This window comes from Chrysemys picta, chromosome 15 (genome assembly GCF_011386835.1).
Source record: "Chrysemys picta bellii isolate R12L10 chromosome 15, ASM1138683v2, whole genome shotgun sequence".
Taxonomy (NCBI): domain Eukaryota; kingdom Metazoa; phylum Chordata; order Testudines; family Emydidae; genus Chrysemys; species Chrysemys picta.
Window position 1 is genome coordinate 3140944 of NC_088805.1, and position 70962 is coordinate 3211905.

The 70962-nt window shown below is 49.3% G+C and overlaps 2 protein-coding genes across 4 annotated transcripts in view; both read right to left on the reverse strand.

Moving 5' to 3' along the window:
• Positions 1 to 21540: 21540 nt before the first annotated feature.
• LOC112061535 (fish-egg lectin-like) lies at positions 21541 to 36167 on the reverse strand. Of its 2 annotated transcripts, none has more exons than XM_065568243.1 (5): positions 36007 to 36167; positions 32305 to 32532; positions 30737 to 31076; positions 27933 to 28105; positions 21541 to 21741 (listed from the first exon to the last, which is right to left on the reverse strand). In XM_065568243.1, the coding sequence occupies exons 1-4, from the start codon at positions 36056 to 36058 to the stop codon at positions 27961 to 27963; spliced, it is 765 nt and encodes a 254-aa protein (XP_065424315.1). In that variant the 5' UTR covers positions 36059 to 36167; the 3' UTR covers positions 21541 to 21741; positions 27933 to 27960. The 2 variants fall into 2 exon arrangements, with proteins under 2 accessions (XP_065424315.1, XP_065424314.1); XM_065568242.1 differs by having other exon boundaries at positions 21541 to 21746.
• Positions 36168 to 62954: 26787 nt separating this feature from the next.
• LOC135975784 (fish-egg lectin-like) overlaps positions 62955 to 70962 on the reverse strand; it is an 11606-nt gene continuing 3598 nt past the window's right edge. The window contains exons 2-4 of one of the 2 annotated variants that reach the window (XM_065568240.1): positions 68812 to 69051; positions 66806 to 67145; positions 62955 to 64391 (exon numbers count right to left, since the gene is read on the reverse strand). In XM_065568240.1, coding sequence (XP_065424312.1) covers positions 64247 to 64391; positions 66806 to 67145; positions 68812 to 69051 — 725 coding nt within the window. In that variant the 3' untranslated portion in view covers positions 62955 to 64246. The remainder of the gene's footprint in view (positions 64392 to 66805; positions 67146 to 68811; positions 69052 to 70962) is intronic. The other variant, XM_065568241.1, reaches the window with a different exon arrangement.

The following is a 70962-nucleotide window of genomic DNA, read 5'->3' on the forward strand; positions in this document are numbered from 1 at the left end:
TCTCATCCTGGTATTCTGGCGCTTCAGGGCAGGGGAAAGCAAGTCACAAAGTTCCATGAAAGTGCCCTTACACATGCGAAAGTTTCGCAGCCACTGGGAATCGTCCCACACCTGCAGCACGATGCAGTCCCACCAGTCTGTGCTTGTTTCCCGGGCCCAGAATCGGCGTTCCACGGCATGAACCTGCCCCAGTAACACCATGATTTCCACATTGCTGGGGCTTGTGCCTTGTGAGAGGTCTATGTCCATGTCAATTTCCTCATCACTCTCGTCGCCGCGCTGCAATCGCCTCCTCGGCTGGTCCTGGTTTTGCTTTGGCATGTCCTGGCTCTGCATATACTCCAGGACAATGCGCGTGGAGGTCATAGTGCTCATAATTGCCACGGTGATCTGAGCGGGCTCCATGATCCCAGTGCTATGGCGTCTGGTCTGAAAAAAGTCGCGAAACTAGTGGACCGGGGGAGGGAGGGAGGGGCGAGTGACGACATGGCGTACAGGTACAGGGAATTAAAATCAACAAAGGTGGCTGTGCATCAGGGAGAAACACAAACAACTGTCACACAGAATGGCCCCCCCAAAGATTGAACTCAAAACCCTGGGTTTAGCAGGCCGTTGATTTCACGGAGGGAGGGGGAAGCAAATGAATACAGAACAAATCTATTTTTTACATCTTAAGCTGGCAGCGGACGGTGCAGCATGACTGATAGCCCTCGGCATTTTCTGGGTGCTTGGCAGAACATAATGTGCGCTTGGCAGAAAATAGCATACTACAATTGATAGCCATCATCATCGTCAAGACTGTCTGCCCAGGTGCCCATGATTGACAGCCACTGCAGTACAATGACGATGGATACCAGTCGTAATATACCTTCTTCTACCAAAAGGCAAGGGGCTGCTGCTGTGTAGCAATGCAGCCCCACGTCTGCCAGCACCCAGATCGCCCTCGGCCTCTTCTGGGTGCTTAGCAGAAAATGGCATACTACGACTGATAGCCATCATCGTCATTGTGAAGGCAGCAGAATATGACTGGCAGGGTGGGGGACATACAGAGTTCCAGCCACTGCTGTACAACGATGACGGTTACCAGTCGTAATACACCATCTACTGCCAAAAGGCTGGTGCAATGCAGCCCTACAGCTGCCAGCACCCAGATCGCCGATGAAGGCTACCAGTCATGCTGAACCATCTACCACCAAAAGGCAGTTAGCTGCTGCTGCTGTGTAGCAATGCAGTACCATCTCTGCCGGCACCCAGAGGACATATGGTGACGGTGAGCTGAGTTGAGCTGAGCGGGCTCCATGCTTGCCATGGTATGTTGTCTGCACAGGTAACCCAGGTAAAAAGACGCGAATCTATTGTCTGCTGTTGCTCTGACGGAGGGGGAGGGGCCTGATGACATGTACCCAGAACCCCCCGCGACACTGTTTTGCATCATTCAGGCATTGGGATCTCAACCCAGAATTCCAATGGGCGGCAGAGATTGCGGGAACTGTCGGATAGCTACCCATAGTGCAACGCTCCAGAAGTCGACGCTAGCCTCGGTACTGTGGACGCGGTCCACCGACTAGAGCACTTAGAGCATTTTATGTGGGGACACATACAATCGGCTGTAAACAACCGATTTCTATAAAACCGGCTTCTATAAATTCGACCTAATTTCGTAGTGTAGACATACCCAAAGAAGCACTTCTTCACAAAACGCACAGTCAACCTGTGCAACTCATTGCTAGGGGATGTTGTGAAAGCCAAAAGTATAACTAACTTGAAAAAAGAATTAGATAAGTTCATGGAGGATTGAGCAGGGGGTTGGACTAGATGACCTCCTGAGGTCTCTTCCAACCCTAATCTTCTATGATTCTATGATAGGTCCATCAATGGCTATTTACCAGGATGCTCAGGGATGCAACCCTATGCTTCCTAAATCACTGATTGCTGGAAGGTGGGGCTGGATGACAGGGGATGGAGCACTCAATAAATTGCCCTGTTCTGTTCATTCCCTCTGAAGCATCTGGCACAGGCCACTATAGGAAGGCAGGACACGGGGCGAGATGGATCATTGGTCTGACTGAGCATGGCCATTCTTATGTTCTTATGTACATAGATTTGGAGAATCATAGCTTTTAAATAAGGCTGCGAGTCGGTCACAGAAGTTACGGATTCTGTGACCTCCATGACTTCTGCAGCAACAAGCCTTGTTGTTTAACACACAGCGCTCACATGTTGGAGGTGCTTTACTGAGCAAATCAAGGCATGACATGGTCCCTGCTCCCGTGAGTTGACACCTGATTCTAGATGTGATGCAATCCAGCCATAGTAGCCAACTGTAAAACCTGCCTGATGTGATGCTGAGCCGGGTTAGGCAGCTGTTGTGCTGAGACCAAATTCTTTCATGTTCCTTTCACTGTTTCCTTTGTATCCTCCCTCTGTTGATTGGTACCTGTCATAACTATAAAGGGAAGGATAACAGCCCTCTTGTGTACAATACTATAAAATCCCTCCTGGCCAGAGACTCCAAAATCCTTTTACCTGTAAGGGGATAAGAAGCTCAGGTAACCTGGCTGACACCTGACCCAAAGGACCAATAAGGGGACAAGATACTTTCAAATCTTGGTGGGGGGAAGGCTTTTGTTTGTGCTCTTTGTTTTGGGGGTTGTTCGCTCTTGGAACTAAGAGGGACCAGACATCAATCCATGCGCTCCAAATCTTTCTGAACAAGTCTCTCATATTTCAAACTTGTAAGTAACAGCCAGGCAAGGCGTGTTAGGTTTATCTTTGTTTTCTCAACTTGTAAATGTACCATTTGCTAAAGGGTTTACCTCTGTTTGCTGTAACTTTGAACTTAAGGCTAGAAGGGGTTCCTCTGGGCTCTTTGAATCTGATTACCCTGTAAAGTTATTTTCCATACTGATTTTACAGAGATGATTTTTACCTTTCTTTCTTTAATTAAAAGCCTTCTTTTTAAGAACCTGATTGATTTTTCCTTGTTTTAAGATCCAAGGGTTTGGATCGGTGTTCACCAGGAAATTGGTGAAGTCGTCTCTCAAGGCTACCCAGGGAAGGGAGTTAGTACTCGGGAGTGGTGGCAGCAAAACCAGATCTAAGCTGGTAATTCAGTTTAGAGGTTCACATGCAGGTCCCCATATCTGTACTCTAAAGTTCAGAGTGGGGAAGGAACCTTGACAGTACCCACAGGCTGTTTCCTCTTCCACTTGTATTGCATATTTTTGATTATTTCTTCCCTCTGCCTGCTTTAATGCAGACTTTCCTCTGGTTTTAAAATGATGTTTAATGTCACAAATGGACTACGGGTCCCTTCCAGAACTACCATGTTTATGGGCTAAATCCTCAGCTAGTGTGGAGTGTTGCAGATCCGTTGTCTCTACCATGCAGGCATGTGTATTTAAACCAGTTTAAGCCATTCCCTAATTTTATTTAAAGTGTGTGTGGGGGTGGGGGGCGGGGTTATGACCTTAAACATCATTTTAAAAACCAGAGAAAAGCCTGCATTAAAGCAGACATGGGAGAAATAATAAAAAATATCAGAGTAGCAGCCGTGTTAGTCTGTATCCGCAAAAAGAAGAACAGGAGGACTTGTGGCACCTTAGAGACTAACAAATTTATTAGAGCATAAGCTTTCGTGGACTACAGCCCACTTCTTCGGATGCATATGCTGTAGTCCACGAAAGCTTATGCTCTAATAAATTTGTTAGTCTCTAAGGTGCCACAAGTCCTCCTGTTCTTCTTTTTAATAAAAAATATGCAATACAAGGATTTATATTTAATATATATATTTAATATACTGTACCATATCCCCAAAAGGTGCAGTACTTATATACCACAATGAAGTCAAGTTATGAAAATATAACATGTTTTTTTCCCCCCAAAGACAGAAGTCTTGGACTTTCTGTGCTTCAGTGGATTTTTGTTCAGCTCCCCTGCTGGTTGCAATCCCTGTGTCTCTGACGGCACAGTAATAGACCTCAGAGTCGTTCATTTCACTGGAGCTTTTCTTCGAATGGAAGGATTTCTTGTCTTGGATATGGTCAGCAAAAAAACCCTGCTTGTCCCCTTCATCTTGGCCACCCCCTGATGTTTTATCTCTCAGCCAAAACTTCTCTGGTATCGTCAACACCCCAATAAAGCACTGGAGATAAGGGAATAGGGTAGACTCATTGGTACACTCAATAACCAAAGGTGCTCCTTCTTTGACAATAGCTGTGCCTTCAGTTTGTGTGACCGAGTCTCCAAAGGTCCCTTATGGGGGGAAAAAAGAACAGATATTTATTCTAAACACTATAATCTTAGGGTGAGAATATTTAAAGGTGCCTAAGTGATTTAGATGCCTGTGTGGGTGCTAACAGCCTCCTGAGTGAGTGGTTCCTTCAGATCTGACCTTTTCCTTGAGCTGCAATGACAGTATTTTAAACAGGGTTCGAACAGAAAGAGGAGGAGTTGGACTGCAAGAGGCTGGGTTCATGAGACACCAAAGGATAGAAGAAAGGGTGGGTCATGCAGAAATGAAATCTTATTGTGAAGATGAAACAGATACTCCTTGTGGTTGAAGGCATCCACTGAACAGGGGTGTCATGATGGAATAGGCTTATTGATGGGAATGGGATATATTGATCATAAATAGGAGATATTTGGGGGAATGGAGTCTATCGCTAGGAAAATAGGGAATTTTGTTGGGGGAAAAATGCATTGATGAGAAATGCAGAGACCGGCTGCTTGATATCAGTTCTGCCCAGGGCACGTAGGAAAGGAGACAAGGCAGAGAATGCATTTCATGGACATGTAATGTCTAAGGGACCTTAGTGTGAACACCCCAGACCCTTCTCCTAATCCTTTAGGTAACTCTCATTAACCATACAAAGATCCCTACTAAGCAGCTTAACAGAGAGAGGAATAATTTCAGAGAGCTCATTCCATAGTCATTGGGTCCTGCTTCCAGTTTCACACTGTGGCATGGGAACACTGGAGATTCTAATATAGGACTGGAGGGGACCTCGTGAGGTCTTCTAGTCCAGTCCCCTGTACTGATGACTGGACTAAGTATCATCTTGACCACCCCTGACCGGGTTTGTCTGACCTGCTCTGTTACGGGGTCTGACTCACCACCGCTGGCGCCCCCTGCCAGTCGCTCCGGGAATTAGCTCTTGATTGCTCCGGGGCGTCCTCGCCGCGTGGTAGTTCACCCGTTGTCTCCATTCTGCTGCCCTGGGACCTGTGTTGCTCCCTGCTCAGCGGTGTCCTCTTCAGGACAATCTTCATCCGCTTCAGGACTTTGCCCTCCGGCAGTGCCCACTACTCTGGTCTCACCCCCTTCCGGGGGGCCGTTGTTAACAGCAGTCCCTCTGTTTATCCCAGCCTCGGTGGCCAACCACAACCCTAGAGTCTAGCCCAGGGGTCGACAACCTATCAGAAGTGGTGTGCCGAGTCTTCATTTATTCACTCTAATTTAAGGTTTCGTGTGCCAGTAATATATTTTAACGTTTTTAGAAGGTCTCTTTCTATAAGTCGATAATATAGAACTAAACTATTGTTGTATGTAAAGTAAATAAGGTTTTAAAATGTTTAAGAAGCTTCATTTAAAATTAAATTAAAATGCAGAGCCCCCTGGACCAGTGGCCAGGACCCGGGCAGTGTGAGTGCCACTGAAAATCAACTCGCATGCCGCTTTCGGCACGCGTGCCATAGGTTGCCTACCCCTGGCCTAGCCCCTCGTCTCAGGGGCCGGTTGTGGCCTGTCTCGGCCTCTCTCCTTCGTGGCCAGTGGCAATGCAAGGGGGAAAAGGGGGGACCCAGGCCCACCCCCTATTCTGGGTCCGAACCCAGGGACCCTCTAGTGGCAGCCTCCCTCTGTCCTCCTTCTCTCCCCTCTCATCTGCCTAGTTTCCCTGGGTCACATCCCCTTTGGCCCTATGCACCTTCTTGACCCCTTCTAGCAAGTGCTGCAGCCTGGCAGGTATCTGGGCCGGAGCTCTGCTCTGCTCTCCTAAGCCTGCCCAGCACTGCTCTGTCCAAGGTGCTGCTCCTTAGCTCAAGAACCAGTCCTTCTCCCTCCTAGTCAGGGAGTGACTGACTACTCCTCTGCTAGACAGCCTTTATATAGGACCTAGCCCGGCCCTGATTGGCTGCCTCTTTCCCTGCCCTGATTGGCTCTCCCCAGGCCTTGGCTGATTGCCTGCTGGTCTGCGCAGCCTCTCGGGCCTAGTTCAGCCCTTTTCCTCAGGGGGTGGGGCACCGCCCCACCATATGCTCTTAAAAACCTTCAGTGGTGGAGATTCCACAACCTCTCTCTCCGTCTATCTATGTGTATGTCTCCATTGGATGTGGAAGGTGTGATGTCCACTTACAGCAAAGCTACCCTGGCTAGCTTTGATTGGAGCTTGCTAGCTAGCAACCTTATCTTTAGGGTTTTTTTACAACACTCACCCATCCTCAGCGTGTCTGAGTATCACATTCCACTAACAGCAAACATAAATCTCTCCCTCTGGCCCAGCACAGAGTACACAACCCAACTGAGTGAGGTAAGAGGCAAACCACCAGGGTCTGGTCTCACCATCTCTCTTCCAGATTCCTAAATAGTTCGAATACGGAAACTCACATAATGTCAGCAGCAAAGTCACTCCCCTCATGAGAGACATTTTCTGGGGAAGAGACTGGGACCCCACTCTCAAGGAGTTTAGTACCAGCTCAGTGAGCATTGACAGAGGAAGCCTGAGAGGTTGAAATCACAAGAGAAAAGCCCATGAATGAAAAGCGAGAACAGGCGCCCAGTTGGAGGTCTGAGGTTTTTCTGAGAGTCGATTGGGCCACACCTTCAGTTATTGTATATTATTATACCCTACTGTATATTGGCAAAGCTCCATTGAAGTCATTCTGGTACATTGTGTTCATTGTCGTGCCAAAGGGGATGGAGAGAAACATAGGATATCCTCAATATTTTCCTCTCCCTTTTTAAAATTAAAAGCAAGGAGAAGGGTGATCTTGTGCTTACGACCCTGGTCTGAAACTCATGAGACCTAAGAGGTAAGTTCCTGGCTTTACCACAGTCTCTCTGTGTGACCTTGGACAAATCACTTAGTCTGGGAATCAAATTGACCTAAGAGTAAAATTTTCAGAAGCCACCTTAGTTACTGAAGAACCTAGGTCCCATTTGAAAGAGTGATTGAGTGCTGGATGGCACTTAATCCACTGGAAAATAAGAAAAGGAAAATTTTAAAATACATGTAGATCTGGCTGGGTATCCTGCTAGTTCCTAATGGCAGAATTGGATGTCCAAGCCTCATTAAACAGTATATCAGGAGTAGGCATCCAAATCCCTCAGGCAGCTTGAAAAATCTCAGCCTTGATGTGAGATTAGTATCTGGAGAAGGGGTGTGCGTGTGTCTTTTTCTCTTCCATACAGGCTCCTCTATCGCACTCATCACTGTAGACTGTCAGGCATAGCTGGGCACCCTCAGCAATTAAGGGGGTTTGACTTCTTTCCAACTTGGTGTTTTCAGGCTCTCCAGAAACAGTTTAGCTCTGTGAGGGAAGGGACAAAATACCTCTCTCTATGAAAGGGAATATCCCTGACGGCTTTGTCATTTGTTAATGTTGGGTATATCCCTGATGACTTCCTTCTATGAACCTGTATATCTTGATCTAAAAACAATATCTTCAAGCTTTCTAGCATTCCGTCCCCCACTCTTGGGAGGAGCTCCCCACAAATATTTCCACAAACAGCCTCATTGTTCTCCTTCGAATCCCTCCTTAAAACTCTCCTGTGTTGTGCTGCCCACACAAAACTTGGCAAGGGGTAGGCTACTGCTGAGGCCACTGATGATCATGTCTCTATTTCGTTGTACTCCCGCTCTGTCTATCTGTATCCACTTGTCTCTTGGATTGTAAACTCTATTTTTGTTCTGTCTGTAGAAAGCCTGGCACAATGGGGTTATAGTCCATGACTTGGGCTCCAAGGTGCTCTGGTCATTCAAATAACACATTATTATTATTAATAATAACAATACCACCTTCCCCAAATGAGTCTAAATAGAATATATCTGCTACAAGGATTTCTGCTGGTCAACCCATCTTACTGGAAAGATTGTCTCTCTCACCAGCAGAACTTGGTCCAATAAAAGATACAACCTCACCCACCATGGCTCCAAAATATCCTGGACCCAACACTGCGTGTATCAGTTGATACATCTGCGCCCCCTTGTGGGCAAAGAAACAAACTGAATGGGGAAATGTTTTATAGGTGATTCAGAGAGGTCTTTCCTTCTTATAGATTTTCCAATCTCTTCTGATTTTAGCTACAGAACCTTGTGTGTTTGTTTGGAATTCGGAGTTAACTAATATGGGAGTTAAAAGACTTTACATGGTTTGCCGGAATCATTTAGAAGCTCTGATAATAGGATGGGAGGGTTTTTAAAAAAACCCTTCAGACAAAGTTGGCTGTGTGTGAACGAGAGAAATTGCAGAGAGATGGTGTTTCGCTTTGTTCACCGGACAAGAAAAGAAGTTTTAACCCCCGCCCCATTAGTTTTTTTAGACTCTGAAAGGGACAGATCTTTTTTCTTGTCTCACGAGATGAAAGAAACTCTCTCTCCTTAGTTCGCCCAGCCAAGAGATGCTGCTGCCCCCCTGCTTGGGGCTGCGGTGGGATATTGCACGGGGGCAGCCCCTGGCTGTCACGCCGTGTTGCTCAGAGCACAGGAATACACAGCTGCCTCCACCAGCCTTACTCCGCGGAACTCAAACACGCCACCTCCTGGCTATGAATGGGCACTGGTGGAGAGGGCTTGTACTAGGTGCTTATAACTTAGCTCAGTAATTCTCAACCAAGGGCACGCAGAGTCTTCCAGGGGGTACGTCAACTCATCTGGATAGCTGTCTAGTTTTACAACAGGCCACGTATGAAGCACTAGCGAAGTCAGTACAAACTAAAATTTCACACAGACAACAACTTGTTTATACTGCTCAATATACTATACACGGAAATGTAAGTACAATATTTATATTCCAATGGATTGATTGTCGTTCGCCCAGGCTCAGTTCGGTGTAGGTCTCTCTTGAGGGAAAAGTGTTGAGAGCCGTGTGTTCTTGTGAGTCACACTCGCTCATCTGACTCCGTCCCCAGGCCAGCTGCTTTCACTACACAGTCAGGCAGCAGTCATGTTTGTGCATCCACATGTGCCACCTGCCAAAGGGTCAGTGCTTTTATCAGGGCCTGCTGAGCAAATCTGTGCCTCGTCCCAGAATGCCTCAGTCAAGGACAGCCTGGCCAGAGTACACGCAGACAGAGCCACACCAGCAGCACATGGGGCCAGGCACTGCAGGATGTCAGTGTCACAGGCAGACGGGAGGAAGAGGGACCAGTTACACTGGTTCTGTGGGCGGAGTTGGGGGATTCCATCTACATGGGAAAAACAGAGCGCCAGAAGACACCGCAGCTGGTGTAAACTGGCATAGTTTTCCTTGCTTACACCAACTAAGGATCTGGCCCACATGCCTGCTTGAGACCTGTTACCTGCCAAAGTAAAGAATCACGTATTTAACCATATTGAGTGATGACTCCAACCATCTTAAGAAGCTACAGTGTCACTAACTGGTTACAAACTCAATTAAACTGTAATGTAGACAGGGCCGATTGGGCAGGGAAGCACCATATCACATCACACTGGACCTATCCTCGGGGACGCTAGCTACTGCTGACCATGCTGTGTGTCCCAGGGCTTGTGCAGATTTGCCATGCTTGGGGCTGATCTCGTTTCCTGACACTGGTATGTTTTTGTCTTTAGCACGTCAGTGGAGGCTGTGAAGACTCTTTTTTCCATGCCCGGATACTGGAAGGAATTTACCAGCATCCAGTTTCAGCAGGGTTGGGACATGATACCCTCCCGATATTACTACTCGCAGGGTGTTGGCCTGATTGCAAGTTAGGAACCCAAAGTTTCCTCTTCATTGGGCCTCTCTTGGGACTGGGATTTCTGTGTGAAATATTCCTCTGTTCCAGCTGCCATCTCAGCCCAGCAACTAGAGAGGAACTCTCTCTCCCCCTTGATAACCACAAGGGACTTTCTGTTCCATGTTCCAGAGCCATGATCGAGTTTGAGACCCCTCAGCTCCCTGCAGTTCTCAGAGAGGGAATCACCATCGTCCAGAGTGAGGAGGATGAGCAGAGAAATCTCACCATGACTATCTGCACTGAGGTGAGATTCATTAGTTGAGAGGCACAAGTGGGCTTGTGGAGAGCAGCTCAGGCCAGTAGGCGATGGGGCACCTCGTCAGCAGCCTTACAGCCAGTTAGCTCCTCTCTGCACGTGGAGCATTGTGGGGAATGGCAAAGAGAGGGAGGGAGGGACAGGGTGAGATCGCTCCTGGCTGGATGTGCCTAGATGGGATTATGTGACAAGAGGAGATGTTTCTCCAGCGCCTCAAGGCCATGCTTCTCTCCTCACCTTTCCTGGGGTTCTGCTTTTCTTCTACCCCAGGGGTCGCTCCCTGGCACTCAATGAGGCCTGGAGATTCCCCTTTCCCTGGGGCTTTATTTGTGACTTGTGCATTGTCTAACTTCTGGGAATGAACCAACTAAAGCAGCAGCAACTGGCTCCCTACAAACCAGAGACTTTGGCCATTTGGTTAAGATGACTGTCCAGGGAACAGACCCCACAGGAAGACCTCTGCTCCTCAACCTGATGTTGATTTGGCTCTTTCCAGTTTCTCCAGAGTCCTTCCATTACCACGACACTGACTAAATCAGACCTCTGGGTGCAGCTCATGGAATGGACCCAAGACACAAATCCCATTATACGTAGGCTCAGTCTGCGAAGCCTTGGCAGTGTTGTGCTCCAGCAGGAAAAGGTGAGAGATGTGGATTGCCCAGGGGGTCAAGGAAGCCGATGTCTATCAAATAGCTGAGAAATTAGAGCGAGATCCCCACACAAGCCTTGTTGTTTAACACACAGCGCTCACATGTTGGAGGTGCTTTACTGAGCAAATCAAGGCATGACATGGTCCCTGCTCCTGATTGCTGACCCCTGATTGCAGATGTGATGCAATGGGGGAGGGGGAAATTGGGGTGAGCAAAGACAAAGGTTCCAGTGAGCAGCTGGCACAGGTGCTCAGTTTTAGCAACTGCCCATCTCGATGGCCCCATTCCATATAACTGGGAATTGTTTGGAATGGGGTGAATTTATTCACTGCTTGTAGGTGCCCTGCAGAAGTGGGTTTATAGGAGGAGACGATGTTAGATGAGGATCGGGAAGACATTCCGTGCAGAGGGACCAGCATGGACATGTCAGAGCTGGGAGCAGGAATGGAACAAAGGTGTCAAGGCCAGTCTGGATGGTTGAGTGGAGCTGGAAGGGCCAAAGTGTCAGGAGCCAAAGACAGAGATGTAGGATGGGCAGAGGGCTGCAGGGCCTGAAGGGAGGAGAAAGGGACTGAAGTTGTTGCTCAGGGCAATGGGGAGACAGTGGAGGCAGGGAGACAAGCCCAGGCTTGGCAAGAGCAGAAGAGTCAGCGTGGATCAGAGCTCGGTTCATGGAGCCTGGAGCTGCTCCAAGCAGGTGTCAGTGAAGCCTCTGGTCGAGGAGCCTGGGTGCAAAACTCCCGCAAGAGTGACAGGAGAGTGACTTTCTCTCCATTGGGGGGCTGTGCCAGCCGTGGTTTGCTGCAGTATATGCCCCAGGCTGTCACCCAGGATAGTGATGAGCTGCCGTCTTCATTCCTGCAGGTGCAATTGTTGTGGGCCCAGCTGCCAGCGATCATGGGCATGTTCTGTGACAGGGATGGAGGGAGTGTCATGGGGGCCATGCATAAAGCTGCAGACATCATCTACCTCCTCGATGGGGAGGGGCTTGGCTCCATCGCCCAGGACATTGCAGTCAGCCGTCGCCCCTTCATCGCCCCTGGAACCCCAGGATAAGCACATTCCCCCTCTTCTCCTGTCTCTGATGCCCTTGTCTCTCTCTCCCCCCATCCCCTTGCCTCCCACCCCTCAGGCCTTACATGGGGCCTCCAAGGAGTGCCCCCACCGTGTGTGTGTGTGTGGGGGGAGATCTCCTGCTCAGCCACCAGCCCTTCTCGGCAAGCCTCAGCGCCATGCTCCCCGGCCCTGCTGCAGCCTGGGCTGGGGAAGAGGGGGCCTGGCACTGGGCAGATGACCAGTTGTCTGGAGGGCAGAGTCCCCAAACGAGGGGGAGATTCCCAGCAGGAAAGAGGTGGGTCGGGAATGGCCCGGCTCTCAGGGGCACCGAAGAGCAAAAGAACTGCTGTGTTTTGTAGCAGCACGTCCCTGCAAGGCTCCAGCAGCTGCTTCTCCCCTTCCCCAGACCAGTCGCCAGCAGCCTTCCCTCCCTCTCCCCTCTCCTTTCCCCAGCACCTCCCACCGTGCCTCATGGCAGCAGCTCCTCCCCCTTTCCTGCTCCTGATCACCAGGGAGCAGAGGTGAGCTCCAGGCCCCACTGCCCATGGGAGGGGAGCCCAGAGAAGCATCTGCAGCCAGTGACCTGGGTCGTCACTCAGCCATCACCTCAAGCCGGGGCTGGGGAAGGAAGAGCCAGAGGAGTGGTGGGGAAAGCAGAAGGGAAGGGGCAATGGAGAGGGGGTGTGGAGAGAAAGGGGGAGACTGAGAAAGGAGGGACCCAGGTAGATGGTAAAATGCAGCAGGAATGGGGTGTTCCAGGCAGAGGAGAGGAAGAAAGGACATGAGAGACAGTTGGAATCACGGGCAGCTCCAGACACCAGCGCACGAAGCGCCTGCCTGGGGCGGGAAGCCACAGGGGGTGGCCTGCCGGTTGCTGTGAGGGCGGCAGTCAAGCTGCCTTCAGCGACGGTGGCATGCCTGCAGGAGGTCCGCCAGTCCCGCGGCTTCAGCGTCAATTCGGCGGTGGGTACGCCGAAGCCGCGGGACTGGCAGACCTCCCGCAGTTGCACCGCCGAAAGCCGCCTGACTGCTATGCTTGGGGCGGCAAAATACATAGAGCCGCCCCTGGTTGGAATTGAAAGAAATGGAAACTGATGAGCAGAAAGCAGCCCATGAGAGGGTCATGGAGATCCAGAAGCAAGCCATGGAACTGAGAGACAAAGAAATGAAGCATGAATTGGCCGTAATGGAGTGGAGGAGACTGAACCCCCCCCCAATCAGGGGGCTCAACCTCTCCAAAAATCCACAAGTGGGAACGATTGTGTCCAGCATATAGTGAATCTGGGGACATTGCTGAATACCTCATCATCGTTGAGAGGCTGTGTATACTCCATGTGATTCCTGATGATCAAAAGACGACCACTTTGGTTGCAAAGTTGACTGGGAGAGCTCTGGACATATTCAATAAGATGCCAATTGGTGATGCTTCCAATTATGGTAAATTTAAAGACTTGGTTTTAAAACAGTTTCATTACACCTGAAACTTATAGAGTAAAATTTAGAAGCCTTAAGAGCAGGACTGTCCCTAGACATTGTGGTTCCCTATGCAGTCCCCCCGTTGGGGGTGAAGGGGCTGGCCCCAGGCCTCTTTGCGGGGGGGGCATTCCCAGGCCTCCACGGGGCAGTGCTGCCCCCAAGGTCTGTGGGGAGCAGGAGCAGGCTTGGTGGGTGGGGAGCAGGGGAGAAACCGCCCCGCACCACAAGCCAGTGGAGCGGAGCAGGATGGGGCCTGGTTGCTCCATTTCCTGCTGCCCAGTGATTACAGGGAGGGCCCGACCCCACAGGGACGGGGCGTTGGGAAGTGGAGTCACCTGGCCCCAGCCTGCTCTGCTCTGCTCCCCTGGGAAGAGGCAGGGTGGGGGCGGGGCAGCTTCCCTGGCCAGTGCAGCCGGCCAGGGGATCAGGCTGGCCTCTGGAGCAGCACGCAGCTGTGTAGGGCACCAGGAAATTTGGGGAAACACCTGGTGCCCTATGCAGCTGCGTAGTTTGCATATGGGTAGGGACTGCCCTGCTTAAGAGAGGGGCTGGATTAAGTAACGTGGCTTATGTGAACCAAATGAGAGATCTACTGGATAAGTGGGTGAGGGGAAAAGGTATTACAAGCTCTGAAGGAATGTGTGATTTGGTCGCTCAGGAACAGTTCCTGAATATGTCTAGTGATGATGTGAAAAGGTGTTTATGGGATAAAAAGGTGGAAACGGTCGATGAACTTGCTGCTTTTGCAGATAATTTTGAACAATCCCAAGCAGCTAGTAGGAATAAATCACAGGCAGAGGGGCTTAAGTTTGGCGGGAAGCCAGGTCACCGCTTTGCCCCTGGGAAAAGGGAGGAGGCCGGGAGGGGGGTGCTCACCCTCCCAGATTCCTGCCTCCCATACTCATCCCAAACTGCCCTTAAAAACAGGAGACCCTAGAAGGTGCTTCCATTGTAATTCTACAGAGCACCTGAAGTATAACTGCCTCAAGTTGTCCTCAGCCCCAAGGCATTTGATAGTACCCCCATAACCTATCACACCAGCTTGGTGCACACTAGCCTGATGAACCAGACAAGGAACACATTAAGGTTGTCAAAATTGATGGCACAGAGTGCCTGGGTTGAAGGGATACTGGGGCCCAGTTCTCTCTGGTACGACCAAGTGTGGTCCCAGAGGCTAGTATTTTACTGGGGCAAACAGCCAACATTAAGGGGGTGGGGCCAGAAAGGTTCCCCGTGCCCCTAGTGAAGGTTCGGGTGGAGTGGGAAGGTTTGGAAGGTGATTTACTTGTGGGGATGCGAGAGGACATCCCAGTAGACATGTTGGTAGGGAAGGATTTTTTCCACAAGGCCAGGACTGTTGGTGTGGTAACTCGCAGCAGGAAGGACTCCCCAAAGGGGGAGGAGAGTGTGTTGCCAGCCAGTGACAGGGCTGTTCCAGCGGGTAGCTGCAGGTCTGACGCAGCGGAACCAGTCACAGGTCCTGCTCTAGGGAGCACAGAGGTGAGTGTCTCAGAGAGGAGCCCCAGGAAGGGGGTTGGAACCTTAGAATCCAGGGGAGGTGGGTGGGGGTTCCATTGGCACTGCAGTGCAGGGTGGCAGCTTGCTTCCAGGTGCGGGAGAGGCGGAGTCAGGCCTCTGCCCGACTGAAAGCCACAGGTCCCCAGGGCCGGGGGCAGGAGAGATGTTGTCAGTGTTTGAGGACATTATCCCAAGTATTAGCTGTCAGGGATTTGCAGATAAGCGAAAGATTAAACCTCCTTAGAGAGCATACGGAACTGTGTCCTAGAGGGAACTCCAGGAAGGGACGGGGGGGAGAAGTTTTTTGAAGAGGACGGGAAACTGTATAGGGAGGCTCCCGTGGGAGGAACAGAGGCCCCGGGAACCCTATAAGCAGTTGGTTGTACCCAGCCAGCACCGGGGAAATTAATGCTGATAGCGCATGATGGTCCCTTTGCGGGTCACTTGGGGGTACAGAGAACTTATGACAGGCTAAGGAGGAATTTCTACTGGCCAGGAATACAGAACAATATGAGAGATTATGGCAGGTCTTGTGCGGTGTGTCAGGAGAGGAAAACACCCGTAGGACCCCAGAGGGCCCCTGCGTCCCTTACCTGTCATACATTCCTGAGGGTGGCAATGGACATTGTGGGTCCAATGCCGCGCCCCGCTGGGAGGGGGAACAAGTATATCTTAGTGGTGGTGGATTTTGCCACTAGATACCCTGAGGCGGCTGCTCTATCCAGTATAGAAGCTGAGACAGCGGCAAGAGCCCTGCTCACTATATTCAGCAGAGTTGGCTCCCTAAGGAGGTTTTGTCAGATCGGGGGGGCAGCTTTATGTCGCAGTTGTTCAACGAGCTATGGAAGGTGTGTGGCATGAAACATGTTAAGATTTCCCCTATCGCCCCAGCCAATGGGTTGGTGGGAAGGTTCAATGGGACCCTAAAATCCATGCTGGGAATGGATGCCAAGAAAAGAGGCCAAAGTTGGGACGAGTTATTGCCATTCCTGCTGTATGCTTACAGGGAGGTACCCCAAGAGTCCATGGGATTTTCTCTGTTTGACCTGTATGGAAGAAAAGTGAGGGGACCGCTGGATCTCATTAAAGACACATGGGAAGGGTGCAATGAGGTGAGGGAAGAGCCAGTAACTGAGTATGTTTCAAGGTTCAGGAGGGAGTTAAAGGACATGATGGAAGTTGTCCAAAACAACCTCCAACAGTAACAGCCAAGCCAAACAAAAGGCGTGGTATGATAAAAATACTTGTAAATGCATTTTGACGTGGGGGACTTGGTGATGGTACTCAACCCTACGAAAACCCAGCTCAAAGCCTATCACCGTAGAGAGGCCGGAGTAAACATGATCTGTTGTGTCGAAGGGGAAATTGAGGCACACCCACTCATTGATGTGATGGCTGAATGCCAAGATGGGTCAACTCTGGAAAATATGGAAATCTGTAATGAATTAACACTAGTTGAAAGGGGGAGGTGTTGTCAGTGCTGCAAGGGCACAGCGCAGATTTGATTTAACTAGAGGTTACTGGCAAATCCCTCTGGAAGAAGAGGCACAACAAAAGTCTGCTTTTATCACTGACATAGGACTCTATGAATTCACGCTGTTACCTTCTGGTTTGGAAAATACTGGTGCAACATTCCAGAGACTGGTCAACAAAGTGTTAAATGGTTTTCAGAACTGTGCCAGGGCATATGTAGATGACTAGCTGAACGTTGCTTTATTCAGCAACACCTGGAATGACCACCAGGAGCACCTGGGGGTTGTGCTATCAAAACTCAAGGGGTCTAACCATAAAAGCATCTAAGTGCCAGTCCCCTACCTAGACACTGGTTTGGGGGGGAGGCAAATAATCCCTGACCTTAAATAATAATAATGGAGATATCCTATCTCCTAGAACTGGAAGGGACCTTGAAAGGTCATCAAGTCCAGCCCCCTGCCTTCACTAGCAGGACCAAGTACTGATTTTGCCCCAGATCCCTATGTGGCCCCCTCAAGGATTGAACTCACAACCCTGGGTTTAGGAGGCCAATGCTCAAACCACTGAGTTTTCCCTCACCACCCCCCCCCCCAAGGGGGAGGGATAGCTCAGCTTAAGGTGGAAGCCAGTGTCAAGTGGCCTGTGCCCCAAACTGAAAGGCAGGTCCAATCCTTCATAGGCGTGGTGAACTATTACAGGAGGTTTGTGGGGGGGGGGCGGGGTTCAGTCACATTGTGGCCCCAATCACAGACTTATGTGATAAGCACCAACCTACTCAGGTGATTTGGTCAGAGGTGCGCCAGAAGGGGTTTGATGAGGTAAAGTATCAGAGGGGTAGCCGTGTTAGTCTGAATCTGTAAAAAGCAACAGAGGGTCCTGTGGCACCTTTAAGACTAACAGAAGTATTGGAGCATAAGCTTTCGTGGGTGAATGCCCACTTCATCAGACACAAGTAATGGAAATCTCCAGAGGCAGGTATAAATCAGTATGGAGATAACGAGGTTAGTTCAATCAGGGAGGGTGAGGTGCTCTGCTAGCAGTTGAGGTGTGAACACCAAGGGAGGAGAAACTGCTTCTGTAGTTGGATAGCCATTCACAGTCTTTGTTTAATCCTGATCTGATGGTGTCAAATTTGCAAATGAACTGAAGCTCAGCAGTTTCTCTTTGGAGTCTGGTCCTGAAGTTTTTTTTGTTGTAAGATGGCTACCTTAACATCTGCTATTGTGTGGCCAGGGAGGTTGAAGTGTTCTCCTACAGGTTTTTGTATATTGCCATTCCTGATATCTGACTTGTGTCCATTTATCCTCTTGCGTAATGACTGTCCAGTTTGGCCAATGTACATAGCAGAGGGGCATTGCTGGCACATGATGGCATATATAACATTGGTGGACGTGCAGGTGAATGAGCCAGTGATGTTGTAGCTGATCTGGTTAGGTCCTGTGATGGTATTGCTGGTGTAGATATGTGGGCAGAGTTGGCATTGAGGTTTGTTGCATGGGTTGGTTCCTGAGTTAGAGTTGTTATGGTGCGGTGCGTGGTTGCTGGTGAGAATATGCTTAAAGTTGGCGGGTTGTCTGTGGGCGAGGACTGGCCTGCCTCCCAAGGTCTGTGAAAGTGAGGGATCATTGTCCAGGATAGGTTGTAGATCACTGATGATGCATTGGAGAGGTTTAAGCTGAGGACTGTAGGTGATGGCCAGTGGAGTTCTGTTGGTTTCTTTTTTGGGCCTGTCTTGTAGCAGGAGTCTGGCTCTGTTGATTTGTTTCTTTATTTCCTTGTGTGGGTATCGTAGTTTTGAGAATGCTTCGTGAAGATCTTATAGGTGTTGGTCTCTGTCTGAGGGGTTGGAGCAGATGCGGTTGTACCTCAGCGCTTGGCTGTAGATGATGGATCGTGTGGAATGTCCGGGGTGGAAGCTGGAGGCATGAAGGTAGCCGTAGCGGTCGGTGGGTTTTCGGTACAGGGTGGTGTTAACGTGGCCATCGCTTATTTGTACTGTGGTGTCTAGGAAGTGGATGTCCCATGTAGATTGGTCCAGGTTGAGGTTGATGGTGGGGTGGAAGCTATTGAAATTGTGGTGGAATTCTTCCAGGGTCTCCTTCCCATGGGTCCAGATGATGAAGATGTCATCAATGTAGCATAGGTAGAGAAGGGGCGTGAGTGGACGAGAGCTGAGGAAGCATTGTTCCAGGTCAGCCATAAAAATCTTCCTGAGGTGATGAGAAAACTACAATGCATTGGTGACCTCCCAGAAAACACCATCCTAGCCACCATGGATGTAGAGGCTCTCTACACAAACATCCCACACACAGATGGAATACAAGCTGTCAGGAACAGTATCCCTGATGATGACACAGCACAACTTGTTGCTGAGCTCTGTGACTTTATCCTCACGCACAATTATTTCAAATTTGGTGACAATATGTACCTCCAGACCAGTGGCACCGCCATGGGCACCGCATGGCCCCACAATATGCCAACATTTTTATGGCTGACCTGGAACAACACTTCCTCAGCTCTCGTCCACTCAGGCCCCTTCTCTACCTACGCTACATTGATGACATCTTCATCATCTGGACCCATGGGAAGGAGACCCTGGAAGAATTCCACCACGATTTCAATAGCTTCCACCCCACCATCAACCTCAACCTGGACCAATCTACATGGGACATCCACTTCCTAGACACCACAGTACAAATAAGCAATCCTTCATAGGCGTGGTGAACTATTACGGGGGGGGGGGGGGGGGGGGGTTCAGCAACATTGTGGCCCCAATCACAGACTTATGTGCAAAGCACCAACCTACTCAGGTGATTTGGTCAGAGGTGCGCCAGAAGGGGTTTGATGAGGTAAAGGTGCTCTTGTCTGCAGAGCCTGTGTTGGCCAGCCCAGACCTTGATAAGACTTTTGAATTGTGCACCGATGCATCCGACACTGGCTTGGGTGCTGTGCTGATGCAAACAGGGGAGGACAGCATCCCACTGCCGTCCTAAGCAAACTGCTGTCCCCTGCTGAACAGAATGACTCTGTCATAGAGAAGGAGTGCTATGCCGTAGTGGGGGCTGTTAAACAATGGAGGCCTTATCTCTTTAATAGGAGGTTCAAGATTCTAACCAACCAATCACCCTTAATATGGCTGAACAGAACCAAGGGCACAAACCCCAAACTGCTACGCGGGAGCCCAATCCTGCAGGAATTTGACATGGAGATTGTGCACATTAAAGGGAAGGAGAACATGGTACCAGATGCCCTGTCTAGAAAAGAGGAAGCTGGGCACACTGCATCCGCATTGGTCAGTGACCAGTCCTCTGGCAGTAATCTAAGGGGAGAGGTGTGACGTTACACCCCCTATTCTTCCTAGAAATATGGTTATGATATGAATATGGTATAACTAAGATATACTTTATGCAAGATGGGTCTTGTAAGTTATCATTGGAAAGGTTATAATTTACTGAATGTGTTTATCCAATTTCTATGCATGTATAATTTATGTATCTGAAGCTGGGAATATTGACCATGTCTCTGTATTTCCAATGTGGAACGTTGGATGAGGCCAAACAGTATTAGTGGCTTATTGAAGAAATGCAGACAACCATAAGGATCACCCAAGGAACTGTGTGCAATAGAAACCTCTCAGAGATAGCGCTACACGATGGGAACTGTTCGACCCAGGTCACAACAAAAATGCTTTCCAGCAAGTGGGGGGAAGATATAAAAGAGGGACAACGACAACCTGATGGGGCCTCACTCTTCCTACAACAACACACCTGAAAACACCTGAGGAACAAAGACTGAACTGTGAGAAGTGATGGTACCAGGCTAAGAATTTTAGTCTGTGTATGAAAACCTGGGAAAGCCAAGGCAGCTTGTGCCTTAAGAATCTGCCTGCCTGTTTATCACTCAGGGTGAGAATTTGCTAATTTGTATCCCACCTATCTAGTGTGTCGAGCTTAGTTTGTGTGTTCTGTTTCATTTGCCTAGTAATCTGCTTTGTTCTGTTTGCTATCCCTTGAACAACTTAAAATCTACCTTTTGTAGTTAATAATTTTTTTTATTATTAAACCTAATTTCTAACTGGGGGGGGGGGGCAAGAAGTCATACACATCTCTCTTCACATTATAATAATAACAAAATCATAATAATATAGGAGACATACCTATCTCCTAGAGCTGGAAGGGACCCTGAAAGGTCACTGAGTCCAGCCCCCTGCCTTCACTAGCAGGACCAAGTACTGATTTTGCCCCAGATCCTTAAGTGGCCCCCTCAAGATTTAAACTCACAACCCAGCATTTAGTAAGCCAATGTGCAAACCACTGAGCTATCCCTCCTCCCAGGATAGGGAGGGTAAAACGTATTTATTTGAGTTTAGACCCCATTGGGAGTTGGGCAGCTGAGTGTTAAAGACAGGAACACTTCTGTTAGCTGCATTCAAGTAAACCTGCAGCTTTGGGGCAAGTAATTCAGACCCTGGGTCTTTGTTGGAGCAGACGGAAGTGTCTGGCCCAGCAAGACAAGGTGCTGGGGCCCCGAGCTGGCAGGGAAAGCAGGAGCAGAGGTAGTCTTGGCACGTCAGTTGGTGGTTCCCAAGGGGGTTTCTGTGACCCAACCTGTGACAATCAGGACATCTGGTCACCCTAGCTGCAAGAGGCCAGGGAGCCTAACAAAACAGGGAGTGGAAACCCAGGCTTGTGGAGCAGGAGAGGCTCAGTGAAATCCCGATATATCAGGTGGCATCCCAGAAGCGGGGTCCAACCCGTCACACTCATGTTTTTAGAATTCTTGTGGTTGTCAAGCTATCTTGGGGTTGTAGCTGTGTGTTCATTATGTTCTGAAGGCCAAAACTATAAATGGGTTCAACAATTAGATCAGTTCCTCAGGATAGGTGCATCAGCTAGTAGTCGAGATAATCAGGGATGCATCCCCATGCTCTGGGTGACCCTAAACCTCTGACTGCCGGATGCTGGGAGTGGACAATGGGGTGGTTCACTCAGTGATTGCTTGTTCTGTTCATTCCCTCTGAAACACTTGGCACAGGCCACTGTCAGAAGACAGGATACTGGACTAGACGGACTATTGGTCTGATCCATTACGGCAGTTCTAATGTTCAGCAAAAATTACAATCGATTTTTGCCTTTGAGAAAGACGTTACAGGAGATAGTGTACTGCCTTTACTGAATATCTGAGAATCAAGTTCTACACAATGGCATGTGGGAAAACAGTAAGGGTTGGATTGAGAGGCAAAATAACAGGTGCAAAAGGCAGTCACCCTTGGTGGATTGAATGAAAACAAAGTTTTGATTCCAGGCCAGAAATTCAGTCAGGCTGGAAGTCAGATGATCCAACAGAATAAACTTCTGCTCTACAAATAAGAAGAAAAAGTTACAATTAAAAATTCCAAATTAGAAATCACAGGAAAAAACATAGCAAGTGCAATACTAGAAACACAGATGTCCTTGCTAAAACTACTAGCAAGTACTTACTTATACATATTTTCAATGAGTGTTTGCGGTTAAAATATAAATTAAATAGCACAATGACATGCATCTGCATGACAACAGAGCAAATGAAGAAGTGCTAAGAGTAATTCAGGGAATCCCAGCACAGATGAGACAAATTGGTGAACTGCTGTGAGACTCTCTGCGGTCAGCTACACGGATAAGGGATGTAGATAAATCTCTGATAATTTTTATATGACTTCACATTGCGCCCCTTTATATAACCTTGTGGTGGGTCTACCCACGTGTGACCTCTGTTTTTATGGGACTTTGTATTAAAGCCTCATTTAGAAACTTTGCATTGCCCTTGGTATAATATTATAGCCCCTAAGGATAGAATAAGATAGAAGAAAAAAATTTTTTTTGCTAGCAGTAGAACAAGAGCTCTCCCCCACCACTCTTAATCAATTGCCCTGTTGAATGAATGAGGTGTGGATGAGCAAGGCATGGAAGGCAGCACCTCCAGACAGCCTCAACTGTTGGAGAGGGGCTGGGAGCCAGACCCAAGAACAATAAAACGTGTCAAGTGGGCTCATTAAAGACAAGCAGACATACCAACGGCCTCGGGGTTTAGAAGCAAGCACCTTCTTTTGGAAACACCCTCTTTGCAGCATTGGGACAACACTCAAAAGAAAGCAGCACAAAGGACCAATGGACACAGACACAGAGTTTGAATCTGGTATAGATTTGCATAAGAGAAAAGCTGCTATAAAAGTGAGGTGTCTTGCAGAGGACCCCGGGTCTCGTCTTGTCAACATGGGAGCATTGATCCGGATCGGCAGAAGCCCAGCTCCACCCCCTCCCCCATCTAACTCACCTGGCCAGTGAAGTTAAGGGGAGCAACTAATTGGTAACAACAAGACGGAGTGTGTTTGTGTGTGTGTGTGAGTGTAAGTGTAATATATTATATGCATATGATACAGTGTTAATGAATACACGTATTACTAATAAATGTGGCGTTTTGTCTTATTCCCCCTGAAAAGATCCTGTGCAGTACTTTAAGTACAACATTTTGGTGGAGAATGCGAAAGGGGGAGCAAGCATAGAATCCACAGTTATTATAAAACTGGTGTGCACACCGCCAGCTTTAGCAAGCCTGGCACTATAGGAAAAAGAGTGTAAACTTTCAGTTAATTAACCAAACTCTGAAGGATATAGGAGTTTAGGTTTAAATTGTGTTGTAGAGGTACATACACCCTCAGCCGTAGCAAGACTGAGCTAAAGAGGAGAACTTAGTGTTTCTCACTCTGATCCGGGGAAGGATTTGTATAATTGGTGTATGAACCCTTGGTGGTAGCAGGCCGAGCAATACAGAGGGAAGCTTAGCGTCTCTCCCTGTGGCCCAGAGTGGGTTAAAAACATAAGATGCAGATCTTGTTCTGTTAAACCAAACTCTGAAGGATATAGGAGTTTGGGCAGTGTAGAGTGGTTTATGTTTCTTTGTTTTGTTTTGGTTTTTTTTGTAAGTAATATTGTGGTAATTTCACAATTTAAAAAAAAATGTTTAAAAAACAGGACCAGGAAGGGTGGGGGCTAGTTGGAAAGCCCACCCTCCTTGCTAAATTAGTAGTGAAACAAGGCTTGTGCCCATGGAAAAAAACTGTTTATTGAAAAAAGCAGAATCGGGCCCAGGCAAGCAATAGATAAAGAAACTGGAAAACAGGTTGGGTACAGAGAGTTAATACAGCACTCTCAAATCCTACAGCAGCAGTAACATCAGAAGAAGAAACATTTAAGACCCCAGAAGGGGGCAGACCTTTGGGACCCCTCTGAAGATTGGGAAGGGGGATATTTGGGATATTTGGGTAAATTCCTCCTCCCAGGGCCAAAATGCCATTGAAACAGTTAACAACAGTGCCTGCTTCTGCCTCAGATCTCCAGGCCATGGCAAAATGGCTGGAGATTTTAAAACAGAATTTTTTTTTTCTAGATGGAGTGTTAATGCCCTTTTACTGAGAGAAAGGGAGGATTTACACTCACAAAAAATGCACCACTTAATTAGCATTTGTGCAGCCCCAAGTACCAAACACACTGTGGCAGAGACCAAGCAGGTTCTGCCAGGGTGAAAGCACTGTGCTAATTTGTTTCCAAGCTTCTATCTTTCAGGCTCTGGACCAAAACATCAGGAGAGCTGGTATCAGCTGAAGAGTTATAAAATACCATGGTTATAGTGTCATGACAAAGTCTGTGTTCAGTGTTCTGTGTTGCATGTTCTGTGTCTGTCTCTAGTGGTGTCCTGTGCTAGCATTGGGTCTAGAAAAAGAGGGGATACTACACTAGACAGGGTAAATGTCTTTTCCTCTCTCTACTTCCCCCATGTCCATCCAATTTATCAATCACCACTTGTGTCCAAAAAACTTTGGTCCCCAATGCATCAGGTTTATTTTTTGTTAGGTTCTCTAATAGTCATTTTGTTGTTAATTTTTGTTATTAATACATTTGTATTGTTAGTTACATTTGCTTGTATTATTATTAATTCCACACTTTCCTCTATGCACTCTGGTTCTATTTCCCCAAGCCCTAAAGGGTAGTTCTTGGGCCCCCATAACCTGTAAAACCTTGGCCCATGATTGTAGGGCAACATCTTTCAGGTCCCCAGAAACCTCTTGAAAACAACTGTTAAAAATAGGAAATTCTGCAACATTTTGGCAACTAAATGTTAGTTTAAGTCCAAATCAGCTTAACCTTGCATGACAACTGTGGTACTCCTACAAAATCTTATTTGTTGTGTGTGCTTAAGAAGGTCCTGACCTCTGTGACTTTTATTGTTTGATGGCTATTGCAGCATCAAACTTGGGCCTCATTTTGTTTGTCAATGTACCCAATTATTGTAATGGTGATGGTTTTGTTGTATTTCCAATTATTATAATTATAATTGTTTGCATTTGTGTTTATGTTATATCTGGTGTTAAGTCAGTTGTAATGGTTTTACTTATATTCACCTGGTTATAATTGTTTGGTTTGTTTGCAACAAATACAAAAGATTTATATGGTGACCACTCAAGAATTGTTCTTGAGAGGTCAAAAGGGGGACAATGTAGATAAATCTCTGATAATTTTCATATGACTTTACATTGTGCCTCTTCATATAACCTTGTGGTGGGTCTACCCACGTGTGACCTCTGTTTTCATGGGACTTTGTATCAAAGCCTCATTTAGAAACTTTGCATTGCCCTTGGTATAATATTATAGCCCCTAAGAATAGAATAAGATAGAAGAAAAAATTTTTTTTGCTAGCAGTAGAACAAGAGCTCTCCCCACCCACTCTTAATCAATTCCCCTCTTGAATGAATGAGGTGTGGATGAGCAAGGCATGGAAGGCAGCACCTCCAGACAGCCTCAACTGTTGGAGAGGGGCTGGGAGCCAGACCCAAGAACAATAAAACGTGTCAAGTGGGCTCATTAAAGACAAGCAGACATACCGATGGCCTCGGGGGGTTAGAAGCGAGCACCTTCTTTTGGAAACACCCTCTTTGCAGCATTGGGACAACACTCAAAAGAAAGCAGCACAAAGGACCAATGGACACAGACACAGAGTTTGAATCTGGTATAGATTTGCATAAGAGAAAAGCTGCTATAAAAGTGAGGTGTCTTGCAGAGGACCCCGGGTCTCGTCTTGTCAACATGGGAGCATCGATCCGGATCGGCAGAAGCCCGGCTCCACCATCTAACTCACCTGGCCAGTAAAGTTAAGGGAAGCAACTAATTGGTAACAACAAGAGGGAGTGTGTTTGTGTGTGTGTGTGAGTGTAAGTGTAATATATTATATGCATATGATACAGTGTTAGTGAATACATGTATTACTAATAAATGTGGCGTTTTGCCTTATTCCCCCTGAAAAGATCCTGTGCAGTACTTTAAGTACAACACATGATAACAGAGCAAATGATGAAGTGCTAAGAGTAATTCAGGGAATCCCAGCACAGATGAGACAAATTGGTGAACTGCTGTGAGACTCTCTGCGGTCAGCTACATGGATAAGGGATTTCTTTGTTTCTGAGGGGGCATGTATAAAATGTTTCACTGAATTGAGTCTCCTACAGCACCTCAGTAGGTTACATCAGACAGAGAGGAGCTGCAGTGACTAGGCATTGGGGTGTCTGTGCCTTTAAGAACCCAGCCCTGGGAAGCCCATGCTGAAAGGTGCTGTCTGTGAGAGGGGAAATAAAAAATCTTCTCTGAAGTCACCCTAGTTCTGCAAACATGGGTGTCTCAGCCCACCGGGGTAACTGTTACCCCTCTGCCCCGCCTGTGCCAGGGTTTTGCCCTCTGCCATCCTCCAGCAGCGCCTCACCCCTGGGCTTAATTCCGCCTCCTTTCCCCCCCACCATCCCTGGTTTTCCCCTTCAGCCCCGATCTTAACCCTGCCTCCAGCTGCTTGACCCCCCTGACCAGTCAATTTCTGCCCCCTGCTCATACCCTGGCCACCCCCTCCTCTGATTTCCCCCTTTGCCACCCCTGTAAAAGGCAGTCCTCAGAATCTTATGCCAAGAAAGGGCAGGGTGAAGGGCAGTGGCTTCAGCTGATGTTATTGAGCATGCTCAGTTTGTGTGGGCATGTTCAGTGCATCCTAGGTAGCAAATTCCTACATGTAGCAGTTTTTTGTACTACAATCTATCAGCATCTTTCTTGAACTGCGGACCCCAGAACTGGACACAGGATTCCAGCTGTGGCTGCACCAGTGCCAAATGCAGAGGTAAAATAGCCTCTCTGCTCCTACTCGAGATTCTCCTGATTCTATTTTTCTTTCCTTAGAGGTTTTTAAGGTCAGGCTTGACAAAGCCCTGGCTGGGAAGAATTAGTTGGGGATTGGTCCTGCTTTGAGCAGGGGGTTGGACTAGATGACCTCCTGAGGTCCCTTCCAAGCATGGAGAAAAGAAGGAAGTAAATGATATTCTGTGATTCTATGTATCCCAGGATCGCATTAGCCCTTTTGGCCACAGCATCAACCTGGGAGCTCATGTTCAGCTGATTATCATAGGGTGACCAGACAGCAAATGTGAAAAATCGGTACAGGGGGTGGGGGGTAATAGGAACCTATATAAGAAAAAGACCCCAAAATCGAGACTGTCCCTATAAAATCGGGACATCTGGTCACCCTAATTATCCACCATGATCTCCAGGTCGCTTTCAGAGTCACTGCTTCCCAGGAAAGAGTTCCCCATCCTGTAAGTCTGGCCTGTGTTCTTTGTTCCTAAATATATACATTTACATGCAGCTAGATTAAAACGTCTGTTGTTTGCTTGCGCCCAGGTGACTCAGCGATCCAGTTTGCTCTGTAGCAGTGACCTGTCCTCTTCATTATTTACCACCCCCCCAATTTGTGTCATCTGCAGACTTTCTCAGTGATGATTTTATGTTTTCTTCCAGGTCATTGATAAAAATGTTAAATAGTGTCGGGCGAAAACCCAGTCCCTGCGGAGTACCAAGTGACTTTTGCATCATACCCAACAGCATGCAGTTGATACAGAGTATATCAGGGCTTTTATAAAGACATCCAGTCTTGATTGAAAGACTCCAAGTGATGGAGAATTTACCCATCCCTTGTGGATCTGTTCGTATGGTTGACCTCCCTCATAGCTAAAAACACTGCCCTTTGTTTTCAGCTTGGTCCTTGCTCTGTTCAGTTTCCAGCCATTGAATTTTATCAGAGGAGAAGTATGTGTGTCCAGGGCCGGGGGCAGGGCCAGAGGCACGGCGGGGGCAGCAGAGGCAGAGAAGGAGCAGGTAACGATGAACCTTCGTGGCTCTATTTTGTGGGACTTGATTTTACCCTTGGAACAAAAGCTTCATACCACTGGCTGGAGAAGGAATGTAGAAAACCTGGACAAAGCAGTGGAGCAGGGCTTAATTTGTAATGAAAGAGGTTCTGGGGCTCAAGCAATTTGTGACTTTCATAACTGACACGGCAAACCCAGAGGTGCCGTTGCTATGAACTGCCAAGCCCAGAGGTGCCGGGTCTCAGCTGAGGCTGGTACAAATTAAGCACTGCGGGGCGGGGGGGGGGAAAGAGGGAGAGAGAGAGAGATTAAATGGACACTGTTACTCACTGTGAGGCTGAGATGGCGGGAGTCTCATTTAGATCCGGCATTTCACAATCTTGTCCTGGTCAATGATAAGCCACAGCAGGCCCTGGTCATAGGACACATGTTTGCATTTGCAGATGAAACTGGCCACCTGGGTCCAGCTGGTGCCGACGGGGTTGCTTTTAGTGATTCCATCCCTGAAAGGAAGTTGACAGGACTGGTGTTAATACGGATCTGCTAAGAGAAGGACTCTGCCTCTATCCCAGCCTGTGGAGAGCAGCTTCTCAGTGCAGCCCAGAGGGTAGCCCCAGCACATGTTTCTCCTTGCTGTCCGCTCACAGCCCTGCATTGCAGCACCCATCCTCCTACACGAGTGTCTGGCTAGACCCTATTAAGATGGCAGGATCCGAGCTGAGCAAGCTTCATCTCCCTGCGGTGTGGGCTGAGGGCAGAAGGGCAGGGAACATCCTCTCCAGGGAAACATTCCCACTTCAAAACTACAAGGGGCCTTTCCTCGGTCTTGGCAGGTGACATGGAATGAAAGCCAACGACAGAGCGGTATAGAGAACACCAAGAGAATCCCACAGCGCTGCAGGGGGAAATGCCAGAGCTCCCCCCGGGAATGGCAGTTCTCTTCCCTCCCCTCCTCCCACTCCATTCTAGTCTGGGAGTGTCTTCCTCCCCCTGCCTGGGCCCAGCAGGGGGAACATTGAGTTCCTGTGCTTGGCTCCACAGGAACCCCTGCTGCCAGGTGGAGCAATTGCAAATTACACAGTAATAAGTCACCAGGACCAGATGGTATCACCCAACAGTTCTGAAGGAACTCAAATGTGAATTTGAAGATCTACTAACTGTAGTCTGTAACCTATCATTTAAATCAGCTTCTGTACCATTTGACTGGAGGATAGCTAATGTGATGCCAATTTTTAAAAGGGCTCCAGAGGTGATCTTGGCAATTACAAGCCTGACTTCAGTACCGAAGAAACTTGTTGAAGTTATAGTAAAGAACAAAATTTACATAGATGAACATAATTTGTTGAGGAAGACTCAACATGGTTTTTGTAAAGGGAAATCATGCCTCACCAATCTACTAGAATTCTTTGAGGGGGTCAAAAAGCATGTGGACAAGGGGGATCCAGGGGATATAGTGTACTTAGATTTTCAGAAAGCCTTTGACAAGCTCCCTCAACAAAGGCTCTTAAGCAAAGTAAGCTGTCATGGGATAAGAAGGAAGGTCCTCATGGATCGGTAATTGGTTAAAATATAGGAAACGGAGGGTAGGAATAAATGGTCAGTTTTTCAATATGGAGAGAGCTAAATAGTCATGTCCCCCAGGGGTCTGTGCTAGGATGAGCCCTATTCAACATATTCATAAACAATGTGGAAAAAAGGGTAAACAGTGGGTGGCAAAATTTGCAGATGATACAAAACTACTCAAGGTAGTTAAGTCCCAGGAAGACTGTGAAGAGCTACAAAAGGATCTTTCAGAATTGGGTGACTGGACAACAAAATGGCAGATGAAATTCAATGTTGATAAATGCAAAGTAAGGCACAATGGAAAACATAATCCCAATGATACATATAAAATGATGGGGTCTAAATTAGCAGTTACCAGTCAAGAAAGGGATCTTGGAGTCACAGGGGATAGTTCTCTGAAAACATCCACTCAATGTGCAGCGGCAGTCAAAAAAGCGAACAGACTGTTGGGCATCATTAAAAAAGGGTTAGATAATAAGACAGAAAATATCATATTGCTGCTATATAAATCCATGGTACACCCATGTCTTGAATACTGTGTGCAGATCTGGTTGCCCCATCTCAAAAAATATATTTTAATTGGAAAAGGTTCAGAAAAGAGCAACACAAATTATTAGGAGTGTGGAACGGTTTCCGTATGGGGAAAGATTAATAAGACCGGGACTTTTCAGCTTGGAAAAGAGACAACTAAGGGGGAATATGATTGAGGTCTATAAAATCATGACTGGTGTAGAGAAAGTAAATAAGGAAGTGTTATTTACTCCTCATAAAATAAGATCTACGGGTCACCAAATGAAATGAATAGGCAGCAGGTTTAAAACAAACAAAAGGAAGTGTTTCTTCACACAACGCACAGTCAACCTGTGGAACTCTTTGCCAGAGGATGTTGTGAAGGCCAAGACAATTATAAGAGGGTTAAAAAAAGAACTAGATAAATTCATGGAGGATTGGTCCATCAATGGCTATTAGCCAGGCTGGGCAGGGATGGTGTCCCTAGCCCCTGTTTCCAGAAGTTGGGAAGGGGTGACAGGGGGAATGGATCACTTGATGATTACCTGTTCTGTTCACTCCCTCTGGGGCACCTGGCATTGGCCACAGTTGGAAGACAGGATACTGGGCTAAATGGACTTTGGTCTGAGCCAGTCTGGCCGTTCTTATGTTCTCAACCCTAGGCTGGAGGATGCTCCGTCACTGTGTGGAGATGGCACATGCGCAGTTTGGGTGCGCAGAGGCGCTGTGACGGGAATGAGCAGGACTATCTGTGCTACCTATTAATATGCAGAGCTCAGGCTTCCAAGAGTTCCCCAAGACAGCAGAACCTCTGCAATGTGCCTCACACCCGTTTTAGGTTCCCTGCTAGTTAGCAGTGGAGTCCTCTCAATTAGGCAACAGTGGGTGCCGCATTGTGAGGTCATTGGGATGCTGGAGAGCCCTGGAATCAGCTCATTAGGAAATCAGCGAACATTAGGCACCGGAGTCGGCTTGCTCCACAGGATCAGGCAACATCCTGTTCTCCCTGTGCTCTTAGTGACGGGTATGAATGGCCCTGATCCCTCATTGTACCACTGTACCTGCGATATATTTGTCCTGCACTGTTCACGCCATAGACAGAGCCTTCGGAAGCAACTTCAATCATGGACAGCTTGCCTGGAATCTGTTCCCACCTGGATCCTTCACAAGGATCCGGGGTGACATCAAACCGGAAATAGATATCATCAGCTGAGTTAACTCCCCAGCAGCCCCACAAACCACAGCTGTAGTACTTCAGCTTTCCTTCATTTTTGACCCAGGGCAAGTCAGAGACACCATTCGCAGAGACCGCTGCTGGACGAGACAGACAGTAGATGTCATCATTCGTGTTGACACCAGCGACAAACATGTCTCCACCCGCGTCAATTTGCTTGAGCAGCCCTAAAAACAAACAAGGGAAAAACAATGTTCAGAGGAAAGAGCAGGGCTGGAGCAGCATGGAGAAAATAAGGAAGTAAACCACCTATTGAGAACTCAGCCAGAAATATAACTAGACACCAGGGGTGAGAGGAGAGAGAGAAATCCGTCAGAGACGTGGGGTCTAGTGTTTGGAGCAGTGGCCTGAGATCAGGATTCTTGGGTTTGGTTGCCAGTCCTCTCCCAACTTGATTAATGGCCCTTGGAAAGCCACTTAGGGCAACAAGGGCCTGATTTTGAGAGGTACTGAGCACCGAGAGTTCCCATTGACACCAGTGAGAGTCATCAGTGCTTAGCACCCTTGGAAATCAGGACGTCTTAGTTAGGTGTTAACATTTGTGCACTCAGGTTTGGAAACATGGAGGTTAATCTCTCAGTGCCTGGAATATGGGGCCAATAAATGTTCCCGCCTCACAGGGGGGTTGTGAGTGTCAGGGCGCGTGTACACACTACATTGCACCAGTTTAAATGTCCCTAATTTAATTCAACTGCTGCCAAAGCCTGTGAGGACATTTAGTTTGCTTTAAGAGTATCTGATTTCATTTCCCTGAAGTCGATTAGGCCTTGTCTACACAAGAAGGTTGCACTGCTTTAACCAATGGTGTGAAGCCAGTGTAAACCCCTGTAGTACAAAGCCTCTGCTGTGGACTCAGTTATCTGTATAATAAGATTTCAGGCTTGTCACCTCTCAGTGTGTCACCCTGAAGCGTAGAACATCTAGACTGCACAGATTACTTGGTCCAACTGCCACACCTGTGTGATAGCCTGGGCTTTCAGCTACTAGCACCGGTCTGAAGGTGCTTATACCCAGAGGATATGCTGGTAAAAGGCACCTTTATATGGATATAACCCAAGTGTAGAAAGTTATATGGATGTAGCTATTTTGGTAGAAAATCACACTCCTATCCAACATAGTCAGACTGGTGTACAAGCCATGTGTAGACAGGCTTGTGTGAACATTCTGATTTCAGTTTAAGGACTGGACTACACGTGTTTTTGTACTGCTTTGTATCAGTCTGGAAACGCATAGAATGTGACACCCCACAGTGAAGACACAATTGGACCAGTAACAAGGGGCTCATATCAGCATCACTTATTTCATTACATTTTCCGAAATAATCTATACGGACATAAGCACCTTCCTACCTGTGCCTTTTGTCGTCCCCGCGACATATCAAAGCTCATATGTTACCTGTGATCTGTTGCCAGCTTCCTCCCACCAGCTTGTAGATGTTGTCGTTGTTGTTCACACCCCAGACTCCGGCAGGACCAACTGTGACGTGTTTCAAGGAGCCCGGCAGCTGGACCCAGCTGTCTCCATACAGCGTGTAAATATTGCCTGCGCTGTTCACTCCAAACACCTGCCCATTACTGGCATCAATCTGCTTTAGTGACCCCGGTATCTCAGTGCAGTCCAGAGCTGAAAAGCATAGTGAGAATGTTCATGCACATGGACTTTTTTAGTAAGCGGGAGAAATAGCCACAAAAGAGAGAGAGCTTGGGGTCTGGGTGGCTGACGATATAGAGACCTTTGCTTACACGTCCCTCAATGGTCTGAATCCAGAATAGGAGGGTGGTGGCCCAATGTTCTTACCACCTAATATCTGCTTGGAGGCCCATGTGAAATGAGTTTGGGGGTCCTATTCTAGTTCCCAAAGTATTAGAATCGCAGCTGCTGCTAATTGGCTCCCTGTTGCCATCCGCAACAGAAAGGCCAAGGATTATATCGACCACAGAGACGGAGCTCCAGTCTCACCACTACAGGTGGTCCCTCCTGGTCAGAGCTGAGCCACATTATGGGGGAAGCTTCCCCTGCCCTTGCACCTGCCCCTGCCCAGAGAGCACTGGGGATTAACAGAGGGCTTATGGCTCCAGAGCTGGGGATCTTTCACCAGAGCTGACGTCACATAAACAAATGCTCAGGGTTCAAGATGGAAAAGGCCTTCCTGCTTCTGTTGGGATTTCCGTTCTGTTCCTACGGGACACATCCCCTAGAGAGAACAGTCCAAAGAGCCACCCAGGAAGTTGTGTAGGTCAGTTATGGGGTCACAAGAGCAGATCTCTCTGGGGATATTTGAGATAGCCTGAGAGCTTTTTCCATAACACCTTTGTTTGGACGTGAGGGGGGCTCTTCCATTCTGCTCCATATGGACACCGCATGTGTTGCTCAGGAAGGTCTCAAACTGTACCCATCAAGAAGCTGCCTGAAGTTTCAATGTTCACAGCAGCTGCAGGCAGACCCAGTTTCATAGATTCATAGATTCCAAGGCCAGAAGGAACCATTGTGATCATCTAATCTGACCTCCTGTATCACACAAGCCAAAGAACTGCCCCAAAATAATCCCTAGAGCAGAGCTTTTAGAATAATATCCAGTCTTGATTTGAAAATTGTCAGTGATGGAGAATCCACCACGACCCCGGTAATTAATTGTTCCAATGGTTAATTACCGTCCCTGTTAATTCTCCTCGATTGAAGAGTCCATTATCCAATGTTTGTTCCCATGTAGGTACTAATCAAGTCACCCCTTAAGCTTCTTTTGGTGAGCTAAATAGATTGCCAGTCCCTGTGAGCCGGTGCAGGGGGATCCAGTCCCTGTGAGCCGGTGCAGGGGGATGCTGACTCGGCAGGGTGGGAGGGGTCTGAGAGCTGGGTAACTCAGTGGGCGCTTTTTGCCCCACAGGGAAGGAATCCGTTTCTGTGGGGGTCCCTGGTGAAGGAGCCATGGGACATCAGCACGCACTGGTGCTTCTCCTGCTGGTACCGGTAATGTGTCAGCTCTGCCCTGGGGCTGCACTAAAGGGGCCATCAGTGGGTGCACTGTCCCCAGGATGTGCTGTCCCAGGGGCCGGCCGGGTGGCTCAGACCGAGCTCCAGCCCCTTGGGGGGCACTGGAGCAGGGGAGGGACAATGGTGCCCTGTCTATGGACGGCTCTGGATCTGCTGTATTCTGATTGGCTTAGAGAGCAGGTAGCTGGTGCCTTTCAGCCAACCAGGGCCAGCACTAGGATCATCACCATCCCGCTCCTTCCCACAGCCCCGGGACAGCAAGGCTGGGCTCAGCGAGGGCCAGGGAGCAGGCGTGGGTGTGCCTGCATAGGGCGGGGGTGCTGCAGTGCCCACAGGACCTGGCAGCTGGTGGTGTCTGGGCAGCAGGACAGATGAATCCATGGCTTTGTCTCCCTTCACCCCGACCTCTCCACCGGCAGGCTGGGCAGCACCGTGCTCTGTCCCCATGGGCCCGGCCTCCTGCCCCACCCTGTGTGTCGTGGCTTCTGTCAGCCCCAGAGCGTGAGACCGTTGGGCAGGGGGAGCCCAAAGGGCTCACGCTCTGGGGTACTGTGCGCAGTTCTGATCTCCCATGTTTAAGAAAGATGAATTCAAATAGGAACAGGTGCAGAGAAGGGCTACTAGGATGATCCGAGGAATGGAAAACCTGTCTTATGAGAGGAGACTCAAAGAGCTCGGCTTGTTTAGTCTAACCAAAGGAAGGCTATATGACTTCTCTCTATAAATACATCAGAGAGATAAATACCAGGGAGGGAGAGGAGTTATTTAAGTTAAGTGCCAGTGTGGACCCCAGAACAAATGGATACAAACTGGCCATCAACAAGTTTAGGCTTGAAATTAGGTGAAAATTTCTAACCATCAGAGGAGTGAAGTTCTGGAGCAGCCTCGCAAGGGAAGCAGTGGGGGCAAAAACCCAAATTGGCTTCAAGACTGAGCTTGATAAGTTTATGGAGGGGATGGTACGACAGGACTGCCTATAATGGTGAATGGCGCATCAGCGACTGCCTGTATCAAAGATCCCCAACGACTGCAGATGGGACACTAGATGGGGAGGGCTCTGAGTTACTACAGAGAATTCTTTCCCTGGTATCTTCCTGGTGAGTCTACCCCAAATGCTCAGGGTCTAACTGATCACCATATTAGTGGTCGGGAAGGAATTTTCTCCTGGGTCAGATTGGCAGAGACTATGCGGGGGGTTTCGCTTCCTCTGCAGCATGGGGCATTGATCACTTGCAGGTTTAAACTAGTGTAAATGATGAATTCTCTGTAACTTGCCGTCTTTAAACCACAATTTGAGGACTTCAATGACTCAGCCAGAGCTCAGGGGTCTAGTACAGGAGTGGGTGGGGGAGGTTCTGTGGCCTGCGATGTGCAGGGGGTCAGACTAGATGATCACGATGGTCCCTTCTGACTTCAGTAAGCGTCTCTGAGTAAGAAGCTACATTACAATTTGAAACCCAATCAGTGTCCCATAAGTGACTTGCCACAAGATGTCAGAACACGTTAGTATTAGAGCTGAGTGGGTCGAATATTTATTTAATTTTCTTTCTAGATATAGGAATTAGATACAATGCTCCTGTCAGAGATTTCTAAGTTATTATCTGCCAAAAAAGGAGAGTTTTCAGTTGCCTAAGTAGCCCCTGGAATCACAGTTAAAGTTCCCCCCTCCCCAATCTGAAATGGTTCCCCTGTGAGCCGGCACAGAATTTGCCCCTCCCACTCCCCCGCCCATGCATGGCCCCGTTGGCTTGACTGGAGCTGCCCCCCCAAATATAGAAGTCAAACTACACGGATGGGCTGAGCCTGGGGGCAGGGCTGGGAAGCTGGGAGCAGGGAGCGGGGCTCAGTCAGGGCACAGAGCTCCTGCAGAATGGACGGGCAACAGACAACTCAGTGAGACCCTTTCAAAACCCAAATGATCAGTGTTTGTGTTACTGTCATTGGTGCAGACTGCAGGGGCCAGAATGTGCGAGGTGCAGGCCACGTGCAGAGGAAAATCCGGTCCCCAACCCATGAGCATCTGCCTAAAAACAATTCCCCAAAATGTGGCAGTGAATCCAAACTCAGCCCTGCAAACCCTTTGATAGAATCCCTGTTCCCACGTACCTGAGCTCCCTGCAAGCAGGGGCAACAGCAGCAGGAACTCCCAGAGCATCATCTTCTCGGCACAACTTCGACAATGCGAGCTCTCCCAGTGTCTGCGCTGGGGCAGTCCAGGGGCTTTTATAGCTCAAGCACATCTGCAGACTGAGCAACCTTCCCTCCCCGGGTGCCCCCCCCCCCCATCCTCAATGAGGAAATTGGGAAATTTTAACTTGGCAACACGACATTCTGGAGCAAAGACTGTTGAGCAACATTATGGGTTTCCTCATAGCAGTTGTGACACTGGATCCCTTGTATGCCAGCCAGCCCGGCGGGTGTTGTGTTTGCTAGGTGAGCACTTGGCTGGCCTCCGGGTAATGGAGGGGTTTAAGGCAGGGCTGGCTCTACTGTTTTTGCCCCCAAGCAGCGTGCCGAATTGCCGCCGCAGTCGGCGGGGGCAGTCCATGTGCCGTTAGGGCGGCACACGCGTTTCCACGGCGGCGGCAATTCGGTGGCAGCTTCTGTCTTCAGCCGGAAGACAGAAGCCGCCAAATTGCCCGAGCGGGCAGCTGAACATAGAAGCTGCCGCCGAATTGCCGCCGCCCGCGGAAACGTGTGTGCCGCCCTAACCGCACACAGACTGCCCCCGCCGTCCGTGGCAGCAATTTGGCGCAGCAAAAACACACGGACTGCTGCCCCTTGCAGATTGCTGCCCCAAGCACCTGCTTGGAATGCTGGTGCCTGGAGCCGGCCCTGGTTTAAGGGTAAGTGTTTCCCCCATTACGCCCGTTCGGTTTGCTTCTCCCAATGACCTTGCAAATGTTCATCTTAGGGCAGGGGTGGGCCACATCGGGGTTACGCAACTGTATGGAAGGCCGGGTATGGAAGGCTGTGCCTCCCCAGACAGCGTGGCCCCCTCCCCCATCTACCCCCTCCCACTTCCCGCCCCCTAACTGCCCCCCTCAGAACGTCCAACCCATCCAAACCCCCCTGCTCCTTGTCCCCTGACCGCCCCTCCCGGGACCTCCGCCCCCTATCCAACTCCCCTGTTCCCAGTCCCCTGACTGACCCCTATCCACACCACCGCCCCCTGACAGCGCCCCCAGGACTCCCACCCCCTCTCCAACCGCCATCTGCTCCTTGTCCCCTGACCGCATCCCCAGAACGTCCGCCCCATCCAACCACCCCCTGCTCCCTGACTGCCCCCCAGGACTCCCCCCTCCCTTAACCAACCCCCCCCGCTCTCCGCCCCCTTACCAGCAGCAGGAGCTTGCAGCCGCACCACCCGGCCAGAGCCAGCTGCGCTCCCCACGCTGGCCAGCAGGAGCAGCAGGCCAGAGCGCAGCCCACGCAGCGGAGGGGGTCAGTGGGGGGAGGGGGCGGGGACTAGGCTCTCCGGCCGGGAGCTCAGAGGCCGGGCAGGACGGTCCCGCGGGCCGTAGTTTGCCCACTTCTGTCTTAGGGGGTAGATACACAGGGCGGGCTCAGAAATCCCCAGGAGACTAGATCTCCGGTGACAAGGTGCAGTCAGGGAATCAGCCTCCACTTCTCTCTGGGTCTCCTAGCTCCTCAGGTAAGTGGCCTGTGAACTGGCCCAGGGTTTTTGTATGAGCTGTGACCCAAGGAGGGAAGGAGCTGTTACACTCAGTGTTTGGAGGGTGCTGATGTTGCTAGCCCCCACTGATGGCTCCGCTGCTATGGTTAGTGAGCTGGCGAGATTAAAGCTAGCATGGGCCTGTCTACGTGAGCTGCAAATGACACCTCCGCTGGCAGGGTAGATACAGCCTACAAGGAACACAGCTCCGTGAATGTTCAGTGTAACGTGGCGACGGGCTAATAGGAGTCAGACCCGCCATAGTGACCTCACCCGAGTTCACTCCAGTAACCCCACAGACTCCAGCCCACCCTCCCCTAGTTAATGCTGGTTCCCCCACTCCTACTCCACCCTTCTGAGCACCGCAAGGAATAAGAGCCTGCCAGAGGCTGTATCGTGGACACTGGTGTGGCACAATCGTGCTGAAGCTCTGGCTACCAGAGGGGACCCCAGGGCGCTCTCCAGACATCTCTGGCTCAGGGGCAGGAGAGGGAAGGCCCCAGTGACATTAATTCTCCATCAGCTATACAGGCGAGTCGCATCATACGCGCATTTAACTTACACTAATTCAACTATACGCGCTCGGCAAAAATAAAGAAAAAAAAAAGAAAAATAACGATTCCGCCCACCATTCCATTCAATGAGCGTATGCCCCAGAGTGAGCGTGAGATGGGAGACGTGAATCTGCTGTTCCCTCAGTCGGTCTCAGTTCCCGCGTGCCTCTCGCGGCGGTGGAGTTCAGGAGTCGATGGGAGAGCGCTCACGGGTCGATTTATCGTGTCTAGTCTAGATAAATCAATCCCTGCTGGATCGATTGCTGCCCGCTGATCTGGAGGGTAGTGTAGACATACCCATAGTGTGAGCATCTTGCCGCGCTGAGTGTGATTCTCGTGCAGGGCTTGGCAACCTTTAAGAAGTGACGTGCCAAGTCTTCATTATTTAAGGATTGACGTGTCAATAATACATTTTACATTTACCGCTCAGCCTGTTGCCGGTCTGGGGTTCCGTCCGCCAGCCCCTGCCAGGCGGGACCCCGGCCACCGTCCCACTCAGCCCACTGCCTGCCCGTCCAGCCAGGCCAGCAGCGGGCTGAGCAGGGCCGGCGACCGGGACCCTGGCTGGCAGCAGAGTGCTGCCAAAAATCAGCTTGAGTGCCACTTTTGGCACGCGTGCCGCAGGTTGCCAACCCCTGCTATACAGGGTTGTACAGTATACACAAAACCATGTACAGTATACTGTACTGTACTTTATGGGCCATTTAAGGGATTTTCAAGGGTAATTTTGACTATACGCGATTTTTGCCTTACGTGCTGACTTTAGAACCTAACCCCCGCGTAAGATGCGACTCGCCTGTATAGGATTTTGGACACTTCATTAAACTCGGTAAATTTCCATGCTGGGGCCCAGTCCTGCCACCCAGACCCATTGACTTCTGCGGCATTTGCTTTAGCCAGGTCTGCAGGTCTCCCTCACATAATTCTTCTGCCTGGTGGTATTGGCAGCAACAAGGACCAGGTTCAATATCGAGGAGATCCTCTGAAAATAACAAATCAAAACCATGCTGAGCCCCCTGCTCCCCCCGAAACTGGGGGGAAACTAAATATCTCCCCTTGGTGCCTTCCCCACTCATCAACCAGCACCATGCTTGTATATAACAGAAAGAAAACTTGTATTAAGGTGTGTGTGTGGGAGAATACAGCAATAATGTGGGAAAACACAGCAACAGTTTCTCAAAAGTATGCAAATAAGTAAATCACCAATCCCGCAGTGTCTTGGGCAGTACTCCTTTGCCTCAGTTTCCCCAGTAGCTGGTGTGCAAGTCCCATGGACAAATATCCCTTTAACACATCACTTCCCCCATCCTCTGCTGCACGCACCCCACTCAGGGTTTGCTGTCAGAGATTAGTGAAGTCCCAGAGTCTAGAGGTGCATTCAGTTGGGTTCACCTCCAGCCCCTGCTGGTGGGGAGGGGAAGGAAGTGCTGCCTGGCTCCCATGAAGAGAGAGCTTGCTGCCCATCTCTCATCTTGCTACTTCCGCCTTGCCACCTGGCCAATCCAGTCACACAGTGCCAAGGCCACCTACTTCAGCTGTTGGTGATCACAGCTCTAGGATTGCTGTGTTGACATTGCAAGCTATCACTTTAAGAGTGAGAGTGGCTAGTTCTGCCTGTAGGCCGGAGAACTCTGTAGGATCATGTGCAAGCTGAGCCAGTCTGGAAAGAACTAGTCAAGAACCAGGTAGGGTGAGCTATGGGAGCAGCCTGCTTTCTCTCTCTCTGTTTTTGGTTACTGTGTGTTCTCATTCTGGATTCTAAACGTTGAAACTTTCCAGGAAGAGTATTTTGTGCTTTCCAATATAACATCTCTATGTATAAGCTGGGAACATGACACTGGCTAGAGCAGCATTTCTCAAATGTGGCCATCAGGGGTTTTTCCTGCGGCCACAACATCCTCCTGGGCAGAGATGGGGGGGGGGGGGGGGGCAAAGCAGCATCCAGGGGTGGGTTTAGGCCCCCTCCCCCCCTTCAGCTGCGGGGCTCTTGCTTCAGCTCCCGCCCCAGCTTCAGCCACAGGGTTCTGGGGGCAAGCTTAACCCCCTCCCTTCAGCCATGGGGCTCTGACAGTGGGATCCATGCTTCAGAGCCCCGCCCTCCACAGCTTCAGCTGCAGGGCTCTGGGCTTCAGCCCCCCCATCCCCACCGCAGATCCAGCTGTGGGGCTCTGACTCTTGGCTTCGGCAGGGCTGGCCTTACTGGGTGCCATGGTCAAAAGGCAGGGAGTGGGGTGAGCCTGAGGTGTGAGACCGCGAAAGGGAGCTCGGAGCAATGGGTGGGGGAAGCAGTGGAGTTCCAGCGATGACGGAGAGGCAGTGGGGAATGCCGGATCCATGGGGGGAGGCTATGGAGGCCAAGGGAATCCGTGGGGGGCGGGAAGAGGCATCAGGGGCCAGAGGCGATGGGCGCGGAGCCAGGGGAGGCAGTGGGGGCTGAGGACACCAAAATACAACTGTACGTTATTTTTATTATTGAATCTGCAAAAAACCCTACACAAATAAATGACAATGATTTGAACATGTATATTTGCATATTTATTTGTTTTTTCCTAACGTTAATTACATATTTTAGAAAAATTTGTCAGAGCCGCCACCACCAACAGTTGGTGGCCGCACTCTGTGGCCACCAAAACATTTGTTGTGAGAACCCCTGTGCCAAAGGGCATCTTGCTGCTGCTGCATCTCTCAGCTTTGTGGTGTGGGGTTGGGGGCCGAGTGAGGCTGTGACCGAGTGGGGCTATGTCTGTGTCAGGATTGTTTTGTAAATGCCATTTGGCTTCAGGGGCCCCCCTTTGTATTGTAACCGTCGTACTGCAACCTCCTCTGGGGACTAGAGCAGCCATTTTGTAGTGGGGCTTGACACCTAGCGGAAAGACTATGGCCAGTGTCAGGCTGTCTGGAGTGATTCACGAGCGTGAGAGCCAACCTCGGGGCAGACTGACAAGGAGCTGGGCAGAGACCCCAAACTGGCTGTATGGTCTATAATTATATTTCACCAGCCCAGTAACAAATGTGAACTCCCAAAGCACTGTAACAGCCTTACCCCAGAGTCACCACATCTTCATTAATGATCTGGAGGATGGGATGGATTGCACCCTCAGCAAGTTCACGAATGACACTAAGCTGGGGGGGAGAGGTAGTTACACTGGAGGGTAGGGATTGGGTCCAGAATGACCTAGACAAATTGGAGGGTTGGGCCAAAAGAAATCTGATGAGTGGGAGATTTTTTAGGATCAAACCTTATTTAAGCTGGTAAATATTTAATGGAAATTTATTATCTTGCTAGCCAATGACCCTTTGGAACACCTTGCCTCAAAGATATACAAGTGAGGCCAACAGCGTGCCAGGATAAATAAACCTCGGGACATTATTATAGATTTTAAAAACCCTTTCAGAGTTTCACTAATATGGACTTTAAAATTTGGAAGGCGAAGGAAATCCTTCTACTTCAAACATAAATCTATGGCTAATTGTCCAAGGGAAGGACAAAACCTCCTCTAAGGGAAGTTATCTCATAACTACCCACTCCAGAGGGTCTTCCGCCTTCCTCTGAAGCAGCTGGTAGTAGTTACAGTCAGAGAGCAAATACTGCGCTAGATGGCTGTCTGCTCTACTCCAGACAGCCAATTCCAATGTTCCCATTTTTCCTCACTTCACTTCAGTTTCTGAATCACCTCGTTACTGAAACAAGCAAAACCTTCACGCAGTAGATTCCAAGTCACTTAGGGGAGGAAGGAATTGTTGAAAAATTAATTGGGATTTGTATTTTGTGTGTTCTGGTAAGAATATGTAACCTTTAAAAAATTTTGACACCCACAATGGCATATTTTATTGGCTCAGGTTTTTTTTTTTTTTAATGGAGATATCCTATCCTATCTTCTAGAACTGGAAGTGACCCTGAAAGGTCATTAAGTCTAGCCTCCTGCCTTCACTAGCAGGACCAAGTACTGATTTTGCCCCAGAACCCTAAGTGGCCCCCTCAAGGATTGAGCTTATAACCCTGGGTTTAGCAGGTCAATGCTCAAACCACTGAGCTATCCCTCCCCTCTATGAATAGCTATGAACCAGTGTAGCTCAGCTGATTCCTGTGCAGTTCCTCACTGATTTAGACATTTGAGGAGCTGGATCATTTACTCCCATGGAGCTCCAGGCAGTTCCAAGAGTTTGGGATCTGGCCCATTGACTCCAGTGGAGCTGTGCGAAGTCTTATCTTCTGGGGATCTAACCCACACATCTTTTGTGCCGCCTCATCTTCCCTCAGTGTTTTTTGTGCAGCGACTCTGCTGGTTGCAATCACTGTGTCGCTTGTGGCACAGGAATAGACTACAGAGTCTCTGGAGCTTTTCTTCAGGTGGAAGGTCTTCTCCTGTTTGTCGGGTGTGGTGGAGAACTCTTGCCAGCTCTTTCTCTCCTCCTCAGCTGATGCTTCATATTGTGCCAGCAAGAGGCAAGAGGCTTCATTTGGGTAGTGCTCCTACCACCAGAGCGTTGAAGACTGGGTTGGGTCATAGATGCGTTTCAGAAGCACTGGTTCCCCTTTGGATACAGTCACTCTGTCATCAGGTTGGGTCACTGGCTCTCCATTAGCCCTTTCTGGAAAAAATAAAATATCACATGCATACAGACGGCTCTTGGCTTGAACCTGGAATGTTTATCTACCTTCCAAACTTTTAAAACCTGGGGGTAGGGGGATGAAGGTTTATAAACTGGTGGTTTGTAAATCCGAAATTAGAGCTAACGCCGCATCTCATCGAACATGTAACTCCACTGCCTTCCATGGAGTTGTGACAATTCACACCAGCTGAGTATCTGGCCCAGTAGACCTGAAATCTTGCTCACCAAGCGTGGAAAATATCTCAACAACTGAAACCCAGGTGAGGAACATCTTCCGGGGATCAGGTGGGCTAGAACCTTGTCCCCCACATGCAGAGGGAAGCTTCTCCCTTGCCTTCCCCAGCCGTGAGGAGGAAGAGTGGGGAAAGATGTCTTAAAAATATAGATCCACCCGCTTTCTTTGAGGCGCTGTTCTCCTCTGCTGAGCGCCTAGGGTGCCAACCACACAGCAGCCTGCTACTGCCCTTGAACTAGGCTCCCTGGCTTCTGCATGGTGTCTGAGAGGAAGGGGGAGGAGAAATTGCGATGGGGGAATCCGAGACCACATGAAGCAGCAGGCTGTGAAATGACCGCTCTGCATTTGGGTGAGTGGCTGGTAAAACAGAGCCCTCTTGTGGTACATCTGCAGGGGAACTGCCTCAGCTGCTACCACGGTTTCTTTTACAATGCTCCAGCCATAGTAGCCAACTGTAAAACCTGCCTGATGTGCTGCTGAGCCGGGTTAGGCAGCTGTTGTGCTGAGACCAAATTCTTTCGTGTTCCTTTCACTGTTTCCTTTGTATCCTCCCTCTGTTGATCGGTACCCACAGGCTGTCTCCTCTTCCACTTGTATTGCATATTTTTGATTATTTCTTCCCTCTGCCTGCTTTAATGCAGACTTTCCTCTGGTTTTAAAATGATGTTTAATGTCACAAATGGACTATGGGTCCCCTCCAGAACTGCCATGTGTATGGGCTAAATTCTCAGCTAGTGTGGAGTGTTGCAGATCCGTTGACTCTACCATGTAGGCATGTGCATTTAAACCAGCTGGTCCCATTCCCTAATTTTATTTAAAATGTGTGTGTGTTGGGGGGGGGGGGATTATGACCTTAATCATCATTTTAAAAACCAGATAAAAGCCTGCATTAAAGCAGACAGATGTTTCTGCAGAGACCGGCTGCTTGATATCAGTTCTGCCCAGGGCACGTAGGAAAGGAGACAAGGCAGAGAATGCATTTCATGGGCATGTAATGTATAAGGGACCTTAGTGTGAACACCCCAGACCCTTCTCCTCATCCTTTAGGTAGCTCTCATTAACCATACAAAGATCCCTACTAAGCAGCTTAACAGAGAGAGGAATAATTTCAGAGAGCTCATTCCATAGTCATTGGGTCCTGCTTCCAGTTTCACACTGTGGCATGGGAACGCTGGAGATTCTATCCTAGGATTGGAAGGGACCTCGTGAGGTCTTCTACTCCAGTCCCCTGTACTCATGGCAGGACTAAGGGTACGTCTTCACTACCCGCCGTATCGGTGGGTAGCAATCGATTTATCGATCCCCAAACGCGCTCACCGTCGACTCCGGAACTCCACCAGAGCGAGTGACGGTAACGCAGTCGACGGGGGAGCCATGGCCGTCGATCCCGCGCCATGTGGATCCCAGGTAATTCGATCTAAGATACTTCGACTTCAGCTACGCGTATCTTAGATCGATCCCCCCTAGTGTAGACCAGCCTTTTGTATCATCTCCATCCCTGAGAGGGGTTTGTCTGACCTGCTCTTAAAAACCTTCAATGGTGGAGATTCCACAACCTTTCTATCCGTCTATCTATGTGTACGTCTCCATTGGATGTGGAAGGTGTGATTTCCACTTAGAGCAAACATACCCTGGCTAGCTTTGATTTGATCTTGCTAGCTAGGAACCTTATCTTTAGGGTTTGTTTTTTTACAACACTCACCCATCCCCAGCGTGTCTGAATATCACATTCCACTAACAGCAAACATAAATCTCTCCCTCTGGCCCAGCACAGAGTACACAACCCAACTGAGTGAGGTAAGAGGCAAACCACCAGGGTCTGGTCCCACCATCTCTCTTCCAGATTCCTAAATAGTTCGAATACGGAAACTCACATAATGTCAGCAGCAAAGTCACTCCCCTCATGAGAGACATTTTCTGGGGAAGAGACTGGGACCCCACTCACAAGGCGTTTAGTACCAGCTCAGTGAGCATTGACAGAGGAAGCCTGAGAGGTTGAAATCACAAGAGAAAAGCCCATGAATGACAAGCGAGAGCAGGCGCCCAGTTGGAGGTCTGAGGTTTTTCTGAGAGTCGATTGGGCCACACCTTCAGTTGCTGTATATTGGCAAAGCTCCATTGAAGTCATTCTGGTACATTGTGTTCATTGTCGTGCCAAAGGGGATGGAGAGAAACATAGGATATCCTCAATATTTTCCTCTCCCTTTTTAAAATTAAAAGCAAGGAGAAGGGTGATCTTGTGCTTACGACCCTGGTCTGAAACTCATGAGACCTAAGAGGTAAGTTCCTGGCTTTACCACAGTCTCTCTGTGTGATCTTGGACAAATCACTTAGTCTGGGAATCAAATTGACCTAAGAGTAAAATTTTCAGAAGCCACCTTAGTTACTGAAGAACCTAGGTCCCATTTGAAAGAGTGATTGAGTGCTGGATGGCACTTAATCCACTGGAAAATAAGAAAAGGAAAAATTTTAAAATACATGTAGATCTGGCTGGGTATCCTGCTAGTTCCTAATGGCAGAATTGGATGTCCAAGCCTCATTAAACAGTATATCAGGAGTAGGCATCCAAATCCCTCAGGCAGCTTGAAAAATCTCAGCCTTGATGTGAGATTATAGTATCTGGAGAAGGGGTGTGCGTGTGTCTTTTTCTCTTCCATACAGGCTCCTCTATCGCACTCATCACTGTAGACTCTCAGGCATAGCTGGGCAACCCTCAGCAATTAAGGGGGTTTGACTTCTTTCCAACTTGGTGTTTTCAGGCTCTCCAGAAACAGTTTAGCTCTGTGGGGGAAGGGACAAAATACCTCTCTCTATGAAAGGGAATGTCCCTGACGGCTTTGTCATTTGTTAATGTTGGGTATATCCCTGACGACTTCCTTCTATGAACCAGTACATCTTGATCTAAAAACAATATCTTCAAGCTTTCTAGCATTCCGTCCCCCACTCTTGGGAGGAACTTCCCACAAATATTTCCACAAACAGCCTCATTGTTCTCCTTCGAATCCCTCCTTAAAACTCTCCTGTGTTGTGCTGCCCACACAAAACTTGGCAAGGGGTAGGCTACTGCTGAGGCCACTGATGATCATGTCTCTATTTCGTTGTACTCCCGCTCTGTCTATCTGTATCCACTTGTCTCTTGGATTGTAAACTCTATTTCTGTTCTGTCTGTAGAAAGCCTGGCACAATGGGGTTATAGTCCATGACTTGGGCTCCAAGGTGCTCTGGTAATTCAAATAACACATTATTATTATTAATAATAACAACAATACCACCTTCCCCAAATGAGTCTAAATAGAATATATCTGCTACAAGGATTTCTACTGGTCAATCCATCTTACTGGAAAGATTGTCTCTCTCACCAGCAGAAGTTGGTCCAATAAAAGATACGACCTCACCCACCATGGCTCCATAATATCCTGGACCCAACACTGCGTGTATCAATTGATACATCAGCGCCCCCTTGTGGGCAAAGAAACGAACTGAATGGGGAAATGTTTTATAAGTGATTCAGAGAGGTCTTTCCTTCTTAGAGATTTTCCAATCTCTTCTGATTTTAGCTACAGAACCTTGTGTGTTTGTTTGGAATTCGGAGTTAACTAATATGGGAGTTAAAAGACTTTACATGGTTTGCCTGAATCATTTAGAAGCTCTGATAATAGGATGGGAGGGTTTTTAAAAAAACCCTTCAGACAAAGTCGGCTGTGTGTGAACGAGAGAAGTTGCAGAGAGATGGTGTTTGTTCTTTGTTCACCAGACAAGAAAATAAGTTTTAACCCCCGCCCCATTAGTTTTTTTAGACTCTGAAAGGAGCAGATCCTTTTTCTTGTCTCACGAGATGAAAGAAACTCTCTCTCCTTAGCTCGCCCAGCCAAGAGACGCTGCTGCCCCCCTGCTTGGGGCTGCGGTGGGATATTGCACGGGGGCAGCCCCTGGCTGTCACGCCGTGTTGCTCAGAGCACAGGAATACACAGCTGCCTCCACCAGCCTTACTCCACGGAACTCAAACACGCCACCTCCTGGCTATGAATGGGCACTGGTGGAGAGGGCTTGTACTAGGTGTTTATAACTTAGCTCAGTAATTCTCAACCAAGGGTATGCAGAGTCTTCCAGGGGGTACGTCAACTCATCTGGATAGCTGCCTAGTTTTACAACAGGCCACGTATGAAGCACTAGCGAAGTCAGTACAAACTAAAATTTCACACAGACAACAACTTGTTTATACTGCTTGATATACTATACACGGAAATGTAAGTACAATATTTATATTCCAATGGATTGATTGTCGTTCGCCCAGGCTCAGTTATGTGCAGGTCTCTCTTGAGGGAAAAGAGTTGAGAGCCATGTGTTCTTGTGAGTCACACTCGCTCATCTGCAGGGCCGTTCTTAGGATTTATGGGGCCCTAGGCGGGATTATTAAACTGGTGCCCCTAGGCCCGACTTGCTCTTAGCAACACAAACATAAGCTGACAGTATTGGAAAACTTGCCACATGCACTTTATTAAAAACAGTTTAACTTAATTAAGCACACTGTAATGCTGATGGACTATACTTGCACTAAAAAAGTAGCGCTATAGAAAAAATTCTGATTTATTGACAGAATGATGCAAATAATATAATTTTTTTAATTTGTCAACATTTTATTGGAAATTTCTATGAAGAGGTATTGAAACAAGGATTTGTTTTTAATTAAAAGCAATCTTTCTGGCTTTTTTGGCTGCAAAATCAGTAATAATGTCATCGTATGACAAAGACAAAGTGATGTCTTGTTCGATTGCAAGAATAGCAAGACCAGTCAAACGTTCCTGACTCATTGTAGAACGGAGATAGATTTTAATGAGCTTTAGTTTTGAGAAACTCCGTTCTCCTTATGCTACTGTTACAGGAATTGTCAGTAGAATACAAGTGGCATGTACACATTAGGATATATATCAACAAGTTTGCTGGTATGAATAAACTGTACAATGTCCATCACCGATTTTGCATGTGGCAACATTGATGACAATGTAATCAATTCTTTGTACAGCTCAAGTCCATTTAAATCAAAACTATCACCGTGCTTCAGGAGGCTCTCTGGGTTCTTGCGCTTTGTCATCATTTGCTGCTCTTTTTTTCCTATTTTGTTGAATTTAGTTATGTCATATAAAAATCCAAACTATTCATGGTGTACTCATAAGGTATTAAACCTTTCATCAATGGCAGAGATTGCTTTATCCATCACAACATTAAAAAATTCAACCTCAAATTTCTTTTCTGGATCATCTGGGCTCATCTGCTCCTTCATATTCTGCTTGCCATTTTTTCCTTGAAACTCGTGTCACGTTCAGACATGGAAATTTTGGTTCTACACCGAGTGCCTGTGCAAGCTCTCTTGCTGTAACCTGTGCTTCTTTGAATCCATTTTCTCTGTATTTCACTAAAAAGTCTCGTGTGTTGTTTAGTAAGGTAAGTGTTGAATCAAACTGCATCATTGGACTCTGCATTATTTTGCTTACACTTGAGATTTTAACAAGAATGTCATACCAGATTATGACAGATGTTAGAAACTTGAAGCTGGATATTTCAGAGGCCAATGACTGTGCTTCACTTTTAGCTTTTGGATCTCTGGCTTCTTCCGAAATAGCAATTAGTGCTTCGTAAACTTCCTCAGATTGATATCGCAACGTTTTTGCACTTTCTACTCTGCTTTCCCAGCGTGTCTCAGATAGAGGCTTAACGGTAATACCATTGACATGTGCTTTGAATATTTGCCATCATTGAGTGGAAGCCGAAAAGAGAACGTAAATGCATTGCAGCAAACCAAAAAAAGATATAGCTTCTACAGAAGACTTGGGCATATCACACAAAATCAAATTAAGGCTGTGGCATGCACACGGAACAAAAAAGGCTCGTGGATTTTCTGCCAGCAATCTAGCTTGCACGCCAGAAATGCATCCTCTCATATTGGCACCATTATCATAGCCTTGTCCTCTAATGTTCATTACGGACAATCCCATTTGTTTTAGTTCATCAAGGAAAGCTTGAAGAAGTCCAAAACCTGTAGTGTCTATTTCTAAAAATGTGATAAACAATTCTTTAACTGTAATCTGTGCTGAATCATTAATGTCAACAAATCTCACTACTAACGACATCTGTTCTTAATGACTTATATCCGGAGCGCAATCTAGAATTACGGCAAAATATTTTGCCAAAGTAACCAATGAAACAATTTTGTCTTTCACTTTATCACGCATTAGCATGATCAGTTCATTTTGAATTCTTGGTCCCGAATAGTGGTCATGTATTTCATTTTCAGTTCCTCTTCAGAGATGTTCACTCATCACTGTGTCAAATTTTCCCAGCAGTTGTACAAGGATAAAAAATTGCCATTTTGGGGCTGGAATAATTTCTCAACGCTTCCTCTAAAAGCAAAATTGTTTGTTGATAGATATTCAACAATAGATAATAGACGTTCAAGAACACAACCCATCAACGCCAATGCTGCTTCTCTGACTCCAACAATCTTTGATTTTTGGCATCAAGAGTTGTCTGATTTTTTAACCTTACACTCAGCTCACACCATTTGTGCATACATTCAATGTGGTGGTGTGCCTTTTCATGTTGCGGTAATATGTGACTAAGATTTTTCCAATCATTAATACTCATGGTTGCTATCTTAAAATTGCAACTATTGAAAATCTTGCATGGGAAACAAAATACAGCATCCTTGCATTTAGAATACACAAGCCACCGTCTGTTGACAATTTCACCGTTAGAAAGTCTTTTGTAGTAACTGTTTTCTGTGAATTTCCTACCTCTAATGTCTTTAGGATATTCAAGACCTTTTATTCTCACAGGGCCTTTCTCAAGTATAATGGCATGGAATTCGTTGTTTAAAGATTGCGGCCATGTGCCAATGTCATCTATATCTCATGCTAGTACAGTTTCAACTGTTGTAATTTCTTGTTTTGTGTCTGCATCTGTTTCAAATGATTGTTCTGTGTGTTGTTGCGCTTCTTGAGCTTCGTCTGCATAAAAATTTTCTTAGGCAGTTACTTGATGGTCTTGATCAACTTTGTTGTTTTCATGACGTACAAACTTAAGTATAGAACCCTTCTGTACTTGTATAGCTAATCCTATTTCATCTTTCCATTTACTTTTTTGTGACCCAGAAAGTTGTTTTCGATACAACATAACTTATAAGGGTGTTTTTTAAAGAAATAACTGTTTACATTATTGTCAGATTATCTGAAATATTATTTAAAATAGCTAATATAGGATAGCCGTGAGCCTGTGACCTTGAGTTAGTGTGAAGACACCTCACAAGGTGCTCCACCCTGACTGAGACACAGTAGAGTTGGAAACCCAGGTCATTTTTACCAAGCCACTTTTTAGTTTTAAATGTATAGTGGGCATCAGTCTTAATGTTAGTTACAACTCTATATCAACCTTATACTGTAAATAGATCAATGGCATTATCCAGTTTAATAAGCTGGGTTTCCAAGCAGTGGGAAAATATAACCCTAGTTTTATTCCCAGGTAAAGCACAAAGTGACCAAAATGAAGTCAGCACAGAATCATCTCATCTAGATTAAGGTAGCACAGAAATGTTACAGAAGTCCTATTGTGCCTGTGTAGAGGAGCGGACTCACCCCTGCGGCACCTCCTGCTGGTGACTTCAGGGAATTAGCTTTTTCAGCGTCCGGCCGGTGGTCCACCTGTCCTCTGACCCCCGTGTCCCGCCCTGGACCCCAGTGCCCTTGTACCTGGGGTGCTGCCCCCTGGCAGTAACCCCTCAGTCTTAGGGTCTCCCCTCCCCAGGGAACCCCCACCCACTATCCCCACCTTGCCTCAGTATCAGGCTACTGCCAGTCATCGTCTAGCCCCACGCCTGGGGCAGACTGCAGTATAGGCCACTCATCACTGGCAAGGAGGGTTTGGACCTGCTGCCTTGGCCTATCCCTGGGCTGCCCTCTGCAACCCCCAGTACCTGTTGGCCTTATGCTAGGCCGCAGCCTGGGACTTTCCAGGCTGGAGCTTCTCAGCTCCTGTTCCATTCCACAGCCCTGCTCCACTCACGTACCCTGTCTCCAGCTCCCTGCAGCCAGGCCTGTCTCTCTCTGAACGCAGAAAGAGACTGTTGAGCACCTGGCTCCCAGCCTCTTATATAGGCCAGCTGAGGCCTGATTGGGGCGTGGCCCAGCTGCGGCCAGGGCCGGCTCCAGGCACCAGCCCACCAAGCATGTGCTTCGGGTGGCGCCTGGAGGGGGGCGGCGCGGTGGGGCGCTCCGGCCGCCGGGGAGAGTGGAGCCGCAGCGGGCTCGCCGCCCTACCCCCGCGCTCTGGCCTCTGGGGAGAGCGGAGAGCCCCAGCCGGGCTCTCTGTCCTGCTCCCGGCGCTCTGGCCTCCGGGGAGAGCGGAGCCACGGCGGGCTCGCCGCCCTCCCCCCGGCACTCCAGCTGGTCGGGGATTGCGGGCCCGCGCCTGGGCTCAGTGCCCTCCCCTGCCGCGCTGGGGGAGGGGAGGGGGGGCCGCAGGTGGCTTTTTTGCCTAGGGCGGCCCTGGCTGCGGCTGCTTCCCCAATCAGCCTAGTAGCTTTTCCTTTGCCCCAGCCCTGCTCCCTGGCTGTTTTAAGCCCTTCCGGGCAGGAGCGGGGTAACCACCCCGCTACAGCCTTATTTTTGTTTGGAAAGACGTTAGCAATAGCAGCACATTTTGGGCACTGCCAGAAATACAGGATAAATCACTGCCTCTAAAGTTCCATCAAAAACTGACATTTCACAGCTCCAGCATGATCTGCTGCACAGATTCTTCACAAGGAAGTGTCCCGGGCGTTTTTAACTCATATTAACCATGTATTGACTTTATGAAAGTTGGACAAAACATTGTGAAAACGTAAGACATTGGCTGCCCAACCTCTGGGCTGGCAAACGCTATACTGACTCACTGGGAAAAAAAGCAAGAGAATCTTAGTACAACAGATGGTCACTCTATACGCTAGTAAGGAGACGAGCATATTACAGTTGTTGGAGGGCTCTATTTAGCAGTAACAGGGCTATAGGAAAGCCAGTCAACCTTTTTTTGTTTCTCTAATGAAAACTGGCCCACTCCCTGCCCCAAACCAAACTTGTCACAAATAATTGTCAGCAACTTAATTTTCTGTTTTCGGCTAAGATATTGATATATTTTTTAAAGTATTGAAATTGGATTCAGGATTGTTAGCAAGCATTTTTGGCAAACAAAGTTGTTAAATGACAGTCTAAATGGCAACACAGTCCTGCTTTCATGCTTGGCTCACCCCCAGCCTGCTGGTCCAACAGCTGCAGTAGAGGAGCAGATCGGTGGAAAGCTGCAGGACCCCAAAATCCACCTCTTGGGGTGCAGAGTGGCACCACTGGACCATGGTGAAGTTAGCACAGCATCTGATCTCAGGGACGGGGCACCTACGGAGCCGCAGCAGTTCATCCTGCCCTGCACAGCTCCCCCCGGATGAGAGGGATCGCTGCCAGCCCGGGGGAAAGATGCGCTCCCCAGCTAGGGTGACCAGACAGCAAGTGTGAAAAATCAGGACGGGTGGGGGGTAATAGGAGCCTATATAAGAAAAAGACCCAAAAATTGGGACTGTCCCTATAAAAGTGGGACATCTGCTCACCCTACCCCAACCCCCTGCCCTGATTTTTCACACACGTTACCTGGTCCCCCTATCCCCAGCCCAGCCCCTGTTGCTTGGGCTGCAGCCAGCCACCATCCCCGCCCGGCAGCTTTACCCAACCAAGCCCTGCTGAAGGGGAGTGGGGAGAGAGGGGTGCTCCGTGGAGGGGTGGGGAGGGGGGAAATGGGGGGTGCTCTGTGAGGGGGGGAGAATGCACGTTATGGGGGGCAACAAAGGATAGTGCCAGAGCCACCCAGCCTGCCTCACCTCACGCTGGGGAGAGAGTCACACTCACAGGTGAGTTCCTTCCCCCACCCCTTCCCAGAGACCCCGGTAGCCAATCCCCTCCCTCAGACTGTGCTGCAGGCAGCGCATTCGGCTCTGTCTAGGACCCAACCCTGCTCTTATATGCTCCACTGCTTCCCGTCCATCCGGGCTCCAGGCAGAGTGGTGCCCCAGACATACTGGTGCCCTACGCAGCTGCCTATGCGGCCTATGGCTAAGGACCACCCTGCTCATCTGACTCCATCCACAGGCCAGCTGCTTTCTCAACACAGTCAGGCAGCAGTCATGTTTGTGCATCCACATGTGCCACCTGCCAAAGGGTCAGTGCTTTTATCAGGGCCTGCTGAGCAAATCTGGGCCTCTGTCCCAGAATGCCTCAGTCAAGGACAGCCTGGCCAGAGTACACGCAGACAGAGCCACACCAGCAGCACATGGGGCCAGGCACTGCAGGATGTCAGTGTCACAGGCAGACGGGAGGAAGAGGGACCAGTTACACTGGTTCTGTGGGCGGAGTTGGGGGATTCCATCTACATGGGAAAAACAGAGCGCCAGAAGACACCGCAGCTGGTGTAAACTGGCATAGTTTTCCTTGCTTACACCAACTAAGGATCTGGCCCACGTTCCTGCTTGAGACCTGTTACCCGCCAAAGTAAAGAATCACGTATTTATCCATACTGAGTGATGACTCCAACCATCTTAAGAAGCTACCATGTCACTAACTGTTATGATATCACACTGGAGCTATCCTCGGGAAGGCTAGCTACTGCTGGCCTTGCTGTGTGTCTCAGGGCTTGTGCAGATTTGCCATGCTCGGGGCTGATCTCATTTCCTGACACTGGGATTTTTTGTCTTTGGCATGTCAGTAGGGTCTGTGAAAACTTTTTTCCCATGCCCAGATACTGGAGGGAATTTGCCAGCATCCAGTTTCAGCAGGGTTGGGACATGATACCCTCCCGACATTACTACTCGCAGGGTGTTGGCCTGATTGCAAGTTAGGAGCCCAAAGTTTCCTCTTCATTGGGTCTCTCTTGGGACTGGGATTTCCGTGTGAAATATTCCTCTGTTCCAGGCTGCCATCTCAGCCCAGCAACTAGAGTGGAACTCTCTCTCTGCCCCTTGATAACCACAAGGGACTTTCTGTTCCATGTTCCAGAGCCATGATCGAGTTGAGAACCCTCAGCTCCCTGCAGTTCTCAGAGAGGGAATCACCATCGTCCAGAGTGAGGAGGATGAGCAGAGACATCTCACCATGACTGTCTGCACTGAGGTGAGATTCATTAGTTGAGAGGCACAAGTGGGCTTGTGGAGAGCAGCTCAGGCCAGTAGGCGATGGGGCACCTCGTCAGCAGCCTTACAGCCAGTTAGCTCCTCTCCGCATGTGGATAGTTGTGGGGAATGGCAAAGAGAGGGAGGGAGGGACAGGGTGAGATCGCTCCTGGCTGGATGTGCCTAGATGGGATTATGTGACAAGAGGAGATGTTTCTCCAGCGCCTCAAGGCCATGCTTCTCTCCTCACCTTTCCCTGGGGTTCTGCTTTTCTTCTGTCCCAGGGGTTGCTCCCTGGCACTCAATGGGGCCTGGAGATTCCCCTTTCCCTGGGGCTTTATTTGTGACTTGTGCATTGTCTAACTTCTGGGAACGACACTGACTAAATCAGACCTCTGGGTGCAGCTCATGGAATGGACCAAAGACGCAAATCCCATTATACGTAGGCTCAGTCTGCGAAGCCTTGGCAGTGTTGTGCTCCAGCAGGAAAAGGTGAGAGACGTGGATTGCCCAGGGGGTCAAGGAAGCTGATGTCTATCAAATAGCTGAGATATGAGAGCGAGATCCCCACACAAGCCTTGTCGTCTAACACACAGCGCTCACATGTTGGAGGTGCTTTACTGAGCAAATCAAGGCATGACATGGTCCCTGCTCCCGCGAGTTGACACCTGATTCTAGATGTGATGCAATGTGGGAGGGGGAAATTGGGGTGAGCAAAGACAAAGGTTCCAGTGAGCAGCTGGCACAGGTGCTCAGTTTTAGCAACTGCCCATCTCGATGGCCCCATTCCATATAACTGGGAATTGTTTGGAATGGGGTGAATTAACTCACTGCTTGTAGGTGCCCTGCAGAAGTGGGTTTATAGGAGGAGACGATGTTAGATGAGGATCGGGAAGACATTCCGTGCAGAGGGACCAGCATGGACAAGTCAGAGCTGGGGGCGGGAATGGAACGAAGGTGTCAAGGCCAGTCTGGATGGTTGAGTGGAGCTGGAAGGGCCAAAGTGTCAGGAGCCAAAGTCCGAGATGTAGGATGGGCAGCGGGCTGCAGGGCCTGAAAGGAGGAGAAAGGGACTGAAGTTGTTGCTCAGGGCAATGGGGAGACAGTGGAGGCAGGGAGACAAGCCCAGGCTTGGCAAGAGCAGAAGAGTCAGCGTGGATCAGAGCTCGGTTCGTGGGGCCTGGAGCTGCTCCAAGCAGGTGTCAGTGAAGCCTCTGGTCGAGGAGCGTGGGTGCAAAACTCCCGCAAGAGTGACAGGAGAGTGACTTTCTCCCCATTGGGGGGCTGTGCCAGCCGTGGTTTGCTGCAGCATATGCCCAAGGCTGTCACCCAGGATAGTGATGAGCTGCCGTTTTCATTCCTGCAGGTGCAATTCTTGGGGGCCCAGCTGCCAGCGATCATGGGCATGTTCTGTGACAGGGATGGAGGGAGTGTCATGGGGGCCATGCATAAAGCTGCAGACATCATCTATCTCCTCGACGGGAAGGGGCTTGGCTCCATCGCCCAGGACATTGCAGTCAGCTGTCATTACTTCATTGATGATGTAAGGCTTGGAACCCCAGGATAAGCACATTCCCCCTCTCCACCTGTCTCTGAAGCCCTTGTATCTCTCTCCCCATCCACTTGCCTCCCACCCCTCAGGCCATGGCGGGGAAATCTCTTGCTTAGCCACCAGCCCTTCTCGGCAAACATCAGCCTCGGCACCATGCTCCCAGCCCCCGCTGCAGCCAGGCCTGGAGGAGAGGCACCTGGCACTGGGCAGATGACCAGTTGTCTGGAGGGCAGAGTCCCCAAAAGAGGGGGAGATTCCCAGCAGGAAAGAGGTGGGTCGGGAATGGCCCGGCTCTCAGGGGCACCGAAGAGCAAAAGAACTGCTGTGTTTTGTAGCAGCACGTCCCTGCAAGGCTACAGCAGCTGCTTCTCCCCTTCCACAGACCAGTCGCCAGTAGCCTTCCCTCCCTCTCCCCTCTCCTTTCCCCAGCACCTCCCACCGTGCCTCATGGCAGCAGCTCCTCCCCCCTTTCCTGCTCCTGATCACCAAGGAAGCAGAAGTGAGCGCTAGGCCCAGGGCCGGCTCCAGGCACCAGCTTGGCAAGCAGGTGCTTGGGGCGGCCATTCCAGAGAGGGGTGGCACATCCAGCTATTCGGTGGCAATTCGGCAGATGGTCCCTCACTCCCGCTCGGAGCGAAGGACCTCCCGCCGAATTGCCGCCGCAGATCGCGATCACGGCTTTTTTTTTTTTTTTTTTTTTGGCTGCTTGGGGCAGCCAAAACTCTGGAGCGGCCCTGGCTAGGCCCCACTGCCCATGGGAGGGGAGACCAGAGAAGCATCTGCAGCCAGTGACCTGGGTCGTCACTCAGCCATCACCTCAAGCCGTGGCTGGGGAAGGAAGAGCCAGAGGAGTGGTGGGGAAAGCAGAAGGGAAGAGGTGATGGAGAGGGGGAGTGGAGAGAAAGGGGGAGACTGAGAAAGGACGGACCCAGGTAGATGGTAAAATGCAGCAGGAATGGGGTGTTCCAGGCAGAGGAGAGGAAGAAAGAACCCAAGAGACAGTTGGAATTGAAACAAATGGAAACTGATGAGCAGAAAGCAGCCCATGAGAGGACCATGGAGATCCAGAAGCAAGCCATGGAACTGAGAGACAAAGAAACAAAGCATGAATTGGCCGTAATGGAGTGGAGGAGATTGAACCCCTCCCCCATCAGGGGGCTCCATCTCTCCAAAAATCCACAAGTGGGAGCAGTGGTGTCCTGCATATAGTGAATCTGGGGACACTGCTGAATACTTCATCATCATTGAGAGGCTGTGTATGCTCCATGTGATTCCTGATGATCAAAAGACGACCACTTTGGTTGCAAAGTTGTCTGGGAGAGCTCTGGACATATTCAATAAGATGCCAATTGGCGATGCTTCCAATTAAGGTAAATGTAAAGACTTGATTTTAAAACAGTTTCCGATTACACCTGAAATTTATAGAGTAAAATTTAGAAGCCTTAAGAACAGGCACTGGAATGGGTTACCTAGGGAGGTGGTGGAATTTCCTTCCTTAGAGGTTTTTAAGGTCAGGCTTGACAAAGCCCTGGCTGGGATGATTTAGTTGGGGATTGGGCCTGCTTTGAGCAGGGGGTGGGACTAGATGACCTCCTGAGGTCCCTTCCAACCCTGATAGTCTATGATTCTATGACCGTCCCTAGACATTATGGTGCCCTACACAGGCCCCCGCTGGGGGTGTGAGGGGCTGGCCCCAGGCTTCCGCGAGGAGGGGGTCCCCAGGCCTCTGTGGGGGGGGCTGCGCCCAAGGTCTGTGGGGGGCAGGAGCAGGCTTATGTCTTGGGGGCAGGGGAGAAACCGCCCCCCAGCACCACCCGGCGGAGCGAAGTGGGTTTGGACCGGCTCACTACACTTTCTGCCGCCCATAGATTACAGGGAGGGCCTGGCCCCACACTCACGGGGTGGCGGGAAGTGGAGTGACCCGGTCCCATCCCACTCCACTGTGCTCCCCTGGCTCCCAGCCTTGGGACTTGGGGGGCGGGGGTGAACCACCACCCAGCACTCACCGGTGGCGCGGCTGGGAGCCGGTGGAGCGGAGTGGGCTGAGGCCTGGTAGCTCCACTTCCCGCTGCCCGGTGAGTGCAGGGCGCACCCAACCCCTGCTGCAGTCCCCCGGGATGTAGCTCGGGAAGGGGTGGAGTGGGGGCAGGGCCGGAGGAGCAGGGGTGGGAGATTTGGGGAAGGAGTGGAAAGAGGTGGGGTGCGGGTGGAGCTGGAGCTGGAGCAGGGGCTTTGGGAAAGAGGCGGGGTGGGAGCTGGGGCAGCTTTCCTGGCCAGCTCAGCAGGCCAGGGAATCGGGCTGGCCACTGGAGCAGCATGCAGCTGCCTAGGGCACCAGGAAATTTGGGGCAATTTGGTGCCCAAAATTTCCTGGTGCCCTAGGCAGCTGCTTAGTTTGCATATGGGTAAGGACGCCCATGCTAAAGAGAGGGGCTGGATTAAGTAACGTGGCTTATGTGAACCAAATGAGAGATCTACTGGATAAGTGGATGAGGGGAAAAGGTATTACAAGCTCTGAAGGAATGTGTGATTTGGTCGCTCAGGAACAGTTCCTGAATATGTTTAGTGATGATGTGAAAAGGTGTTTATGGGATAAAAAGGTGGAAACGGTCGATGAACTTGTAGCTTTTGCAGATAATTTTGAATAAGCCCAAACAATCAAAGACAGAGGGGCTAAAGTTTGGCGGGAAGCCAGGTCACCGCTTTGCCCCTGGGAAAAGGGAGGGAGGTGAGGGGGGGGGGCACGCACCCTCCCAGATTCCTGCCTCCCATACTTGTCCTAAACCGCCCTTAAAAACAGGATACTCTAGAAGGTACTTCCACTGTAATTCTACAGAGCACCTGAAGTATAACTGCCCCAAATTGAAGGAAAATAAGCCCCCCATCCCATATTGGCTCGGTTGTCCTCAGCCCCGAGACACTGGAGGGTACCCCCATAACTTATCACACCTGCTTGGTGCACACTAGCCTGATGAACCAGACGAGGAACACACTAAGGTTGTCAAAATTGATGGCACAGAGTGCCTGGGTTGGAGGGATAATGGAGCCCAGTTCTCTCTGGTACGACCAAGTGTGGTCCCAGAGGCTAGTATTTTACTGGGGCAAACAGCCAACATTAAGGGGGTGGGACTGGAAAGGTTCCCCGTGCCCCTAGCGAAGGTTCGGGTGGAGTGGGAAGGTTTGGAAGGTGATTTACTTGTGGGGATGCGAGAGGACATCCCAGTAGACATGTTGTTGGGAAGGATTTTTTCCACAAGGCCAGGACTGTTGGTGTGGTAACTCGCAGCAGGAAGGACTCCCCAAAGGGGGAGGAGAGTGTGTTGCCAGCCAGTGACAGGGCTGTTCCAGCGGGTAGCTGCAGGTCTGACGCAGCGGAACCAGTCACAGGTCCTGCTCTAGGGAGCACAGAGGTGAGTGTCTCAGAGAGGAGCCCCAGGAAGGGGGTTGGAACCTTAGAATCCAGGGGAGGTGGGTGGGGGTTCCGTTGGCACTGCAGTGCAGGGTGGCAGCTTGCTTCCAGGTGTGGGAGAGGAGGAGTCAGGCCTCTGCCCGACTGAAAGCCACAGGTCCCCAGGGCCGGGGGCAGGAGAGATGTTGTCAGTGTTTGAGGACATTATCCCAAGTATTAGCTGTCAGGGATTTGCAGATAAGCGAAAGATTAAACCTCCTTAGAGAGCATATGGAAGTGTGTCCTAGAGGGAACTCCAGGAAGGGACAGGGGGAGAAGTTTTTTGAAGAGGACGGGAAACTGTATAGGGAGGCTCCCGTGGGAGGAACAGAGGCCCCGGGAACCCTATAAGCAGTTGGTTGTACCCAGCCAGCATCCGGGGGAATTAATGCTGGTATCAAGTATCAGAGGGGTAGCCGTATTAGTCTGAATCTGTAAAAAGCAACAGAGGGTCCTGTGGCACCTTTAAGACTAACAGAAGTATTGGGAGCATAAGCTTTCGTGGGTAAGAACCTCACTTCTTCAGATGCAAGAAGTGAGGTTCTTACCCATGAAAGCTTATGCTCCCAATACTTCTGTTAGTCTTAAAGGTGCCACAGGACCCTCTGTTGCTTAATGCTGGTAGTGCATGATGGTCCCTTTGCGGGTCACTTGGGGGTACAGAGAACTTATGACAGGCTAAGGAGGAATTTCTACTGGCCAGGAGTACAGAACGATGTGAGAGATTATGGCAGGTCTTGTGCGGTGTGTCAGGGGAGGAAAACACCCGTAGGACCCCAGAGGGCCCCTGCGTCCCTTACCTGTCAAACATTCCTGAGGGTGGCAATGGACATTGTGGGTCCAATGCCGCGCCCCGCTGGGAGGGGGAACAAGTATATCTTAGTGGTGGTGGATTTTGCCACTAGATACCCTGAGGCGGCTGCTCTGTCCAGTATAGAAGCTGAGACAGCGGCAAGAGCCCTGCTCACTATATTCAGCAGAGTTGGCTCCCCAAGGAGGTTTTGTCAGATCGGGGGGGCAAGCTTTATGTCGCAGTTGTTCAACGAGCTATGGAAGGTGTGTGGCATGAAACATGTTAAGATTTCCCCTATCGCTCCAGGCCAATGGGTTCGTGGAAAGGTTCAATGGGACCCTAAAATCCATGCTGGGAATGGATGCCAAGAAAAGAGGCCAAAGTTGGGACGAGTTATTGCCATTCCTGCTGTATGCTTACAGGGAGGTACCCCAAGAGTCCATGGGATTTTCTCTGTTTGACCTGTTTGAAAGAAAAGTGAGGGGACCCCTGGATCTCATTAAAGACACATGGGAAGGGTGCAATGAGGTGAGGGAAGAACCAGTAACTGAGTATGTTCCAAGGTTCAGGAGGGAGTTAAAGGACATGATGGAAGTTGTCCAAAACAACCTCCAAGACAGTCAGGCCAAGCAAAAGGCGTGGTATGATAAAAATACTTGTAAATGCACTTTGACATGGGAGACTTGGTGATGGTACTCAACCCTGCGAAAAGGTTCAAAATGCAAAACCCCTGGGAGGGAACTTTCGAGGTGGTAGAAGTGGCAAATGAGGACAAGTATCAAGTTAAAATGCCCCTCGATGATACTGGTCCCCAACTAGTACATGTGAACTGGCTCAAAGCCTATCACAGTAGAGGAGCCGGAGTAAACATGAGCTATTGTATTGAAGGGGAAACTGAGGCACACCCACTCATTGATTTGATGGCTGAATGCCAAGATGGGTCAGCTCTGGAAAATATGGAAATCTGTAATGAATTAACCCCAGTCAAAGCGGGGGAGGTGTTGTCAGTGCTGCAAGGGCACAGTGCAGTTTTGATTTAACTAGAGGTTACTGGCAAATCCCTCTGGAAGAAGAGGCACAACACACGTCTGCTTTTATCACTGACATAGGGCTCTATAAATTCACGCTGTTACCTTCTGGTTTGGTAAATGCTTGTGCAACATTCCAGAAACTGGTCAACAAAGTGTTAAATGGTTTTCAGAACTATGCCAGGGCGTACATAGATGACATTGCCGTATTCAGCAACACCTGGGACGACCACCAGGAGCACCTGGGGGTTGTGCTATCAAAGCTCAAGGGAGCTGGTCTAACCATAAAACCATCTAAGTGCAAGATAGAGGCAGTCAAAGTCCCCTATCTAGGACACTGAGTTGGGGTTGGGGGGCAAATATTCCCCGACCCTCTTAAGATGGACACCATTGTCAAGTGGCCTGTGTCCAATCCTTAATAGGCGTGGTGAACTATTACAGGAGGTTTGGGGGGAGGGGGGTTCAGCGACATTGTGGCCCCAATCACAGACTTATGTGAAAAGCACCAACCTACTCAGGTGATTTGGTCAGAGGTGCATCAGAAGGGGTTTTGATGAGGTAAAGATGCTCTTGTCTGCAGAGCCTGCATTGGTCAGTGACCAATCCTCTGGCAGTGCCTTCACAGATGTTACTGAGCATGCTCAGTTTGTGTGAGCGTGCTCAGTGTACCCTAGGTAGTAAATTCCTACATGTAGCAGTTTTTCATACTATAATTTATCAGCATCCTTCTTGAACTGTGGACCCCAGAACTGGACACAGGATTCCAGCTGTGGCTGCACCAGTGCCAAATGCAGAGGTAAAATAACCTCTCTGCTCCTACTCGAGATTCTCCTGTTTATGTATCCCAGGATCGCATTAGCCCTTTTGGCCACGGCATCAAGCTGGGAGCTCACGTTCAGCTGATTATCCACCATGATCCAAGTCTCTTTCAGAGTCACTGCTTCCCAGGAAGGAGTCCCCCATCCTGTAAGTCTGGCCTGTGTTCTTTGTTCCTAGATCTATACATTTACATGCAGCTAGATTAAAACGTCTGTTTGCTTGCGCCCAGGCGACTCAGCGATCCAGTTTGCTCTGTAGCAGTGACCTGTCCTCTTCATTATTTACCACCCCCCCAATTTGTGTCATCTGCAGACTTTCTCAGTGATGATTTTATGTTTTCTTCCAGGTCATTGATAAAAATGTTAAATAGTGTCGGGCCAAAAACCAGTCCCTGCGGAGTCCCACTAGAAACCCACCCATTTGATGAAGATTCCCCAGTTACAGTTACATTTTGAGAGCAGCAGTGTTGTTGTAGCTGGATCGGTCCCAGGATATCAGAGACAAGGTGGGTGAGGTAATATCTTTTATTGGACCGACTTCTTATTGAGACCTCTCAGTTAGCCATGGTTCATTGTTCTGATTCAGTCTAAAGGGGCGAGTTTGGCTACAAAGCCCAGCCCGAGGCTGTGTTGGGGAGGATTGCACAGACTGTAGAGAGATGGATTTTGGTTCTCACTTGCCCATCTCTCTCTGACTGCGATGGCAAGGTGGGAGCTCTGCCCTCCTGCAGAACACCGCCTGCTCAGTCAGGTGACTCATCAGGATTCCTGACTGTACATGGGGCACATGGCAAGGGAGAGGGGGACCAGTGTGAGGCAGAATGACCAGCTCACCCTTGATCGCCCTTGTCTCCTCTCCCTGGCAGCGTGTGTCAGAAGTGAGGGAAGGAGAAGAACAGATTAGCAGGGCAACATAGACTGCTCGAGTGAGCATTGTGGGGGAGCAGGGGGAAGACTAGCTGAGTGGGAGGGTTGACAGGCCAGAGGAGATAATGATGTCGCACACACCAGGGCTAGTGTGTTGTGGAGCTCAGGCTGTTTCTCTTTCCACAAAACACGCTTGGTTTCTGGACTGCTGAACCCCTAGCACCACAGCACTCCCCCAAACTTCAGTTGTATTGATTCCAGTGAGCACAAAATGACAAGGAGAGCACACGAGATGCTGCAAGACTTTATTGACACAAATACAGCCCCAGGCAGAGGGGAATCCCAGCTGCTCCCCCAACAAGAGTGAGCAAGACAGAAACTTCAAACCTTTCCCAGCTCTTTCCTGCTCAGCCTAGAGAGAGCAGCTCTGGTTCCACAGCCATCCTGTTGGATACATGTGGCCTCTCTTCTTTCTTAGCTGGTGATGCAGATAGTTGGATTTATCAGAATGGAAATGCAGGGGGAGAGGGCTGGATATGCAGAGCCTCTGGCACCGAACTCAGGACAGCGTGTGTGTAATAACTTGGCCCTGGTTCCTTATTATGAACTGATCATGCTGGGACCTTCTGAAGTGGAGAGGCTGAAATCAGGCTAACTGAGGGAGAACCTTGTAACACAGGCAGTTGGTGACGGTGACGTTTGCAGAAAGGCAGAGAAAATTACCTACTTGGGGGGTTACTTAAATTTTGTTTTTCTTTCTAATTCTCTTGGAAGTTCTTCCTATGCCCTAGCTCAGTTTTGTGTGTTGCTAATGCAATGGGCTCTTAGAGTCATAACTATAACGTCCAGAAGGGGGCAATTATGACTGTCTAGTCTGATTGCCTACAGAACACAGGCCACAGATGTCATGCAGTGACGTTTGCATCGCACCCAACAGCATGCAGTTGATACAGAGTATATCAGAGCATTTACACAGACAACCAGTCTTAATTGAAAGACTCCAAGGGATGGAGAATTTACCACATCCCTTGAGGATCTGTTCGTATGGTTGACTTCCCTCATAGCTAAAAACACTGCCCTTTGTTTTCAGCTTGGACCTTGTCTGTTCAGTTTCCAGCCATTGAATTTTATCAGAGGAGAAGTATGTGCATCCGGGGGCGGGGCCAGAGGCAGGGCAGGGGCAGCGAAAGAGCAGGTAATGATGAACATTGTTGGCTCTATTTTGTGGGACTCGATTTTACCCTTGGAACAAAAGCTTCATACCACTGGCTGGAGAAGGAATGTAGAAAACCTGGACAAGGCAGTGGAGCAGGGCTTAATTTGCAATGAAAGAGGTGCTGTGGCTCAAGCAATTTGTTACTTTCAGAACTGACACGGCAAACCCAGAGGTGCCGTTGCTATGAACAGCCAAGCCTGAGGTGCCGGGGCTCTGCACTGCCAAGCCAAGAGGTGCCGGGGCTCAGCTGAGGCTGGTACAAATTAAGCACTGGGGCGTGGGGGGAAGGAAGAGAGAGCGAGAGAGAGCGAGAGAGCTTAAATGGACACTGTTAATCACTGTGAGCTGAGATGGCGGGAGTCTCATTTAGATCCGGCATTTCACAATCTTGTCCTGGTCAGTGATAAGCCACAGCTGGCCCAGGTCATAGGACACATGTTTGCATTTGCAGATGAAACCGGCCATCTGGGTCCAGGAGGTGCCGATGGGGTTGCTTTTAGTGATTCCATCCCTGAAAGGAAGTTGACAGGACTGGTTTTAATACAGGTCTGCTAAGAGAAGGACTCCACCTCTATCCCAGCCTGTGGAGAGCAGCCCAGAGGGTAGCCCCAGCACATGTGTCTCCTTGCTGTCCACTCACAGCCCTGCATTGCAGCACCCATCCTCCTACACGAGTGTCTGGCTAGACCCTATTAAGATGGCAGGATCAGAGCTGAGCAAGCTTCATCTCCCTGCGGTGTGGGCTGAGGGCAGAAGGGCAGGGAACATCCTCTCCAGGGAAACATTCCTGCTTGAAAACTACATGGGGCCTTTCCTCTGTCTTGGCAGGTGACATGGAATGAAAGCCAGTGAGAGAGCGGTCTAGAGAACACCAAGGGAATCCCACAGCACTCCAGGAATATGCAGTTCTCTCCCCTCCCCTGCTCCCACTCCATTCCAGTCTGGGAGTGTCTTCCTCCCCCTGCCTGGGCCGAGCATGGGGGACATTGAGTTCCTGTGCTTGGCTCCACAGGAACTCCTGCTGCCAGGTGGAGCAATTGCAAACTAAACAGTAATAAGTCAACAGGACCAGATGGTATCACCCAACAGTTCTGACACATAGATGAACATAATTTGTTGGGAAAGAGTCAACATGTTTTTTGTAAAGGGAAATCATGCCTCACCAATCTACTAGAATTCTTTGAGGGGGGTCAAAAAGCATGTGGACGGAGGGGATCCAGCAGATATAGAGTACTTAGATTGTCAGAAAGCCTTTGACAAGGTCCCTCAACAAAGGCTCTTAAGCAAAGTAAGCTGTCATGGGATAAGAAGGAAGGTCCTCTCATGGACTGGTAACTGGTTAAAAGATAGGAAACAAATGGTAGGAATAAATACATTTTCAGAATGGAGAGAGGTAAATAGTGGTGTCCCCCAGGGGTCTGTACTGGGACCAATCCCATTCAACATATTCATAAATGATCTGGAAAAAGAGGGAAACAGTGAGGTGGCAAAATTTGCAGATGATACAAAACTACTCAAGATAGTTAAGTCCCAGGCAGAGCTACAAAAGGATCTTTCAGAATTGGGTGACTGGGCAACAAAATGGCAGATGAAATTCAATGATGATAAATGCAAAGTAATGCACATTGGAAAACATAATCTCAACTATACATATAAAATGATGGGGTCTAAATTAGCTGTTACCACTAAAGAAAGAGATCTTGGAGTTATTGTGGATAGTTCTCTGAAAAATCCACTCAATGTGCAGCGGCATCAAAAAAGCAAACAGAATGTTGGGCATCATTAAGAAAGGAATAGATAATAAGACAGAAAATATCATATTGCCTTTATATAAATCTATGGTACGCCCACATCTTGAATACAGTGTGCAGATGTGGTCGCCCCATCTCAAAAAACAATATATTGGAATTGGAAAAGGTTCAGAAAAGGGCAACAAAAATGATTAGGGGTATGGAACAGCTTCTATATGGGGAGAGATTACTAAGACTGGGACTTTTCAGCTTGGAAAAGAGACAATTAAGGGGGGATATGATTGAGGTCTATAAAATCATGACTGGTGTGGAGAAAATAAATAAGTGTTATTTACTCCTTCTCATAAGACAAGAACTAGAGGTCAAAAAATGAAATGAAGAGGCAGCAGGTTTAAAACAAACAAAAGGAAGTGTTTCTTCACACAATGCACAGTCAACCTGTGGAACTCTTTGCCAGAGGATGTTGTGAAGGCCAAGACGACTATAAGAGGGTTAAAAAAAGAACTAGATAAATTCATGGAGGATAGGTCCATCAATGGCTATTAGCGAGGCTGGGCAGGGATGGTGTCCCTAGCCTCTGTTTGCCAGAAGCTGGGAAGAGGTGACAAGGGGATGGATCACTTGATGATTATCTGTTCTGTTCATTCCCTCTGGGGCACCTGGCATTGGCCACAGTTGGAAGACAGGACACTGGACTAGATGGATCTTTGGTCTGAGCCAGTATGGCCGTTCTTATGTTCTCAACCCTAGGCTGGAGGATGCTCCGTCACTGTGTGGAGATGGCACATGCGCAGTTTGGGTGCGCAGAGGCGCTGTGACGGGAATGAGCAGGACTATCTGTGCTACCTATAATATGCAGAGCTCAGGCTTCCAAGAGTTCCCCAAGACAGCAGAACCTCTGCAGTGTGCCTCACTCCCTTTTTTGGTTCCCTGCTAGTTAGCAGTGGAGTCCTCTCAATTAGGCAACAGTGGGTGCCGCATTGTGAGGTCATTGGGATGCTGGAGAGCCCTGGAATCAGCTCATTAGGGAATCAGTGAACATTAGGCACCAGAGTTGGCTTGTTCCACAGCATCAGGCAACATCCTGTTCTCTCTGTGCTCTTAGTGACGGGTATGAATGGCCCTGATCCCTCATGGGAGAAATCCTCCCTCCTGTCTTCTCCTTTTACTGTACCTGCGATATACTTGTCCTGCACTGTTCACGCCGTAGACAGAGCCGTCGGTCCCGACCTCAATCATGGACAGCTTGCCTGGAATCTGTTCCCACCTGGATCCTTCACAAGAATCCGGGGTGACATCAAACCGGAAATAGATATCATCAGCTGAGTTAACTCCCCAGCAGCCCCACAAACCACAGCTGTAGTACTTCAGCTTTCCTGCAATATTGACCCAGGGCAAGCCAGAGGCACCGTTCGCAGAGACCGCTGCTGGACGAGACAGACAGAAGATGTCATCATACATGTTGACACCAGCGACAAACATGTCTCCACCCGCGTCAATTTGCTTGAGCAGCCCTAAAAACAAACAAGGGAAAAACAATGTTCAGAGGAAAGAGCAGGGCTGGAGCAGCATGGAGAAAATAAGGAAGTAAACCACCTATTGAGAACTCAGCCAGAAATATAACTAGACACCAGGGGTGAGAGGAGAGAGAGAAATCCGTCAGAGACGTGGGGTCTAGTGTTTGGAGCAGTGGCCTGAGATCAGGATTCCTGGGTTTGGTTGCCAGTCCTCTCCCAACTTGATTAATGGCCCTTGGAAAGCCACTTAGGGCAACAAGGGCCTGATTATAAGAGGTACTGAGCACGGAGAGCTCCCATTGACACCAGTGGGAGTCGTCAGTGCTTAGCACCCCTGGAAATCAGGATGTCTTAGTTAGGTGTTAAGTATCAGGGGGTAGCCGTGTTAGTCTGTATATACAAAAACAACAAGGAGTCTGGTGGCACCTTAAAGACTAACAGATTTATTTGGGCATAAGCTTTCGTGAGTTAAAACCTCACTTCTTCGGATGCAGAGTCTCTATGCATCCGAAGAAGTGAGGTTTTAACTCACGAAAGCTTATGCACAAATAAATCGGTTAGTCTTTAAGGTGCCACCAGACTCCTTGTTGTTTTTGTAGTTAGGTGTTAACATTTGTGCACTCAGGTTTGGAAACATGGAGGTTAATCTCTCAGTGCCTGGAATATGGGGCCAATAAATGTTCCCACCTCACAGGGGGCTTGTGAGTGTCAGGGCGTGTGTACACACTGCATTGTACCAGTTTAAATGTCCCTAATTTAATTCAACTGCTGCCAAAGCCTGTGAGGACATTTAGTTTGCTTTAAGAGTATCTGATTTCATTTCCCTTAAGTCGATTAGGCCTTGTCTACACAAGAAGGTTGCACTGCTTTAACCAATGGTGTGAAGCCAGTGTAAACCCCTGTAGTACAAAGCCTCTACTGTGGGCTCAGTTATCTATATAAAAAGATTTCAGGATTGTCACCTCTCAATGTGTCACTCTGAAGCCTAGAACGTCTAGACTGCCCAGATTACGTGGTCCAACTGCCACACTTCTTTGATAGCCTGGGCTTTCAGCTACTAGCACCGGTCTGAAGGTGCTTATACCCAGAGGATATGCTGGTAAAAGGCACCTTTATATGGATATAACCCAAGTGTAGAAAGTTGTATGGATGTAGCTATTTTGGTAGAAAATCACACTCCTATCCAACATAGTCAGACTGGTGTACAAGCCATGTGCAGACAGGCCTGTGTGAATATTCTGATTTCAGTTTAAGGACTGGACTACGCGTGTTTTTGTACTGCTTTGTATCAGTCTGGAAACGCATAGAATGAAAGCAATGCCACCCCCCACAATTGGACCAGTAACAAGGGGCTCACACCAGCATCGCTTATTTCCCTACATTTCCCAAAATAATATGTACGGACATAAGCACCTTCATACCTATCCAACTGCATCTACATTCGGGGGTTGCACCAATTCAACTAGATCAGCTTCCCTATAGAGTTCATGGTACAAAACCGGTACCAATGTAACTATACAGGCAAACTGTAGTCAGACCCTAAGAGTGGCCCATCTGGTGGGAATTGTGACAACCGCCTGGGGTCGGAGTTTGGAACTGGGCACAGGATCCTAACAGAGGCTAATTTTGTCGTCCCTGCGACATATCAAAGCTCATACGTTACCTGTGACCTGTTGCCAGCTTCCTCCCACCAGCTTGTAGATGTTGTTGTTGTTGTTCACACCCCAGACTCCGGCAGGACCAACCGTGACGTGTTTCAAGTAGCCCGGCAGCTGGGCCCAGCTGTCTCCGTACAGCGTGTAAATATTGCCTGCGCTGTTCACTCCAAACACCTGCCCATTACTGGCATCAATCTGCTTTAATGACCCCGGTATCTCAGTGCAGTCCAGAGCTGAAAAGCAGACTGAGAATGTTCATGCACGTGGACTTGTTAGCAAGCAGGAGAAATAGCCACAAAAGAGAGAGAGCTTGGGGTCTGGGTGCCTGACAAGGCCGGCTCTAGGTTTTTTGTCGTCCCAAGCAAAAAAATTTTTGGCTGCCCCCCACCCCAGCCCTGGGCTCCCCTTGACCTCCCCTGCCACCCCAGCCCTGGACTGTCCCCCCCACCCGCACCCCTGCCGCCCCAGCGCTGGGCTCTCCCCCCACCTCACCTGCACCCCCTGCTGCCCCAGCCCTGGGCTCTCCCTCCCACCAAACCTCCCCCACCCGCACCCCCTGCTGCCCCAACCCTGGGTTCTCCTCCCCACCCCAACTGCACTCCCTGCTGCCCCAGCGCTGGGCTTCCCCCCACCAATGCTGACTCCGCCTGCTCCCCCCTCGCCTCCAGCTGGTCCAGCGCTGGCGGAGTCGGGGTAAGCAGCGGGGCTCCTGGGCCGCACCTCAGTCCAAGGTCCCTCCAGCCGGGGCTCCCACCTCCAGGACCGGCCGGGACCCGGGAGGGCAGAGCCGGGGGACTGCCCCGGCAGGGGGCTGAGGAGCCGGGGCAGGGCAGCCCTAGAGGGAGCGGAGCCCCAAAGAGCGGGACGCGGGCCCTGCAAGGCAGCACCCCGCCCTCTATGGCCCCGCTGCTGCTGCTGCTCTTGGCTGTCCTGCCGCAGTCCCTGGACAGCTCGGGCCGCTTCGCCCAGCCGCAGCTGCGGCACTGGGGGCGGCCGCCCTGCGGCACCTGCAGGCGGCTCCATACGCCTCACGGGGCGGCCCCCAGCCCGACTGTCCCTCGCTCGGAGCCCGCCCAGCCATAAGGTGCGGGCGCTGCTCCCCGACGCTAACCGCTGCTGCTGCCAGGGCCGGCTCTAGGCTTTCGCCGCCCCAAGCAAAAAAAAATGGGTGGCTGGAATGCCGCCCCTGAAAATGTGCCGCCCCAAGCACCTGCTTGGTTTGCTGGTCCCTGGAGCCTGCCCTGGTGGCTGAGGATGTAGAATCACAGACTATCGGGGTTGGAAGGGACCTCAGGAGATCATCTAGTCCAACCCCCTGCTCAAAGCAGGACCAACCCCAACTAAATCATCCCAGCCAGGGCTTTGTCAAGCCGGGCCTTAAAAACCTCTAAGGAAGGAGATTCCACCACCTCCCCAGGTAACCCATTCCAGTGCTTCACCACCCTCCTAGTGAAAAACTATTTCCTAATATCCAACCTAAACCTCCCCCACTGCAACTTGAGACCATTACTCCTTGTTCTGTCATCTGCCCCCACTGAGAACAGCCGAGCTCCATCCTCTTTGGAACCCCCCTTCAGGTAGTTGAAAGCAGCTATCAAATCCCCCCTCATTCTTCTCTTCTGGAGACTAAACAATCCCAGTTCCCTCAGCCTCTCCTCATAAGTCAGGTGCTCCAGACCCCTAATCATTTTTCAGAGGAGTAGCCGTGTTAGTCTGAATCTGTAAAAAGCAACAGAGGGTCCTGTGGCACCTTTAAGACTAACAGAAGTATTGGGAGCATAAGCTTTCATGGGTAAGAACCTCACTTCTTCAGATGCAAGATGCTCTGTAGAAGTGAGGTTCTTACCCACGAAAGCTTATGCTCCCAATACTTCTGTTAGTCTTAAAGGTGCCACAGGACCCTCTGTTGCTAATCATTTTTGTTACCCTCCGCTGGACTCTTTCTAATTCTTCCACATCCTTCTTGTAGTGTGGGGCCCAAAACTGGACACAGTATTCCAGATGAGTCCTCACCAATGTCAAATAGAGGGGAATGATCATGTCCCTCGATTTGCTGGCAATGCCCCTACTTATACAGCCCAAAATGCCATTAGCCTTCTTGGCAACAAGGGCACACTGTCGACTCATATCCAGCTTCTCGTCCACTGTAACCCCTA

Excerpts from the sequence above, each read along its gene's own strand:
- LOC112061535 (XM_065568243.1), bottom strand. The coding sequence starts at position 36,058 with ATGATGCTCTGGGAGTTCCTGCTGCTGTTGCCCCTGCTTGCAGGGAGC. Across the intron at positions 32,533-36,006 it reads CCTGCTTGCAGGGAGCTCAG|CTCTGGACTGCACTGAGATA; the intron begins GTACGTGGGAAC and ends TATGCTTTTCAG. Across the intron at positions 31,077-32,304 it reads AAGCTGGCAACAGATCACAG|GGCTGCTCAAGCAAATTGAC; the intron begins GTAACATATGAG and ends GTTTGTTTTTAG.